At 38.1% G+C, this 72,089-nt stretch overlaps 1 long non-coding RNA gene across 1 annotated transcript; it reads right to left on the bottom strand.

Moving 5' to 3' along the window:
* Positions 1-10,637: 10,637 nt before the first annotated feature.
* On the bottom strand, positions 10,638-22,669 carry LOC121062177. The gene is made up of 3 exons (XR_005815451.1): positions 22,594-22,669; positions 11,545-11,654; positions 10,638-10,830 (listed from the first exon to the last, which is right to left on the bottom strand). It is a non-coding gene; the product is annotated as an uncharacterized LOC121062177 (long non-coding RNA).
* Positions 22,670-72,089: the final 49,420 nt, after the last annotated feature.

The following is a 72,089-nucleotide window of genomic DNA, read 5'->3' on the forward strand; positions in this document are numbered from 1 at the left end:
CCACCTGGGCACAAATGATACTGCCAGGGGAATCCTGGACAACAGCAGCAGTGACTACAGAGCTCTAGGGACAGTACTGAAGGGCATGGGGGCTCATGTGCTGTTCTCAATACTGGTGGTGAGGGGAAAGGGTGTGAGGAGAAGGGCACTAACAGGACAGGTCAATAACTAGCTGCAAAACTGGTGCTGGCAAAAGGGTTTTGGTTTCTGTGACTGTGGGGCCTTGTTTGCTGGTCAGCATCTGCCTGTGAGAGACTGGATCCACCTCGGTAAGCAGGGCAAAAGTATTTTTTTCCAACAGGATGGCTGACCTCCTAAAGAGGGCTTTATACTAAGAATGACGAGGTAGGGAGAGGGTAACCAGTAGCCCTGTGAGGAAGGACAGGATGGGAAGATGAGGATGGGGAGTTGCCCTTTATATGAGAATAGAGTTCTACTCAAAAAACACGTTAGCATCAAATCAAGTCCAGTCTTTTTCATTAAAGTACTTTTAAAGTTCAGCTAGAAAATGAGAGACTTTTGACGTTTCTTAGGAGTGTGTGTTTATTGAAGGAGTAGTTTTGGTCACAGTAATTTGCCATGGGATCTCTGGTGGTCTAAGTACAAGTATAGTTGGTGTAAACTCTTTCTACCATTCCCAGCACTGCATTGTAGCTCTGTGGACCCTATGTTAGGAGAACAGAGGTTGAAAAAGAAGAACTTCATCTTTTTCTCTCATTTCTAACTATCTTTTTGCTGTTGTTTCCATGCAAGTGCTATCTCCTACATACAAGATAGTGGAAAGAACTATAAAGTCCAAGTTTGTAATGTATTTCAGACACAATGAAGTTTTTTTCTGCACATCTAACACCTCTGAAAATTAATCCATTTATATATTATGAGCTATATTATAGCTACAGGGGTTTCTTTTTTCTTTCTCTCGTCGTTCCCCCCCCCCCCCCCCCCCCCGAAAACAAACAAACAATCAACGAAACAAATAACAAAAAAAACACACCCATGAAGCATATTAGAAAAGCACCAAAAAAGTCTCACAGCCTTAGTGTTTTATGAGATCAGTACCAATTAATCAGATAACTACAATAACTCTGGCTGTAATCCTGCCAGGTCTGTGTTCTCAAGAACAAAACTCTGCTTACCTTTCTGTGAGTCTTTTTTTTTTTTTTTTCTCTAAAGATTAGCTTTTTGTATGTGTGTGTGTGGTCTCAAATCTCAAATTCACTTATATCTCCATGGCTGGAAAGTCATCGTATTCAGTGATCCTGAACCTGCAAATGGAATTGCATGCCTCTAAAGGCAAAGCCTAAGTATATTACAGGGAAATCTGACTGGCACCAAATCATCTGCAAGATGCATCTTCTTCATGTCCTGTGTGATTTCAGACTCTTTATGTGGTGTGTGCATTAAGAAAGAAAAGAAACAAAAATGCAAGAAATGTAAATAAGGCAAGTGGGTAGAAGGGATCATCATGAAGTAAGTGTTCATAGATTAATCTCTTAAATAAGTGAATAATTAAGAAATAATAAAAATACTGTTCTTTGTTGTTGATGCCCATGATAGTAAGCTTTTGTTTTACTTTTTATTTGCCATTGAATTTTCTGCAAAAATGAGCTCTAAGATAAGTGGTCCAACCCAAAGAAACACTTACATGAATTAGTCAGAAATTCTCACGCCTTTATTTTAGAAAGGTCCTCTAATAAGCCAAGTTTTTATTTCCGTATCAAATTAAGGTACACTAAAATCTGTAGTTTTAATAGGGAATTTGTGCTACATAAGATAGCCATGGGTAAGGGCACATTACCAATTACCCATTACAGAAGTTTAGTGATTACCAGTGAAGTGCTTGCCAGGATTTCACAGATCACATGATATTGCTGTATTCAGACAAAGTTTAGGAAAAAAAAAAATTTGACGGTATAGCAAGTTGTTCAGCAACATTCCTATGGGTTTTAATATTAAAAAAAAAAAAAAAAAAAAAAAAAGATAAATTTCTGCTATTTGAAAGAAAAATATCAAAAAGCCTGGATTATAAGACACTCTCCTTTCATTTGGTCCCCTAAACCATCTTTTATTTCCATGTAATACCATCATATTAAAATACACTATTTAAAATATTCTGGCATGCAGTCTTACCAATTGGTAACAGTTCATAATTGTCACATTCTGTGTTGCTAAGTGTCTTTAAAAAGCACTGCCTTCTGCATACATATGGATTTTTATCGTTATGCAGATCATAAAAAGATCATTAGCAGGGACTCCAAATAATACAGTTTTCTCTAGCACATAATTTTGATAGACATGGTCCACCTTCTTTATAAAAGAATTAAAATCACTCAGCAGAAAAAGAACTGAAGCTCAGTTTTATTGACAAAAGGGGATAGCTAAATCGTACCAAAACCATTACACAAATAAGCAGTACTGTGCTTTTCAAAGCTTAATGCTTGTCATCTTAATTTTAAACAAAGCAATATTTGCTGAAGATCTGAAGTATTACTGTAATGTTTCACTATTAGAAGTATTTCTTTAAAATTTATAACCAGAATTTCCATTACCTGAAGTTTGAAAACTGATGGTTTGATAATGTAATTTTGGATGCTCTCCAGTCCTTTCAACTGAGATGATCTTCTATGTTCTTTTTTCTTGCGTATGTGACTAAGGGTCACTAAGTACTTCAGTCTCATATTCTGTTGCTTATTAAAACAGTTTACTCTTATGCATGAACCTTTGTTAAATCACTAAGAAACATACACAATTTGTGATGCTCAGAAACCACTTTAACAGATCAGTACCTAAAGCAAATTAAGTTTCACTTCACTCTTTCTAGATTTTCACTCTAACTATTTTCATTTATATACAAAATCCTGATACATGTTGAGAACTAGGAAGAAATACATAAGAACACTCTGTACTATGCAGCTTTTCCTAACCATCAGCAGCTGCCTGCTGTTAGGGACATGATGCTTTTCTGAGTGGACCTTTAATCAGATTTAAAATTTGGCAAGGAAATACAAAAATACCATAGGTGGCTTTAGAGAAGCCATGTGAATGGCTAGAGAGCAAGCATCTTTTCTGCTGAAAACAACTATTTTGGATACCATGCCATGCCATGCAATGCTGTACAATTCAGCTCTCTCTTCATTGCCAGACATACCTAATGAAGGCTATAGCTATTTTTCCCTTCCATTAATTCAAAGATTCCAGGGATCCTTCTCTATAACATTTTAACATACACTATTCCTTTTCCATCTTTCCCATTTTCTCACTCACCTGTGCATGCTCCAATTCATGAATGAATAGACAACTGCCTAGAAACCACATCCCCCTCACTGGCTAGATGTAGTGTAAAACTCATTCCACTACGGAGTGGGATGCAGCCAAGACTGTACCCTGACCTAAGAGCTAAGTGCCGCAGAGACACGGTTGCACCCAGCTGGCCTTTCAATCAACTCTGTTACATGTTCTTTGAATCCCTTGATTAGAAACGCCTTCATCCTTGCAATGCACTCGTTTGTCTGATTGCCCTCAAAATTCTGGATGCCTTGCCCACTCCCTACTTCCTATTTATCTCATTTTTATTTTTTGCCTCTTACTGTGCTAATCCTTGTCTGTTGCACTTTGCCTTATCTTCCTGTTTTGACCATTTGCAGTAAATTAAGCTTTTTCCATACTTACTGTAAACATTGTTTTTATATATACCTACTACATTTTATCCTCATGTGATTCCTTTCACAAGGCCTGTTTAAACCATGCTTTTTGGGAAAAAGAAAAAAAAAGGAAAAAAAAAAGACTAGGACAGGTTAAAAATTAAACCCACAGAAATTAAAGTCATTTGTAAAAGTTAGGCAAGCATTAGCTCTGCATATATTTTTATTAAGAATGAGGACAGGATAAAAATACTAATGAAAGAATAGTATAGTAGGATTAATTACAGTATACAGCCCCAGTTCAGCATTAATGTCTACTGGCAATGATCACTGGAGCCATGCAGACATTTAAAGGTCAAATAGATTTACATAAATTCATTTCAGTGGAAGTTATAAACTTTAAGAGTTAAAGTCAGTAGCTGCTAGAGACAGGTATAGTAAAAAATTAGAAAATCAACATAGGAATAAAGATAATAGAAGCTCAAGCTAGTTAAAATACAGAAAGAGGTACATTAGCTAACAATATTAGTACCGCAAATGTTTCCTGTCTCTGATACAAAAGGTCAGCACCTGAAAAGAAATGATGAGTAAATGGTGTCCATTAGAAGACAAAGTTGGCAGCTGGGAGGTTGATAGAAAACCATCAGAAAAGAATATCTGATCTTGGGAAAAATACCTGGGGGGCAGTCAAAGTACCACCAAGAGTCACTGAAATTGTGATCAGCTACAGTAATTTTTTTATCAAATAAAAAGAAAAAGGGATTTTAATATTTTACTTTTAAAAATAAGTTTAATAAGTGGCTATGAGTGAGAACCTATATTGGGAACAAGGCTGGCTTTACCAATTAAATCTCTGCTAAATAAAGGTACAGGTTGATAACTAATTTCAGGAAGGAACCATGAGTTGTCAGAATTAAAACTATAAAAGAGTATTTGATCTAGAGCACCTTAATTGGCTCATTATATTTGCTGTGCCTGAAATTTTCTTGTCTCTTCTAGTGTTAGCTTTTGAAAATCATCATTATTAATACAAAGCTTCAGTATTTTGTTAAGATATCCAAATCACACTCAAGTCTGTTCTGCAGATCATTAGACCTAAATTCCACTGCATGCTGTGTCAGAGTGGAGAAACTGGGACAATTTAATATACAGTAAAGTAGAAACTGATTACATTTTTCATTTTCCTATTTATTTAATCAGTGAATGTCTCCCATGTTATTTGTTTGGAGATTAAATTCATTTTATCTTAAACCATCACCACACATCCTTTTTTTTTTTTTTTTTTTTTTTAAATGCTGGTGGTTTTATTGGCAACACACAGCTGCACAATTAAGGACCATAGATTTGCAGGGTTTAATGACTATGTAAGGGAGAGTTGGACCATAACAGAGAAGATGTTAGAGAGCTTTTGAACTGTAATATAAATATCTTAGTTGAATGGTTTCACTAGAACACTCAGTAACTATACCGTTAAGGAAGGCTTTGCACTGCAATTTTTATTTTCCCCTTAACACTTCAATGAGAGGGTAGGGTGCATAAATCCTCTTCAGACCTCTTGTTTCAGGCTGTACATAGGTTTAGGGAGGAAATACTGAACTGATAATGAATTCTTTGTGCTGCTCTCCATAACAGCGTCTGTATGGAACCCACTGGAAAGACTTTCTTTTCTGTATACGTTTTTCAGTCCTTAGGTTTATTGTTTCCTGTAATGAATGCCACTGATTTTATGCAGTCCTCTCTGCAGTACCTGCAAAAGATCCTAATGACAAAATATAATCCAGCTCCACCCTGTATTCAGAGGTAAACCACACATTACCACTGTAATCTCTTTGTCATTCAGTAGAGTGCCAAAGACACCAAGGAACTGGTTTGCGCTGTATCAGTACTGCTAGTCTGCACACTGGGGACAAATAGAAGGCAAGAGAATACTGAGCACTGTATACTAAATGCAGATTGTAAACAAAACCTTTGCCAGTGAGGTGTGCCTCTCTGAAGTGTAGTGGATTTGGGTTCCTAGAACTAAGTCCTGAGAGACCCAGACATCTGAGTCATGGCAGAGCGTGTCTTTGAGGATTGCCAAATGTAACGTTTCAGTTTTCACACAAATATCAGATTTATTCCCATCGCTGAGACCTATTTAGTTCTATAAAAGCAACCCACAAACACACAGATTTGTTTATTTCAAGCATTACTCTCAGGTAAGTAAAACTAACTGTAATCTCGAGACAGATTATAGTCCTGAGGAACATTTTTATTCATGCAATTGGATAGTGGATCATGTTCTGCTAACTGCATGACAATATACTTCCTTGATTTTAGGCACCTTTTCAGTATCAAGCTTTATTCTGATAGTATTGTACCTACAAAAAATGTTTTGCTACTATTTTCACTTTAGAAATGAATGAAGATGCAGCTAACCAGTGGTCTCTCTTATTTTCCATGGTCATTTTCACGTATCTTGGAATTTTACCATCTATTAAAACTTGATGGAAAAAAACCACAGGTTCCTTTCTAAGAAATGCTTAGAGGCGTAGCAAAACAGAGGGCATCTGATGGAGCATAAATCAACCACTCTCTCCATCTACATTCCCCTTTACTCATTTTTCAAAATGAGAAGTACTTTAATAAATAGTGGCTCTTGCCACTATACAGACACAGTGATGTTGAAAAATCACCCTCATTCCAGTAAGCTAGATTTGCAGTTAAAAAAAAAATTCAAACTGCAGTTAACTGTATCACTGCTGCATATTGCATTTGAAATCTGTTTTTCAAAAAGATCTTTTCAATAGGTCTATCACTACAGCATTAATTCAATCTTTTTTCTTTCCATATAGTTATGGTGTTAATGCATAGTTCATTGTTCTCAAACACAAACACAAACACGCACATACACACAAACAATTAAAAAAAAAAAAAAAGCATACATGTATATAAGTGAGCAAGTGAGAAACCACGGTTTAATATAAACCAAGTAAATTAATAAGATTCTGAAGGACACAACTTTGGAGAAACAGCTAACACCAGATTTGGAAGCCAATTAACAAATGTATTATTTTTTTATGTGGGATGTGAAAACAGACAATGTTCATGTCAGTAAGACCTATCCAAGATCAAGACATCACCATGAGGAAACATACAGAGAAGAGTGGAAAGGGGTAGCAATGTAAAAGGAAAGAGGCGAACGCCAAGGCTAGAAGCAGGGCAGTTGTGAAACAGATTAGCTGGCCTACTCTTAGAAGTATAGACTAAGATCCCCACCATACAACACAGAGTTACGATTCAAAGCATACTTTCAAGGGTGATTTTAGTTTGCCTGACCCAGAGAATATCTAAATTACACTTACACCATTGAAGTTCTTAGGCATATTATATTTCTGCTTTTCTCTTATGCAGAACCAGCTATGTCCAAAAGGCTATGTCACATAAATGCCTATGTCGTCGGTGAGAGCTAGCAGAATTCACAGTCAAACCAATAACCTAGGGACTAATTTAATAGATCTGCTCATTACACGGTCCACAAAACAAGGGAGCAGTACATTGAGAAGACTTCAGCTCAAATTCTGTTGTATAAATGCTGTTTTTCCAAAGACAGAACTGTGTAGGGAAAAAAAAAAAAAAAAGTCAAAACATTTTCTGCCAAGCTCGAGTAGGCCTGGAAGAGTGAGGTTTGAGGCACACGCCTGTGCTTTGCATTTCCCACAGCAATCTTAGGAAACTTATTTCTGATCTACCTGGCTTTTATTATCTTCATTCCTGCTAAGAATGTTGTGAATTGTGAACTCAAGTAGCTAAGAGAAACTTTTATCTAGTAGTCCAAAACTCAAATTCATTTATGAATTCAGTCCAATAGAGGGAATGACATATACCTCATAGAGTCCAGGACCTATCAGCCATGCAAAACAGAGCTAACTGTTCAGTGGGGATTTAATTTTGTTACTATATCATAACTCATTCTTTTGTTGCTTTTGAATAAATTTATCAATTTAAGAATTTGCATGTAGTTTTTATTTTCTTTCATTTTCTCTTGTAATTTGCTTTTCCGCATCTGCTCTGCTTCTGTGTCACTCTGTTGATAATCTAATGGTGAGAAATTAAGGTACGGAGAATGGAGTGACTATTTACAATGCAAGTGCAATTAAGACAGTATTAACCTTCAAGACTCTTCCGTAAGCTTCTCCTTGCATATAGGCTTGTTTTCCTCATATACATACACAAAATAAGTAACTTTATTGAGGGTGGTGGGATTGTAACATAGCATAAAACCAGGATGAAAGACAAATGCATCAGCTCTTCACCTAATGGGTAATGAAAGCTGAATTCACTACTAAGTCATGTCATGTATTGGTAGCTCTTCCCTCAACTACTGCTCACATCTGCACTTGTACAATCTGAACAGATCCTGCAGGGTAGCTATGTGTTAACTAGCAAGTCCCGATTAAAACATTGAATGCACGTCAAGGTGTCTGTCCTGTGGATAACCTAAATAATAAAATATCAAAACCTGGCAGAATCTTTGAAGAAGTCAGTAGAAAGGTGACTAGATTAGCTTGCAGACTTTCTTTTTTGTTGTTGTTTTATTTGCAGAGCACCTGTTAATGGTTTGAAAATATTAGTTGAAAGAAGGAAGAATTCTGCTTAGAGACTACTGGCACTGTGATTACACATAGAGTTTATTTCACTATAGTAACGCTTATTTGAACATAGAAGCTGAACCAATCATTGCCTTTGGCAGAAGAGTGAGTTTCTTCTGATCTCATATTGATGTAGCTCTTGGTGAGAAACTGAACAAAGATATTTATTTATTTATTTATTTATTTATTTCTCTAGCACTAGATATGGGGACCATCACTGAAAACATTTTTTTTTTCTTTTTTTTTTTTTCTTTCCTCTCTCAGTTCAGTCTTTGTCCCAAACAGTTTTCCTGCAAATCTGAAAGGTTTATACTTTTCATTGTGGTTTCTGTACAGTTAGTGGAGGAAAAAAAAAAAAAAAAGAAAAAAGAAAGGAAGGTAAAGCATTCAGAAATATATTTTAGTTGGAATCATGCTGTAGAAATATGCAGCCTTACATAAGGGAGATATTTTCTACCTCTACAAACTGCTGTGAATGTTGACATATTGCAGCTCACAATTACATTATATTGCTTGTTGATCCCTGATGCATTGAGTAAATGGTATCCAGCTACTTGAGACTACAAAAATTCTGACAGGGATGTTTTTTGAATTCAAAGATTTTCTGCTTGCCTACAGTTGTCTAAGATGGGGATTTGTCAGTAATTGTTGTAAACTGTGATGTTGATTATTATTTTTGTGTGCTATTAGTGTATTTTATGTACAAAATTGACATCTCTCTGTAGATTTCAAGCTTGTCTTACAGCAAAGCACTTTCGGGCCTCATCCGGTAATCTGTAAAAATTTACTGTTTGGCAAACTTCACTATTTTAAAGGATTGTTACATGAACTGAAAAACATTTGAACATACTTTTATTGAAAAGATATATACTTATTCAGTGAATGGTTTTGACCTTCAATCTCATTACAAACGTTTGCCTTTTTCACTACACAAATTACAGAAATCATCTGGTATTTTTCTATTGTCTGATTGGATGATCTATGTCACCAAGCAACAGAATACACACTGGGAACTACATTTTACAACAAAGTATTTGTGGCTTTGTTCACTGGGTATATACTAGTAAAATTATATGTTATTATTTCTATGTAATGTCCACACAGTCAAAGAACCTCTATTTAAATGGGGAACAGAAATATGCAGTGCTTTTGTCTAAGATCTCGGTGCTACTAGCATTCACAAACTCATTCTTGGCACCCCGACTCTACTGAAAAGCAGATCTAGATACCTAATTTCTGTTAGCAGACAGAACTGCCTAAATTTTTAAAATTTCAAATCCTTCAATGACTACTTTATATTTTCATATTTTTGTATTTTAATCTCCTAGTGTTTTATGTGTTATGTGTTTCTCCCATTATCATTCCTGAAAGATTTTATCTGGAAAGGAAGTTTTGATACTTGTTACTCTACATAAAATGAAGCAAGGATTCATTATTGTTAATATTACAATGAAAGACCTGAAACACTCAATAGTTAAACACCTTTGGGGCCTGTCCTCTGGGGCCCCAATCTTTACTGATGATTTGGGCGAGGCAACCAAGTGCACCCTCAGTAAGTTTGCAGACGACACCAAGCTGGGGGAAGTGTCGATCTGCTGGATGGTAGGAAGCCTCCCCTACTAGTAGGAGGGACCTGGACTGGTTGGATCAATGGGGAGAGGCCAGTGGGATGAGGTTCAATATGGCTAATGTCAGGTCCTGCACTTTGATCACAGCAACTCCATGCAGGCTTGCACAGGCAACCCTACAGGCTTGGGGCAGAGTGGCTCAAAAACTGTGCAGAGGAAAAGGATCTGGGTTGACGCTTGCCTGAACATGAACCAGCAGTGTGCCCAGGTGGCCAAGAAGGTGAACGGCATGCTGCCTTTTATCAGGAATAGTGTAGGCAGCAGGACCAGGGAAGTGATCATCCCCTTGTACTCAGCTCTGGTGAGGCCACACCTCAAGTACTGTGTTCAGTTTTGGGCCCTTCACTTCAATAAAGACATCGAGGCCTTGGGGTGTGTCCAGAGAAGGGCAATGAAGCTGGTGAAAGGCCTGGAACGCAAGTCCTATGGTGAGTGGCTGAGGGAACTGGGGTTGTTTAGTCTAGAGAAGAGGAGGCTGACATGAGACTTTATTGCTCTCTACAGGTACCTTAAAGGAAGGTGCGGGGAGCTGGGGGTCGGCCTCTTCTCGCAGATAACTAGTGATAAGACTAGAGGGAATGGCCTCAAGTTGTGCCAGGGAAGTTTTAAGTTAGAAATTAGGAGACATTTCTTCTCAGAAAGAGCAGTCAGGCATTGAAACAGGTTGCCCAGGGAGGCGGTGGTGTTACCGTCCCTGGGGGTGTTTAAGGAAAGGTTGGACATGGCTCTTAGGGACATGGTTTAGCGGGTGATGTTGGTGGTAGGGGGATGGTTGGACCAGATGATCTTGTAAGTCTTTTCCAAACTTAGTGATTCTATGACTATAACTTCTATGACTTGTAGATCAAACCAGAGGAATATGTCAACAGAGATGTTTTAACCATTAGGCTCTTGGGCAGCATGCTGTATATGATTGATATCTTTGAAGGGCTAAAAGAAAAAAAAGAAAAAAAAGAAAGAAAAAATCTGATTTCTGCCTAATTCTAGAAGGCAGTTTGCAGCTGCACATTAAAGTTGACACCTGCCACTAAAGTGTTGTTTTTAGACCTGTTTATCCTCAGTCTTTCCTACTGACCAGCTTACTTTTATTTTATTTTATTTTATTTTATTTTATTTTATTTTACTTTGTTATTTTATTATTTTATTTTATTTCATTATTTTATTTTATTTTATTTATTTTATTTTATTTTATTTTTTCACATCAATATTTATGTGAAACATTTTGAGTGTTTAACTCTCCAGGAAATTAAAAGGGAACTTAATCTGATCTCCTGAAACACAGATGTTAGAACACCTAAGGCCCACTTGTAAGAAATGATGTTCATCTGTGGAACCTAACAAATCTGCTAACTCAATGTGATTACAATGAGAATGGAGATTGTTTAGGATCTTTTTGACAAACAGCACTTTACCACACACAGTCAAAATATAAATTATGAATTTTAAATGTTATAATTATCATATTACTTAAAGTTCAAACATAATATTGAAAGCAATTATAGAAGCAAAGGTTTTAGAAAGACACCAACCTTGTATTAAATCCGTTAACTTATTTGGAAAAATAGGGTTTCTTATGTCCTGTGTATCTAAAAATACGTCTGTTTCTCCAAGTGAATCCATTTAACTACAAGAAAAAGACATTACCTCATCTTGCAAACCATATCTTGCATGCTCACCATCACAGCTGGAGCAACAACATGTGACTTGCACTTCATATCTTTTCATGATAGTACATCTGAAACACTCAAGTGTACCTGGAAATAGCCAAGAAAGGTTCATTAAAACCAATCAAATTGACATTCAGTTTTAAATGAATACTCATGACTATCTGTTTTCTGTTATTTGCTCAGCTGCAGTTAGAACACTAATCTGTAGTTAGGACCCAAGTCAGACACCGTCCACCTGATTCACATAATAGATACAAAGAGAGAGCTGGCTTGGCAGGGGAGCTTAAGCTAACATGGTGAGGAACTCTTCATTCATACTCTGGCTCATTTAGATGTGGCTATTGTCTCCCAGATTCAACCACGTTCCCCTTGCTTAAAGCTTAGACTGAGAAAACAACTGTTTTTTTTTTTTTTTTTTTTTTCATGACTTTTCTATTTTATGGCTGTGTGCTCAGACTTCAATATAACCATTTTCAAATGTGCAAGAACTTTAGAGATTTTTTAGTGTAGAGTATAAAAGAGTTAGGAAACTATGCTCAGCAATACTGATGTAGTGCATTCTTATAACTGAATTCAATCAGACTGTTTGGTTAACATGCATATTCTGTACAAAATAACTACACATACTCTTTCTATGCTCGACTTCAGAAATATTAATATTTACAATATAGAACTCATCAAAAAGATACAATATGTACAATATATATGCAGATATATATTTATCAATACATTTTTTGCTGGCATTTCTTTTGACAAATACAGTAATACAAAGCCATATATCCTTACAGTCTTTTTCATTAAGGTGTAAATATATTATCTTTGTCTGTGACTATATATTCAAATTTTCTTTGGAAAATGCAATGTCAAATTTAAAGATTAAATCTCTTATTTGATTTTTCTCCAAATAGCCTTTTCTTTTTGACGCTTCTTTCATTTCTTGTAAGTAAGGTTTCATTAAAGATTTTATACGTTCTGTGTTTTAAATAAAGTTATTTAAATGTTCTTGCTTTTAGCAATTATTTCTTTAATTGTTCATTAAGAGTCCAAAAGTTGCTTGTTAATAAATAAATGAATAGTATTAATATTTCCAAGGAGATATTACACATTTAGATCTTTTTAGTGAAGCGTACTGAAAAATTATAGTTTTTACGTGAAAAATAAAATAAAATAAAATAAACCAAAGAACAGGTGTTTTTAAATGTGCTTCTATATTTGTGATTTCAGTCACATACAGAGTAGTTCCTGCTCCTGCGGGCTGCTTGTTGCCTTACAGTTTCCACAGCTCTGAAAAATGGACACTCAATCAGAAGTTTTAGTTACAAATTGCACAACAAGCCTTCTTTCATTCCTTACTATCATATGCTGTCCTTGACAGTTTCAGGTTTTATTCATTATACCCACTTCATCCAAACACCATGTGAGAGTGCCCAATCAGTCAGGACTCTTACAACGTAAGTAGGAAAATCATCGCAGAAAATTACTTAGACCTGTAAATTTTGCCTCGCAGGGGCTTAGTAGCTACTTTTATAGTGCTGCTCATGGTGTCTCAAAGAACTGCAGGAGCCTCTCAGATTTTGCACAGTTCCACGTCATGCCAAGCACAGGTTACTGTGCCCTCCCCTTGCATAAGCTATTCTTAGACACCTTTGCTATTAAAACTTTTACACTTCTTTTGATGAAACTTTTACTATTTTTCTAACATCTGAACACCATAAAATCCTTTTTATTTATTTATTTCCCAGCAGTTTAGGGGAAAGGTCTTATACTATTGTACACATAAGAAACCACACAGCAGGAAAAACTAGATTTACAAAGGGGATTTGCTGCTATGGCACAGTTTTGAGTCAGATACCCATCTTACTGATAGGTAATTCTTTGTGGGAAAAACTGACCATGTCAGCTTTTTCCTTCATAAAACACATTTGATACAAGGAGGAGGAGCACTTACAGCAAGTAGCCTGCATATGAAACAGTCCATCAACAGAAGCATTAAGAAAAGTGAGTTAAGAAGCGTTAAGCGAGTTGAAAATAAATTAGTACTGGGAAAATTAAGCTAGCAGGGGATGTTCAGGCACCTATGAATTTAGGCAGCAACTGCATGAAGTATAACAATTTGATCTGGTATTAAGTTGCCCGAAGATGACCAACTGTGGGTCTCAGTTTCTGTAAAGCTAAGTCAAAATGTCTTGACTAATGCCACCTACAGCTAGGAAATTTGACTCAGGATCTCTCGTATGCAGATGAATACTTTTATCACATTCTTCCTCTCAAGAATGAAACAAATACTTTCAATATGTATATTTCAGTTGAGCATAGCTAAGTAGTCTGCTATTTTTATTTAACTTAACGACATACCTATTTCTAAAGTATTTTTGCTTGCATTCACATAAATCGGTATTAATACAAGCTTTCTTATTATCTGTTCAAAATCAGATAAATACATGATATTACATGCCACTATAACTGTCTCATCTCATACATGCGATAGTTACAAGACATGTTTCTGCAGCCAAGACTCTGCTTGATTGTATTCAAGCACAGTAGGTTATATCATTGATGTAAATTGCTCTGACATTCTCTTTTTTCAGTCCATCTGAAAATTTCAACTTAAAACAACAATTAGTGACTTAGTAAAAGCAGTTTATCTGGAGGCCTTTGAAGATGCAGACACTGCTTCAGATGTATTTATTCTAAACCTTTCTTACTAAAGACTCCAAGGAAGTTGCAACATGGAAGATTGCATTTTCTGACTCAGCTAAAAAAGCCAATGATAATTCCTAAAATTCTAATGTTACCCATCACTATTCTACATGAGTACATCCTGGAAATTGAACTTAGTGGTCTCTTTTCTTTCCTCTTTCTTCTCCTTTTTCCGGACAAAGAGGTGACCTACAGCTTCAATCCTGATGACAGTCCAGAGCCAAGTAAAGAATTCTGGAATATCATGGTTTTCAGGGTGGTGCACTTTCCTCTGTTAAAAGTACATAAATTAAAAATACTGTTAGAATAAAAAAATACTTACATAAGGTACATTTCTCTGCATCTAAGACTATTCTTAGCAATCTCCATTAACTGGAGAATTCAGGAGCACCTAATTTACCTGTTGTACTAATGACTGTTACTTACAAAATGAACATTCTTTGACAGGAGTTTAAACCTGTCTCTTCATGCTGTGTTTTAGATATAGAAAACTGATCACTACATTTTTATTTACAGCAAATTTTATTAAACAATAGTCATGTTTTCTCAGAGCTAAACCACAGCAATTCATTCAACTCTTCCACTTTCGTTTTCTAGAATTCTGATTACTTACACTACTTTCCTGTGTACTACCTTCATCGTATTTAAATAATTCCTTAAAAGCTTATTCTTGCATAGGTGCATTATCTTATCACAGAATTACAGAATCATAGAATCATAAAATGGTTTTGTTTGGGAGGGACCTTAAAGATAATCTAGTTCCAATTAGAGGTCTCTGCTATGAGGAGGGACACATTCCAGTAGATCTTCACTGTACCATTGGTATATTCTGGCTTCATGACATCTTTCTATAGCTTAATACTATAGCATGTCATGACATGCTTTCTATCAGATCCCCTGAGACATAGATAAAAAAGGACATATTTGTAAACAGGTTGTGTGAGCCTCCTGGTTTTCATTCACTTGCATTCTTTTTAATGTTTAGCTCTGTATTATTACTTCAAAATCACTTTCCACTATAGCCTTATAGAAGACTTGAAACTCATTCCTGAGTATATCCCCTGCATGGTTCACAAACTGATGTGAGGTGGTGAATACAGACCAGATCAGCTTGAGATCAATGTGCATTTAAGGGCCTCTGTGGTCTCTGTAAACCTGTGCCAAGAATATGGTTGCAGGGATGAAAACTGTTTAGCTTCCATAATTAACAGGTTTTGTTCTTGTGTTTTTGTTTTTGTTTTCTGGTAGGCTGTAATCTAAGGCCCCACAATTAGCAGCCCTTCCCGTCATTTTGTCACCACCATTCAGCCTGCTGCTCATCTCTGTCCCACAAAAATAATGTTGTTCAGCTCTTTACCACCTCAGTTACTCTTAGTGATCCTTTTCCTCCTTCTGCAGAATGGGGCTGCAGTCTGTATCTCAAAGCCTTGGTCTTGATACCTGTGCAGTAACCATTGTCTAACAGGACAGTCCTCACTGAATGTGTGGTCTTCTGTGTCTTATATGCAGCATTGCCCTAAGGATAAGGAAGCACATAGAGCATTAGCCTGTATCCCATAATGGTCTTACCAGTATCTGTAGGATCCCCCCACAACTATGAGCAAGCACAGCCCCCACACCATTACACCCCTTTTCTGTGCAACAACATCTTTGAAAACTATTTTGCTATTCATGGACCCATTGGCCAGTGTTTCTGTTTTGTTTGGTCTTTTTCTTGTTTCTACACACACGTTCTTTTGAAGTAGGGCTTTTGTTCCAGTTTTATTTTCACAGACAGCATTGTCCGAGTGCTGCTGCACTGGGCAAAGCCCAAAGGCTGCCCCTGTAACCCTGCACAGACAGGTATCTGCAGGGCTGTAGCTCACAGGATTAGACCTTTCTTTGTACGTGACAGGGCTTTTGCAGAGGACCTTTGCTGGGCCTCCTGGGAAAGGTTCTTGGGCTTGTTTGGGGCCCTCACTATTTGGGTGCCCTTCCATCCTCTTGAGGCTCCCTCCCAATAGCTAAGGGCATCTTCTGCAGCCTTGTAAAGAAGGGGATCCTGAACCTGCCTTTAAATTTTGTTTAATTACTCTAGTTTTCACATTTTTATTATTATTTATTCCATTAGCTTGTATTAAAGAATATTTTACCCATTTTATATCTGTACCTTTACGGATACATGCATTTAATTTTATATCTTCATAAATATGCATATGCATGCACACGCATATGTAAATCTATATAAAAATAGTGTGCATATATAAAAGACAATATTCATACATATTTGTATTCTACTTAATATATCTATTTTTGTATGTCTAAATAATGTATACATTGTATACAAATGTATATACTTTTATATCTGTGCACCTTCTGGACCACATGAAATGGACATCCAGTCAGACTGCTATCTGGTCTGAGATCAAGTGGCTACAGGAGTTGCAAAATGGCCACCAGCTGAACACCAAGCAGTATTAAAACACGCTGGGAGTGACACACTGCCAGAGCAAGCTTTCTTTTCTGATGTTCCTTCTGGGTAAACTGGTGGGGGAGCCAGTCTTCTCAGCCGATCACTGGGCAGTTTGAAAACACCTGGGTTATGATATTTGTCAAAATAGTAGCTTCCTCTCGTATGATGGAAACAAAATGGCACTCCACTACACATAGGGTAGGAGGAGGGTCAAACATGGCGTGCGGGTAGGTGGGAAAAGGACAAGGTGTTGGTAGACCAAGTGGGTGAGACCAAGTGGCACCCATGGGCCCCAGAGTGGGTGGGGCTGGGCTACATCGCTTTGTGTCCAGGCAGGGCCTGTTGGTGCCCATGGCGCTGCAGTCTTCATCGTAGTCAGGAGCATGATGTGAACTCACTGTGTAATTAAAGGCTAGGTGAAAATAATTGATCAGGATCTCAGAGTGATTGAATCGACTGTGGGTCTGTGTGGAGTCACAGACCACTAATTATTTTATTTTTTTATAATTTCTTTAATATGAAGTAAAACCACTAATATTTATATATATATATATATATATATATATATATAATTTCTTTATTTTGAATTAAAAATATGTGTTATGTAAACTTTGGCTGAAAGCTTCTTAAAACTTTACTCATTTGCTATAGAGTTTTGGGGCCAGCTGGAAGAACAATCTCAAATGTTGCTGAAAATTTTAATGGAAAGGAGAAAATATTTTCATTGAAATTCTACCATTTTAAATTATATCAGAATTCACAAACCAGGGATCCACTTAAAAAATAGCTATATTGGAAACAGAAAATGGTTATAATAGAAGGTGAAAATAGAAGTCTTGTAGACATCAAAAGGAGGCTGAGGCATGATTTTATGAGGTCACTCCCTGGCTTGATTCAATCTGTACTGTGACATTTCAATAAAATAAAGATGCAAAAGTTAATAAGGTGAATAGAAAATGGATGAACAGTATTTGTTAAGCAGATGATACAGTCTTGCTGGTCCTCTAATAAAATCAGTGTATATCTGAATAAAATAAGAATATGATTTAAGCTGAATGGAAGCCTGGCAAAAATATTGTGTTACACAACTATTTAGGGTGAAATGAACAACAGTTGAACAACAGAGAACCAAATATTCCAGTTAGGGAATCACTGTTATAGACGATAAGCAGAAGACCATGTACAACTGGAAAACTATAGTAATCATCATACCATACAAACGCAAAAAATGTAAGGAACTGTGCTTGACGCCTCTCAGTTTGATCGTGAAAGGTATTCTGCTGCCCTTGAAATCCTGAGACTGAAAAGCATATCTTTCAATTTATACCAAGATAAAACTGACACCTGTCAAAATTTTCAAAGGAAACCCAGAAAGAGAGAGAGCCCAAAATAACTAATAATTTATTTATCAAGGTTCTCTTTAGTTTTGGCAAAATAAAAATTACCAATTTAAAACAAAAAAAAAAGTTTTTTTTTTTTTTTTTTTTAAATACTCTCATTGTGCTTTGACAATTCCATACATATCCCTCACTGACTACTATGCAATTTTTCTTGCTTATTAGAGAATTGGACATGTGAAACATACATTTTAGGTTTAAATTTTGAATCTTAAGAGAATCTTCTGCCCATACAATAATCACTGAAATTTCTTGATGGAATTTGTGTTATTTGTGATTCCAATGTATCAAAATTGTTTAAAGTCATAGATATTATACAGCCCACTACATCAGAAAGTAATTCAAATTATTTGGGATCTTTTCAACTATGTTAACCATCTACAATGTCCAGCACAAAATAAACATTGAGGAGAGGGTACAGCATGTATGTCTGTGTCTGGCTAACGTAGTCCAATTTATCAAACTGGGGAAAACTTCCAAGAACAATGCAAGTGAGCAGAACCAAGGAATGTTAAATAAATTTGCCGTGCTTGTGCATGAGATTGGTTGTCCTTGAAGTTGCAGAATAAAATTTAGCACTACTAAGTTGTAAAGAGCTAAGAAAATACTCTGTTATGAATACTACCTTGGCATTCTTTAAACATTGGGCTAGACAAAAGAGGTTTTAACTTCACATTTAGCTCAAGATAACAGGTACAAAGAGATACTCAGATACTCTTTTTAAGTGCTTACTAATGATCTATAGTTACTGTAGCAACTGATCCTTTCTCATTCATTTTTACTGCAACAACAGTAATGAATGTATTTAATATGCCATGAAAAAACTAAGCAATAAGGAAAATAAGAATTTTGTTCTAATTTTGGCACAGTAAGCAATACCTGTTGTCAATGATTCCTTAAGCTGCTAAAATATTTTGTTTACTTTTTAAAATTTTTCACATTTAGTTAAGAATAAAAACATACAGTACCAAAGAACCAGTGAAATCAAATTATCTTTCTGATTTGGAAAAGTCTTTCAAGATTCTGCTGACCAGATTCTCTGGATTTTATACACACAGCTTATTTTTGGAGAGTTAAAAATTAATTGTAAGTGTACTTTAAAAGGCAGGGCATAAATGTAAATAACGTTATAGCTGTAAAGGGCAGTTTACACTCCTGCTTGCATATAGGCTCACAAACCCTCCGAAAAACTGAGTCACCCAGATTTGTCAGTTTGGTAATTAGTTGCTTGCATGTGATCCAAACTGATGTAACACTGCCGAAGTTCAAACAATTAGCTAGCTGTTAAGAACATTAATTGTAGAAAATAGATTCTGTACAATAATCCTAAAAAAAACTATTTTTTCCTTTTATGACATGGAGTTGCTGTGTTCTCTGTTAGCTTCTTCGTGCTTAGTTCATGTATGATATCTCTTAATATTAGTAATTTACACATCAGAAAAAACCACTCAGTCTTTTTTAGGCATTTCTTTGGAGAATCGGCAGGTATGTATTTCTATGACTATCACACACTCTTCCTCTTTTCATATTCCTTCAGAAAAATACAGTGGTTGACATTAAATAATCAATATTCTGACTTTTTGCTGATGAGCTAGGTTATTTGTTTCACTAGCAACATAATATCATCATGTAGCAACAGTACATTTTCTGTTAACTTTCCTCCAGTTCAGAAGCAAAGCTCAATTCGACTGTATTCACAGCCTGTTCGCTAGCTATGGAATGCTGAAATGCTTGAGATCTAACTGCATAGATACCAATAAAAAGAAATTTTTTAGTTTGGCTGCTTGAGGATACCCTTACAATGAATTTTATATTGTAAATTTGATTGTGAAATTTACAGGTTTGCTATTCATGCTGGGCCAATGCATTACACTTACAGCAGTCAGAACAAGAACTGAGAAAATAACATGACGTGCTGAACTCACTCATTCCATATAAATTATTAATTGCAGTTAATGGTATGTACCACAGAAATTATCCTCTGAATAAATGTGTGAAAAAATACAGTAGCAACCAGTTTGAATGCTCTTCTGACTCTTTCTGAGCAATCTGCAAACCAAAAAGAAACACAATTATTTGTTCTTCTGCTGACAGGTAGACAATTGGAACACTTGGCCTTTCATTTTCTGATTTAGATGGTGCTCTGCAGGTTGTGTGGCTGACCTGAGGTGGAGAGAGCAACAGTTTTCAAACAGAGGCAGACCAAGTGTATAGGCTGTCTGGGTACAGACAACTGAAGCCAACACAGGTTTCAGGCTGTTGTAATCCTGCCTTTTTCCTTGATCCCAGTGTTGTATTCCTGCAATTTTCCTTGTGCTGTCTCTAGCACTTATCTACTCAGCAGTGATCTGTCAGAAAGCTAACCTGCCAGAAAGAACAAATAGTTTTCTGTTTTCTGTTGAATGTGTGCTAAAATAGGTTGGTGAATTGCCGTGTAAGCGCTGCAGCTCTCAGGAAGGAGGGGCCAGAAATGTTGTATTATGTTTGGCTACCATGAAATCATGTATGACTGGAAAAAAATGAAGAATAAGACAAAAACTCTTTTTTTTTTTTTTTTTTTTGTGGTGGTCTTGTTAGACTTTTTAACTTATTAAAATCTGAGTTAGAACTCATAGCTGTAATAAAGAGGACAACTCTTTTAAGTGAAAGAGTGACATGTTTTTCAGTAAGCTGCTGTTAGAAAGAGAATACTGGTTCAACCATTATGCTCAAAGTTGAAAGAGTTAAAGACCTTGTATGGTCTTTTTTGTTCAGTCCATTTTCCTTTCACAGTTTGGCAATAACTCAACACCTAGAAATTCAGCAAACAAAAAGTTTGTAATTCATGTTGGTTTTGTTTGTTTGTTTTGGTATTTTTTTAAAATAAAAAATAATTTTTAAAAAAACTTCTTTTTGCTGTACTTGCTAAAATGAATTAAAATTGATTCCCTCTTCTAAAACAATAATAATAATAATAATTCTAAGCAGAGATATAGAAGGGTTACTTTTTTTTTTTTTTTTTTTTTTCTTTGAAGGCTACCTGTCATTGTATTACATGGTGTCTGAATTCATGTGTTCAGGCATTTGGCATTAACTCTGACTGCAGGGTAACCTCTCATCTTCTTCTCTGTCCTGTGACCTAAGGCAGTGGATCATTGGTGCGATCATCAGCTGCCAGTTTGCTGTGTTCATGGGAGACACTGAAAACAGGATGCTTCATGACTGTTAACAAAGTATAAGGTATAAGGTACCTGCCATCTGTGGGAGAATCTGATTTAGATGTCATGTCTGGGGTTCGGCACTGAGACTTGAGAAATTTGACAACTAGATCTTGAACCTCTTTTTCTGTGGAAAATTGGCATGGAAAATGGCTTGTTTTTGAAGATATATTCTCTCAGGAAAACAAGGTACCAAGAAATATTTATTCTTAAATTTTGCTTTATATTCTGTTTCCACTTTCGCTTTTACGTGTATATATATATATATATATATATATATATTTTTTTTTTTTCCCAGTGCAAAGTCTGTAATGAGCATTTATTTCACTATTATGCACATACGAAGAGCATAGTCAAAAAAGACATCAATTACTGCAGTTTAGCTATGGAACTGGCTGGACCACTTTTAACATTAAGCAGGAGAAAACTTGTTCTGATATGTCACAGCTCTGAAGGAGAACTGACTCCCACTGTTGTGGAAGAAAAGGAGAAACAGGTGATTTTAGAAAGGCACCAGAGAGGTTTAAAAGGCAGAGACAAAGGTGAAAGGGAAGAGGAGGACAGGAAAGAATAAAGGCATCAAAATTGCTCTCAAACAGAAGATGTGAAAAAGAACTACTGTATTTCTGAACAGAAATAAGTATGCATATACTGTACAGAGAAGCATTAGCCTTACAAAACATACACTGGTTAGCTCTGTAGCTAATGGAGCATAGGCTTGATTATCCCAAAAATGTCAAATTGACTACTGCTAGTCACACAGTACATAAGTGCCCAAGAGCTTTGCCAAGGCATCCAGAAATCAGAATAAGGCTAGGATTGTAAATATATTTATGGATATGCTGCATTCAGATGTTTAGAAATAAAAATTAGATAAATGTGTGATATCCTCCAGATGTCCTGAAAAAGCACCTCCAGGCAAGAGAACATATGTGAATGCAACCAACTTTCATGGCACAGCTGTTTACACTAGTGTAAATCAAAAAATAGTAGTGAAACACGTTCATTATTTCAATTTTTATAGTGCTATAATATAAGCAGTTAATATATATGCTTATGAGAAGGCTGGCTTCTGTATTTAAAGCACTGCTGAAATCTCGATTGAACTTTGTCCTGGAAGGTGGAAGGGAGGCTTAATAACTGAAATAATTTTTAACAAGTTAAATCTGGACAAAGATACGGAATTTCAGAGATTTCAGATACATCTTCTGATTAAAACACTATAACTTGAGAGTATCTTAGATGTATTTCTTAAGACATATGAAGTTCTGGACACTTACCATATGTCCTCTGAACAACTGAAATGTCTGCATTCATCTTTTGCTACAGGTGGTGATTTTGTCTACTGTGGAAGAGGAAGCTAATGAAGACAAAACAAACAAGAAGATAAGTTATTAAAAAAAGAAGGACAATGTACAGGTCTAAGAAAGTTAGAATTAACTGCATTTCTTACTGATGCTGTGTGGGAATTTAACAAATACTAGGTCTTCTTTGGGGAGACAGGTTTTTGCGTATGGATTTTCCCATCAAGTATTTATTGAATCATAGAATATCCTGAGTTGGAAGGGACCCACAAGGATCATTGAGTCCAGCTATTGGGCCTGCACAGGACCATCCAAAATCAGACCATATATCTGAGAGCATGGCGAAATGCTTCTTGAACTCCAGCAGGCTTGGTGCTGTGATCACTGTCCTGGGGAGCCTGTCCCAGTGCCCAACCACCCTATGGGGGAAGAACCTTTTCCTAACAGCCAGCCTGACCCTCCCCTGTCCCAGCTCCATGCCATTCTCTTGGGTCCTGTCGCTGTCTCCAGAGAGCAGAGCTCAGCGCCTGCCCCTCCGCTCCCCTCGTGAAGGAGCTGCAGGCCACCATGAGGCCTCCCCTCAGCCTCCTCTGCTCTGGGCTGAACAAACCAAGTGACTTCAGCTGCTCCTTATACATCTTGCTCTCTGGACCTTAGTAGCCCTCCTTTGAACACTGTCTAATAGTTTTATGTTCTTTTTGTACTGTGATGCCTAAAGCTGCACAGAATACTCCAGGTGATGCCATACCAGCGCAGAATAGAGGTGCGTCAATCACTTCTCTTGACCAGCTATCAATGCCGTGCTTGATGTACCCCAGGATATGTTTGGTCCTCCTGGCTGCCAGGACACACTGTTGACTCATATTCAACTTGTTGTCAACCAAAACCTCCAGATCTTTTTCTGTGGGGCTGCTCTCCAGCCTTTTGTCCTCTATTCTGTACATATATCCAGGGTTGCTCCATCCCAGGTTCAGCATCCAGCACTTGCTCTTGTTAAACATCATATTGTTAGTGATTGCCCAGCTCTCTGATTTGTCCAGATCTTTCTGCAAGGCCTCTTTAACATAATGGATTCAACATCCTCCCAGTTTAGTGTCATCTGCAAGTTTACTTGGTATACCTTTGAGTCTTACATTCAAGTCATTTATGAAAGCATTGAAGAGAAGTGCCTCTAAAATACAGGCCTGGGGAACCCACAAGTAACTGGCTGCCAGCCTGATGTAGCCCCATTTCCTATAACCCATTAAGCCCAACCCATCAGTCAATTGTTCACCCATCATATTATGTTTTTATCTAGCTGTATGCTGGATATTTTTTCCAGAAGGATACTGTAATAAGCACTATTGAAAGCTTTACTGAAATCCAAAAATATTGCATCAGCTGTCTTCCCTAGGTCAACTAGATGGGTGACCTTGTCATAAAAGGAAATTAAGTTCATTACACAGGACCTTCCCCTCATGAACCTGTGTTGTCTGTGACCAATGACTTCATTGTCCTTCGTGTGTTTTTCAATAACTCCCAGAATAATTTTCTCCATAATTTTACCAGGCACTGAAGTGAGACTGACAGGCCTATAATTACCAGATCCTTTTTTCTTGCCCTTCTTGAAAATTGGAACAATGTGTGCCAGCTTTCATTTGACTGGGACCTCTCAAGATTCACAAGACCATAGAAAATAATTGAGAGCGGTCTCACAGTGACATCAGCCAGCTCTCTGAGTACCCTGGGATGAATCCCGTTGGGCCCCATAATCTTATGTGCATCCACGTGTAGCAGCAATTCCCACACAAGTGTGGGGTTGGCTGGGAGTATATCATTCCCACAGTCATGGTCCTCCAGCTCAGGGCATCAGGGGTTACAGATCCCATCATCAGTGTTGTAAGTGTAAGGTTTGTTAATTCCCACATCTGTGGCATGTCTCTTTTTAACACTGTTGCAGAGACTGAATGAAGTGAATATAAATGGAGAAATTTGAGTCTTGCAACTTGGGATCCTCAGAACTTGGGTTTGCAATCTGCTCACTCTCCTGCCAGAACACCAGAGTGCAAACAGATGCATCTATCACAACAGGCTTGGAAATGTGCCATATTTAAATACTCAATCCAATGCAATACTTAGTCCTTGAGTACTTTATGGGAAGTCTGTCTAATCCTCCAGTGCAGAAACAAACAGTACAGTCCCCCAGTGCTATGGGGAACAGAGGTACTTGTAATAAATTACTATTAGCAACTGGTATTCAGAAGTTAAGCAGCTGTCTACCATACTTCAATATGAACATTTTGCAGCAAACACTACTAGACGAAAAGCTCTGTGAATGAGTTTACATTCATTATCAAGCCTTTCTAGAAAACAAAGTAGGATAAAGTAGTATTCAGTCATTATGCTTTATTGTTATATAAGATCATTTAGTAGAATGTTGTCAATTAATACTAATTCTATGGTGTCAATAGATATAATAGTATTTACAGACACTTTATTTTAATGTCAGATTGATTTGTCTCAAAGTTTCAAGAAAAAGACGTAATTGTCATTTGTCAATTGTACTCTATTTTATCACTTCTTTGCTTCTCTTTTTTAAATAATTATTCTGATCCAGAAGAGAAATGACAGAAACAAAGCAGTGTGTTGCCCATTTTTGATTACGGTAAATAATGTGGATTATTTTAGCTGTGGTATTTATAGCATATAAATGACAGTTACAGTGTCAAGTTTTTGTAACCCTATGTTATTTTTAGGACCAGACTGATTCTAGACAGTTCTGCTGTAGAATAACACCAAAAATAATGGTGATGAAATAAAATACCATTACACATTAGTTAGACTGACCAATCTATCATTATTAGGTGACTGTAGTGCATTTGATAGCATGCCATATTTTAAATTTACAGAAAAATTAAGACAGATGAGTTTTGAAAGATAAAAAAGTCATCATCTTTCCAAACTGATGAAATGCATCTTTGGTACTTTGTTACAGTAATGACAAACAATGAGCAAAAATGTCATGATTCTTTAAAAGTATTCAGTCACTTAAGCGTATTCACTTATAATGAAGTCCAATAAAATATTCCCAAAGTCCTTGGATGGGTAAATGTCATTTCCTCCAAAAGAAGTTCAAATCTAGTTGCTCTGGAAAACTTACTAGCCACTAGTCTGCATCACTAACTGTTGTAAAAAAAAAAAAAAATCCATAATTTGCTGAACTAGTTCCATTTTACATTTTTAAATGGTGACTAAAATTTTTATCTGGTATTTATGGTCTGACAAACATTACTGTTTCAATTGTTAGGGCAATCTGGTGTCTCTTTATCCACATACATGAAGAGTTTCAGGCATCTCAGTAAAGATTATGTAGGTGCCTTGTGGAATTTGTCAGAAAGCTTAAGGCATTAAAACCCTGGAGAATGATACACTTAATTGGTGGAAGGGCCTTCAAAGTCTCACAGGGTAACTGCTCAGTCTTTGATACTATGACCCTTTCATTTTGTTGGAAGGAGGATACAGGCCTTGATTCAGTTGCTCATCCTTGATCTGAAAAATAGAATGCTGGGAGATAGGCAATCCTATTGCAACAAAGCATTACTATAGCAGGACTGTATAGATCATAAAACTCTCGTTATACCTTCAGATACCCTTGTGAAATACACTTTTGCATGTTCTGTGCTATGTAACATATATGAAATCAACAGAGAGAGAAAGTCATTTGTGAAAAAGCTCTTCATAAACCACTGTTACTACCTTCTGAAATTTAATTTTAACAACCCAAAGTATCAGTGAAAATGTGCAGAAACAGAGTTTAGTGTACCAAAGGCAGATATTTTGCTTTCTCATTCCCAGAACTGCACATGAAAATAGGCTGTGCTGCTGTCTGAAAATGAATTGTATGGCAGATTTTCCTACAGTAAGAATCTGATCTGCCATCCTCACGCATACCAAGAAATACTTCTATAATTCTTTATTTAGACCTCACTGCCTAGAAAAGTTTAATACTGAGGAGTCAGGGAAACAAATTGTTCCACAGTTGCATGCTGTAAGTTTAACTTTCATGCAGAACTCCAAAGCTTTATTTCTGCCTAGGAAGCTAAAATTAAAAGTCACTGGTACCTGCAATATTAATCAATCCACAAACAAAAATATGAACTTCATATTATTTCTTATTCACCCCTATTTTAGATGTATGGTATGTGTGTTTTTTGTTGTTGTTGTTGTTGTTTTTCTTTTCTGATTTAAGATTAAAAAGAGATAGTGGGATGAAGAGGAGTGTGGGTGTCTTCAATGAAGCAGAAGGTACATGTATTGTGGTTATTGTTGCTACTCTCCTGCACTGAAGGATAGCAGTGCTATCAGATATTTTTAAAAAAGTTCTGTGAGAAACAATCTACAGCCAATCTACAATCTACACATATTCAAGTGAATATTTCAGTGAATTAGCATTTGTTTGGGATTGCAATGGTGGGCGTCCTCCAAGCAGAAGCACACAGCGGCAATGTAGTATAGCTCTATATTCCCTATTAACTTATGCTTGATTCCTCCCATTTCCTCATTAGCTGAGTACTGCAGGTTCACAACCTACCTGACACTTGTTACTATGCCCTGTATGTGCAGTTTTATTTGACCAACCTTTAATTCCCCCCCCCCTTTTTTTTTTCTTTCTCTGTTTTGTTTTGTTTCGTTTTGCTTTGTTTTGTTTTGCTTGGAACTGGAGGGGCCCATGCTCTCATAGCTTCTTGTTCTTGCTGATTCCACAACTGCTTGTTTTTCTTTGCCATTCTCCTTATTTTGGGACATAGAGACCTTCCACTGCCCCCTTATCTGCTTAACATAGCCCTCCCCCGCTGCCCCCTCCCCTCCCCCCCCCCCATTATGCTTGCACAATCACATTTGAATATGCAAGGTTAGCGGAATTTTTCATTGCAAAAACACAACTTTAATTCTTTCAATTCTTACAAATTCTGTCTTCAAGAACTTCTGTGTATCAAATAAAACGGATTACCCTATATAAGGAAGTTTGATTCTTGTTAGAATAAGTGTTGGAGGAGTAGCTGGCAAACACAGAAGCACATGACCTCGTTGACATTGTAGGGATGTGGTGTGACGGCTCCCATAACTGGAGTGTTGGAATGGAAGGATACAGGTTCTTTAGGAAGGACAAGAGGGGAAGGCAAGGAGTATTACAATGAGCAGCTGGAGTGCATGGAGCTCTGCCTGGGGAAGGGTGAGGAGCTGATGGACAGCTTGTCAGTCAGGATTAAAGGGAGGGCAGGGATAAGTGACATTGTAGTGGGGGCCTGCTACTAGGAAGACCAAGCAGATGAGGCCCTCTATAGACAGATAGAAGCAGCCTCACTTTCACAAGCCCTGGTTCTCATGGGAGACTTTAACCACCCCAATATTTGAGGGACAGCACTGCAGGACATAGGCAATCCAGGAGGCTACTGGAGTACATTGATGACAACTTCCTTCTCCAAGTGATAGAGGATCCAATGAGGAGAGGTGCTATGCTGCACCTCAGTCTCACCAACAAGGAGGGGCTTGTGGGAAATGTGGAACTCAAGGGCAGCCTTGGCTGCAGTGACTATGAAATGGTACAGTTTTGCATTCAGAGGACAGCAAGGAGGAAGCACAGCAAGCTTGCTGCCCTGGACTTTGGGAGAGCAGACTTCGGTCTCTTCAGGTAACTGCTTGGTAGAGTGTCATGGGACAAAGCCCTGGATGGAAGAGGAGCCCAGGAAAGATGGTTAATATTCAAGGGAGACCTCTTTCAAACTCAGGAGCAATGCACTGCAACAAAGAGGAAGTTGGACAAAAATGCCAGGAGGCCTGCATGGATGATCAAGGAGCTCCAGACCAAGTTTAAACAGAAGAAGGCATAAAGGCAATGGAAGCAAGGACAGATAGCCTGGAAGGGATACAGAGATGTCCAAGCAGCCAGGGATCAAGTTAGGAAAGCTAAAGTATTGATAGAATTAAATTTGGCCAAGGACGTCAAGGGCAATAAGAAAGGATTCTGTAGGTACGTTGGCGATAAAGGAAGATGAGGGAAACCATGGGCCCTCCCTGGAAGGAAGTGGGAGACATGGTTACCGGGATATGGAGAAGGCTGAGGTACTTAATGACGTTTTTGCCTCAGTCATCAGTGGCAAGAGCTCTAGCCACATAACCCAGGCCCCAGAAGGTAAAGGCAGGGCCTGGGAGATTAAAGAACTGCCTGTTGTAGGAGAAGATCAGACTGGAGACCATCTAAGGAACCTGAAGGTGCACAAGTCTGTGGGACCTGATGAGATGCATCCGTGGGTCCTGAGGGAACTGGCAGATGAACTTACTAAGCCACTGTCTATCATATTTGAGCAGCCATGGTAGTGCAACAACATTCCCACTGACTGAAAGAGGGGAAACATGATCATCATTTTTAAGAAGAGAAAAATGGAGGACCCCCGGAAATACAGGCCAGCCAGTCTCACCTCTGTGCCTGGCAAGATCACAGAGCAGGTCATCCTAGAAACTATGTGAAGGTACACGGAAAATAAGGAGGTGATTGGTAGCAGCCAAAATGGCTTCACTAAGGGCAGCTCATGCCTGACAAATCTAGTGGTCTTCTATGATGCGGTTACAGCACTGGTGGATGGGGGAAGAGAAAATAAAATAAAAATGAAAATGAAAATGAAAATAAATGATCTACAAAACTGTAATATTTGTCTTTCATTGAATTTAATCCTGACAGATCCCTGCAGTCATAATTTTAATAGTCTGCTGAGTTTGCTGAGAAAACCACATAATGCTGTCTTTTCAATCATCTTTCTCAAGTATTATTTCATGTTTCATTTTCCTTTCTTAGGAGGTCATTTATTTATGTAAAACAGAGACTGAAAGAAGGTGATTTTCTCTATTGAACAAAGCTGGATTGCTTTTAACTCATAGGAAATTTCACACCTGTATTCCATAACTGTACTATGACAACTCAAAATAGCCATGTTCTTCCCACTTCCCTGCAAATGCTAATTTAAGATTCAAACCCTCTTTGGGTCTTGTGGTAACTAAGTGGAGCCTTTTTTAACCTTTTCTTTTCTCATCTCAGTATTTGATATTTCTTGTCTTTTATAGAAATAATACTATATATGTTTTATAAAACTTCATTGGGATGCCAGAAGTGTTCTCCATGTAGCTTTTTATCCCTTACTTTTTCCCTCTTTCTCTTTTTAGCTTTTTTTTTTTTTTTGAGTTCCTATTTCAGCAAGTCATTACAATGTTACACGGGTATAAAATATAATTTACTGTAAGAATTAAGAGAGTGCACAAATTCAGATGGAATTTACAATATTGATCAGCTTTGTATTATTGCTTAAATATTTTAAATTATAAAGTTATTATTTTTAAGTAGTAATCCATTGGAAAACAACTTCAAGATCAACAAGTCCAGCAATCAACCTGACCTCATGAGTCAAATCACTAAACCATGTCCCTCGGTGCCATGTCCACATGGCTCTCAAATACCTCCAAGGCTGGGGACTCCACCACTTCCCTGGGAAGCCCATTCCAATGCTTGACCACTCTCTCCATGGAGAAATTCTTCCTAATATCCAATCTAAACCTCCCTTGGCACAACTTGAGACTATTTCCTTTTGCTTTATCACTTTTCATCTGAGGAAAGAGTCTGACACCCTCCTCACTGCAATTTCCTTTCAGTTGGATGTAGAGAGTAATGAAGTCTGCCCCCCAGCTTCCTCTTCTCCAGAGTTGGAAACCCCAGTTCCCTCAGCCCCTGCTCTTAAGTCTTGTTTTCTAGTTCCTTCACCAGCTTTGTTGTTCTTCTCTGAACGTGTTCCAGCACCTTGATGTCCTTCTTGTAGTAAGAGGCCCAAAACTGAACACACTGTTTGAAGTGTGGTCTCATCAGTGTCGAGTATAGAGAGACAATCACTTCCCTAGTCCTGCTGGCTGCATTATTTCTGATGCAGGTCAAGATGCCATTGTTCTTCTTGGCCACCTGGGCACGCTGCTGGCTCATATTCGGCCTTCTGTTGACCAGCACTTCCAGGTCTTTTTCTGCTGGGCAACTTTCCAGCCACTCCTCCCCAAGCCTGTATTGCTGCATGGGGTTGTTATAATCAAAGTGCAGGACTCACTGCTTACCCTTGTTGAATATCATGCAATTGCATTCGGCCCATCAATCTAGACTATCCATATTCATTTACAGTCTTCCCACCCTCAAACAGATCAACAATCCCACCCAACTTGGTATTATCTGAAAACCTTCTGAGGGTGCACTTGTTCCCCTCATCCAGATTGAATTTCACCCGAAGAAATAGCAATGTAATGTTCAAGTTTTGGCATATAAAGCTTTTCCATATCTTCATTTTAGACACCTATATCAATACCCAAATTTCAGAAAACTTGAAAACTTAGAAATCATTTTAGAGGACTAGAAAGACTTCAGTGATAGAACTTTTGTAATTTGAACAGGAGTATAGATGGTGCAATTTCGCCTGTTCTTGATAAAAGATTTTGACATTGTAAATGTGGTGTTTTTTTCTTTGTTTGTTTGTTTGTTTTTCATGTTGGTCTGCTCTTTGATAATTCAACTAAATTTGAGATCATTCAGTAGGAAAAGGCTTAATATTCAGGCTAGGTTTCAGTCTCCCCTAACAGCTAAATTCAACTCTTGCAGACAGAATTCTGGAAGTGCTTCCCCCTCTTGACTGTAAGAAATTGTCTCTTTCATAAAACAGAAGCAAGCCAAAATGTTCAAATGCTATAAATCCATATAGCATAGATATTTGTAAGATGAATGTGCTGATAATAACAGACGCTGTCTCAAATGAAGAAGGTTTTTACATAGTTTATCTTGTTTTTTTTGTCATCGTGTTGGAGAAGTTCTGCACCCAAAAGATTGTACCCAGAAATGCAGTACAAGAAGCAGTCTCAACTTCCCTCATCATGCCATCGTTAACAAATTTTGAATCTGTCCTAAAGTGTCCATCTAGAAGTAGATTGTTCTATTTTCTATATCCTCAGATTCACTGACTCTTAATTCAGACTATGGGCTGTTTTTCGCATTTTTTTGTGAAAAAATTGCAAATGCATTTTTTGCATTTTTTTTTCTTGCATTTGTTGGGAATGGTGTGGATTCACAAAGGGAATGTAAAAAACAAAGAAAGTAGTATGAAGAAGTATGAAGAAACAAATGAAGAAGTAGCAGATTGGCAAGGGATGCAAAGAATAACAAGAAGGGTTTCTATAGGTACATTGTCCAGAAAAGAAGGGCCAAGGACAGTGTGCCCCCTCTGCTAAATGAGAAGGGGGAACTGGTAATAACAGACATGGAGACATGGAGAGGGCTGAGGTACTCAGCAACTTCTTTGCTTCAGCCTTCACTGCCGGTCAGGCTCCCCATGTCTCTCCAGTCCCTGACCCTCTAGGCAAGGGCTGGGGGAAGCAAAGACCCTTCCACTGTAATATGAATAGTAGACTATTTGGTAGATAAGGAACTGGCTGCATGGCTGCATCCAGAGGGTTTTGGTCAATGGCTCCATGTCCAGGTGTCAGCGATGAGCGGTGTCCATCAGGGGTCTGTCTTTGGACCGGTGGTGTTTAATATCTTTATCAATGACATAGACACCAGTAGGATGACACCAGTGCACCTCCAGCAAGTTTGCAGATGACACCAAGCTGAGTAATGCAGTTGATACAACAGAAAGAAGGGAAGCCATCCAGAGGGACCTGGACAGACTTGAGAAGTATGCCCATGTGAACCATTTGAGGTTCAAGTCCAAGTGCAAGGTGCTGCACCTGGGTCAGGGCAACCCCAGACAGGAGTACAGACTGGGAGAAGAACTCATTGAGAGCAGCTCTGCTGAGAAGGACTTGGGGGTTTTGGTGGACAAAAAGCTCGACATGAGCCAGCAGTGTGCGCTTGCAGCCCAGAAGGCCAACTTCATCCTGGGCTGCATCAACAGAGGCGCAGCCAGCAGGTTAATGGGGGTGATTGTGCCCCTCTGCTATGCCCTTTTGAGGCCCTACCTGGAGTGCTGCATCCAGGTCTGGGACCCCCAGTACAAGAAGGATGTGGACTTGTTAGAGTGGGTCCATAGGAGAGCCACAAGAATGATCAGAGATGGAGCATCTCTCCTTTTAAGAGACGCTGAGAGAGCCTGGTGCTGTTCAGCCCAGAGAAGTGAAGGCTCCAGGGAAACCTCATTGTGGCCCTTCAGTATTTAAATGGAGGTTATTAAAAAGACAGAAAACAGTATTTTACTTGGGCAGATAATGATAGGACAAGGGGGAACAGTTGTGAACTAAAAGAGTGGAGATTTAGATAGATGTTAGGAGAGAATTCTTTACTCAGGGGGTGGTGAGGCACTGAAAGAAGCTGCCAGAGAAGCTGTGGACGCCCCATCCCTGGAAGTGTTCAAGACCAGGCTGGAGGAGGCCCTGGGCAACCTGACTGTTCCTCCATACTGCTTCTTCTTTATTCCTAAACCACCCAGGTAGCTCAGCCGTCCATTTCATCAACATCCTGCTTAAGCATGGGGATTTCTGGAACTAGTAAAAACTGTTTTTAGTTTTGACCAACATGCAAAACAAGGAGCTCCTTAGCAATGTCACAGTAACTCTACATGTCAGGAGTTCTTATAATACTTGGTCCGTAGGGTATAAGTACATACTGCTGCATGGCCTTGTGGTTTCCGCTTCCTGTGTATTCTTACAGTGACACTATTATTAGAAAGCTGTCTATAAAAGAGAGGCCTGTGTACTTGCCAGTGGTGTCTGGCTTGTTCTGAAATGACAGGGCACATTAACAAGCAATCTATAATAATGCAAAGTGATAGGATGCATTATTTCTAAGGTTTGGTCAGTCCAAGGTTGTTTATGTAATTCATTACACTTCTGGTTTGTGCAATTATTTCCATTGTATTTTTGTGTTCATGCATCATAGAAAGCTTCCTAACTGAGCATTTTATTCCTTTGTATTTTAATGTCTTTTTTTTTTTTTTTTTTTTTTTTTTTTTTTTTTTTTTTTAGTGCAAAAGGGAATACGTAACCTCAAGCTGCTTGGTACTCTATTTAACCCCTGGTATTCAGCATTTGCATTGCAACTTGTTAAATGAGTTCTACACAACTTTCTTTTTCCTGATCCTCTGTGGAATTCAGTCAAAACAACTTTCTCTGGTGCCTTTCCTTTTTGGAATATGTGCCTTTTTACATTTACATGGTGTTTGGAAACAGGTGATCTTTAAGGTGATCTTTAAGGTGATCTTCCAACCCAAGCCATTCTATGATTCTTTGATAAAATAACTGTGAGATCCCTGGCCAGTTAACAAATATATACCAGAACACCAACATGTCAGTTATCTAGTACTTACAGATTATGAGTGAGCATGGAACTTTCTACATGCCAAGTTGGAGAAAGACACTGTAAAAGAAAAACAAACAAATAGGAAAAGCATACAAGTGCACGTGCCATTTAGACAAACTACTCCAGTTGGTATAAAAATTGCTGTAAAAATGCCAGAAGGATAAATTATCCTGAGGGATTTTTGGTGATTCCAAATTTTGTTGAGATTAAATATATCACAAGAAGAAACTTCTTCCATATTCATAAAATCCCATTGAAAGCAAAATGTTCAAGAGAGTTGGATATTAAAAAAAAAAAAAAAAAAAAAAAAGGAGGGAAGGACAGGTTGAGACAGAAATCTGACTACCTAATAATGATGATAAAAGCACCATCAGAATACAACAAAATAATGTTGGGCAAAACCTAGAAGAGACAGAAATCACTTGATTTTAGCTTGTGATTTGAATCAAAGAAGCTGTGTCCTCTAACAAGACAGGATTACTTATTCCCTGAAACAATCTGTTATCTCTTGTGGGCAAACTCTGTTAGTTTTCTACAGTTTGCTGAACAAAATAGCAGATTGAAGGTCAGAAAGAAGCAGTGGTTTCAATCAATTAACAACGTCATTTGGAATAGACTCCATGGAGTGAGGAAAATAATTTATCCAAAATTCTTTGTCCAAAAGTAATTAAAGCACCCAGAGTTATGCATGCTATGAAGTACTGATTGTTGTTAGGTTCCCAATTGCAGAACCTGAGGTGAATTATTTTAATTCAATTTTAATGAGTTTTCTCACTAAATTACAGAAGAAACCGTTTGCATGTTAGGATCATAGAAGGTAATAAAAAGTTGGGAAAAACTACTTAGCCACCTAATCTGGGCAGAAAATGAAATGTTCTGAAAGCCTTCAGGATTTTTACAGTTCTGACTGTGGTGGAGTTGGACATTTTACTTGGAGACTACTCATCGTCCTGACCAACTTGTACTTAGAATAAAGTTGAATTATTTTTTATCTTATTTTATTTGCTCCTTTTTTTAACATGATCAAAATTACCATGTCTTGCAAGGACAGTATCATTACTGAAATCGTCCTTACTCCACCAACCCAACTGTTCAAGAAGCCTTCAGGTTAACAATATGCCCACCCTCATGTCCTGCAGGACACAAACTGAAAACTATTTCTGCATACATAAATCTGTTGTTATTCATTGCTCAGCCTCCCACTACAGTTTTAAAAAAAAAATGTTATTGTTGGAAATGGGTGGAGCTATTTCCTGCATTCTGTAACCTAAGCTTTTTATCTTTCAGCTCCTTAAAAAAAAAAAGGTAAAGTGGTAGACAAATCAGGGTTAAATAATGATGATGCAAAGCATATTTTTTTTTCTCTTCCCAAGAAAATAGAAAGATTAAGGTTAGTATTTGCATTTGGCTCATCCAATATCACATTTTTCTCAATTTAGTTTATGTCTTAGCAAATTAGCACTTGCTTGTCCTAGATAACTCTCTCTCCTCTCTCTGCTGTCTGCTTTAGAGTCTTAGGTGATATCACAGAGTGAGTTGGCACTAACAGGATGTAGGAACCAGTACTTGGATTACTTTGTGTCTGCATTGTTAACTGGTTATATGACTGCCTTCTTTTCTGGTTTAGTTGTTTTCTTCCCTGACAGCTTTAGAGTTCTTTCTCAGTTTACAGCATGTCTCCTAGTTTCACTTTTCTTTGAATCCTAATATTTTAACATTTAAATTATGCCTGTTGTTTTGCTGTTTGAAAAATTTGCATTTTCATATATTTCAGTCTTTTTGTGATAATGCCAGAGCCCTAAAGAAAATACTGATCCTATTGACACCTCTCTGCTTCTTAGTGTCTGAGATAACAGCAGATTATTGATCTTCATGCTGAACAGTTAGATTATATCCTTTTTGTAGGAGTAAAGGAATCAGTTATTCTCAACAACAACGACAACAACAAAAACAGTTAAGTTACAACATCTTGAGGGACCTGCATGCCCTGTTTCCCAGGTGGCTTGCTTTTATTCCTAAAATTGATTATTGATTATAATAATTTCAGGGAAGCAGTACATTTTGGTGCAATTGCAACATTTACTTAAAAAAAAATAAAAAAATGAAGAAGAAGCAGAAGAGATGGTTGTGTAATTAAACAAATACAAGCAACTTTATCCCTTCCTATAAATATTGTTTACTCAGGAAATAACCTATATCCTCATATTTGCCATATTTCTTGTCAAGTATAACGTGTGCTTGTTTACTTTATATAAAATTTGGTGTAACACAAAACAGTGGAAAAAAGGTTTCTTATGTTTCATTTGTAGATTTCTTTCTAAAGACAAACAGCATTCTGCTACAAAAGGATGAGCAAAATATGAATCAGGGTAGTCTAAACGAGAATTGTGTTCCAGGTGATCACATATCAATACTGCATAGATATTCAGTTTAGGAGCATACAAATGACTAATTTGCCAAAACTTGTGTGCCCTGTGCCATTTTAGAGGTTGTAGACTACTTAAGGCTTCCACATATATATGGCAGGTATGGCAAAAGTCTAATAAAACTAAATCCTTCTCCAGTAGCTAGAAGAGGACAAGAAGGATTATTAATACACTAAAAATAACATGTATATTTAAGCACCAGAATTGCTCTGAAGATGTAGACCATGCTGAACAATCTGTCGTAAAGGTTACAATTTGGAGAAAACTAGTAATTTTGCAGCTTCCTTGTAATATTTAGGCTTTCTTTGGATCCAACACATAAAACAGGAATTTGTCATTCTCTACTCTGATTTTTTTGCAAGCTTATATCCTGCCACTATTATATCTATAGCATATTTATTAATCTAATTCTGTTCCTGCATTCCATGTATATCTTAATACATTATAGAATAATTCTTCATTCAGCCTTATAAGTCTGAAAATATATGCTTCCATTTTTCACAGTTTCCTACTTTGCATCAAACCGTATTTGATATGGGAAGCCAATATATGTGCCAACATCTACTTCTGTCTGGTACTTTTATTTAGTCACATACCAAGGACGTCAGAATGGCCTGTGTGAGACAGAGCACATCCTGTCTCACACTCTGTGCTGCTCAAACACTGACAGCAACTGGGTGGAGATGGATTTTTCATTAAAAAGAGGCACAAGCACCTTCTGTTTCATCCAGAAGCTTCTAATGAAACAAAACAAAACAAAACAAACAAAAAAACCCCTTGTCTTCAGAAATTTGCTTTCTAAAAGTACAATAAAAATACTATGAGTGGTTATTTTCCAATATTAAACCACCTCAAGGGGTTTAGATTAAAAAAAAAAAAAAAAGCCCCAGAAATAGTCAACATTTGCGCAAAGAAAAAATAAAAAATAACACCCCTCTGACATCCAACATCCCGTTCCCCCCCACTCCACTCCGCATCCCATTCCCTCCACTCCCCACCCCCCCAAAACCTTGCCCTCAGATTCAGAGGAATGGATCTGTTCATCTCTAGTCTACAGAAATCCAAGTTTTCAATAAAAGCATTCAGATGAATTCTACAGAAATACAATTATTTCTCCCATGGACTGATATCTGCAATAATTTTCCCAACAGACTTGTTGAGCACAGTATTGGTTCTCATGTAGTCACGGGTCATAAGCACAGGTGTTTGAAATAAACCTGAAGCTGAAGCTGTTTAGAACTGTAACTCTTCTCATGGAACAGAACAAACCACAACTGACCTGTTTTGCTCAACCTATAGCAGAAAAGAGTCAACCAACTTCAATTGCAGCTGGATCTGACTTGGAATAGAAGTCAAAAATTTGACTGGTTCAACCTCATAGCTATCACTATCATTCTGATTTCAGTGCATTTCATAGCCAAGTAAAACTTGCAGTAGCTGACAGACTCCTATAAAGTGTGCATGATCTGGCCTGCAGTTTCTCTCCTTTAGGAAACTATGTCTGTTATTAATCAACCTCTGGTATGATTTAGAACACTGGCGGTTTGTGTACTTCATTTAAAGTGTTGCTGATACCAAGAAGAGCAGAATTTGGTCCAACGTGATTTAAGGTACTGCATTTCTGATGAATGGGCTGTTTTTATGTAATCCATCATGCAAAATAAATTCCATGACATGTAATGTATTGGAAGATAGCAGACTAAATAAAAGCAAGTGTTAGAAAAGTTTACCCAAAGATTAGAAAGCACATGAAACAGTTCCTGAAGCTAATTTTAAATATTGTATAGAAATGCACACCTTGAAATATAAGACCTATGACTTCTCATAGGACTAGCATACTAGAATACAACAAGACAGTGAAATACTACAGAAAGGAAATGTTTATGTGTAAATATTTGTTTTAAGGGACAGCATAACTATGTAGAAAAAAAAAAAATCAAAATTTGACCAGCATGTGAATAATATTTTGAATAAAAAAAAAACACCATACAAATCCCATCCTTCTTAGAATCCAATACTGATAAGACTGCACTGAAAGCATAACCTTAAATGCAAATGTGCTTGGCTGTACATCAAGCCTTTTAAAACTCATTACACAGCAGTTACTTTTTCTTGAAAAATAAAAAATAAATCTCTGTCAAACAGATATATTTCACCTATTACTCTATATCTATTTGTGTACAAACACTACAGCTTTAGACAAGAAAGAAATGACTGTGATCCCCCAGCTTTCCTCCCCAAGTGCACACATGTCAAAGATCTCACCTACTGACTTTTGTATCAAGTTCATAACTTCTGGATGAAGCAGAATTTCTCTTTCTAGATGGCAGCAAGTCGCTTCAGAAAGCTTCCTTTTCAGGGTAGCATGAAAATTTGGAAACCCAGATACAGAATGGAGTTGATTTATGTTCCTATCTACTACGGTTTTACACCTGAAACATCTGTCCTGCCTACTGACAAGTTATCAGAATGTTTGCTTTATGTACTTAAAATAGAAAGGACTCTTGTCTTGGTTTATCAGGTTACAAGATAACATTCTCTGAATTATTCTCTTTTTATACCTTACTATTGATCATAGCATGTCACATTTTCTCAGACTAAGGCACGTGCTGTAGACATATAAAAAATATATCTTTCAAATGTTACTGGGGGCTGAACAAGTTCATCCCATTCAGAATTTTAATTTGGAATTCTGCCATTTCCTAGTTAAATAATAAAACAAAGAGTAAAAGCAAGGCACAGATAAGCATAAATTCACATACACCTCCTTGCTGACTCAAATTATTAATGAAAACAGTAGAAGGTTAAAATTTATAGTGATGTCACAAAATAAGCGGAATTATAATGGTATTTACTATTTTATGGCTATTCCATATCCTCTACAACAGAAAGTAGAGATGTTTTGTAGGTTACCCTGTGCAGGCTGAAGCTTGTTCTAAGCCAAATTACACTATTTGATGTTTATGATGTAAATGATGTTTAATGCACATAATATAAATTGAGTTATTTTTAGAAGCAAGCAGTCAGGGCAGTTTGCCCAGGACATCTGGCTAAATGGTGAGACAGGTGAGCCATAGACTAAGTAGTGCAAATTGGGATTCTTGCCTTTTCCCTGCCAGGAGCACGTGAAAGTAATTCTGGGTTTGACTGCAGTATCTTTTTCCACAGGAAATACTACTTTGCTTCAAGCCCCATTAACTTCACTATGGTGATTTCAATATAAAAATAAGTAAATAAAAGATATTACCATCTAATGTTGTATACTGGATGACTGAATTTTGTGGCTCCAAACCAGAAAAAAATGTATATTCAAACAACATCTTGACCTCATTCATAAGTGTAAATATAAGTATCCTCAATGAGCATTTTTACAGATAAATTTTTGATTTTTACCGCGAGAAGCCCCACAACTAACCCCCACAAGAAAAAAAAAACTATTCTAGAGAAAACACAGCTAAAAGAACTGCATAAATTACATGTGTCACCAATGCTAAGCAGAAAACACTACAAATAACTCACTATATTTCTATATAAAGGTTTATTTATTTATTTATTTTATTTATCTATTTTGTGAATCGTAGAAAGCTTCCATTTTCCTTTATTTACCACAAATGCAAAACCAAACAATTCCACAAAGGAAACCAAGAACGTGCCAAAAATCTATTCCAAAATTTAATGTTACAATAGGCAGCAATTTTTTCTGTATAACCTACCTTGAAAGCCAAAGTAATCTTATATACTAGTGTTAAATTTTGAATATTCCCTCTACATACAATGTGTGAAATACTGTCTTTAAGCTGCTGAGTCTTATATCAATTATAGACTGTTTGCTGCAATGATGTTTTTGTTGTTGTTGTTGTTTCTTCAGCAGCCTTCTGCCCACAAGTTCACACTGAAAACAAACAAACAAACAAACAAAAAAGCACACTACAGACTATTGTCCTAAGAGCGTTTTCTCCAGAATTTCAGTACTCTGAGGTAAATATCAGATAGCATTCAAACCTGGAACAATGATGTTTTAATATTCAGCAAGTACTGAAAAACATTACTTAAAAAACACATTTTGTTAAAATTCTCACTTCTGTACTTTTTTGATCTATACATAATTCATTTCCAGATAATAATAATGGAAACTGTACCTGTACTACTATCATCCATTGTGTTCTGGATTATTCTTCATGATTTCTAAGAAATATCTGTAATTTTCTTTCTCAAAAGTCTTAGCTAATGAGTTGGCTTTCTGAATGAAAGCATGTAAAACATTGCCTTACACTTTTAATTTTCTAATTAAAATATTACTATATCAACCTGCAATCCTTAAAAAAAAAAAAAAAAAAAAAAAAGAAAGAAACCCTGAATGACTTCAGAAGCTTTACAAAGTTATTGGAGATTGTAACCTGTCAAAAATATTTATGAAATTTTTGGATTAGTTATTGGATCAGATTGTCCTTTAGTTTGACTAGTAATTAACGTAAGGTACCAAAAGTCTCTCTGGTCTTAGCCTGCCAAAAGTCCAGTTAAGACTTCAGTCAGGATAGAAAGGGTATTCTGTGTAAAACTGGAGAAAACTGTTTTTACAGTGTCTGACCATGCTCATCTGTAAAGGAAGTTCCATATATTACCTCAGCTCATTAGTGAAAACATAACCTGTGAACTGTATTATGGTACAGATGAACTTTACTGCACCAAATTTCATGTCTCAATAGCAACACGTTCTCATGTGTTTCCAAACAGTTATTCAATTTTTCATGAAGACAGATGTTTCCATTGTTCTTCTCACTTGGTTATTGTACAAACCACATAATCCAGTCTCCACTATCTCACTCTAAGATTCTGAAAGAGATTAAGCAGATGATGTACTGAGTTAAACGTAAGCAGCATATTGTTTGCTGCTGTTCCATGATCTTCCTTCACTCATTTTTGGTTATTATTGGATTACTAGTATGATGTTTTGGCACCTGGATGGCACCAAATTATCCACTGACATCACACATTGCCCCAGAAAAAGAGGGATATTCCACTGTCTGTGTTTTTCCATTATTATGTACACTGTTCAAAATTCAGCAGCATCTGTCCTTGCAAATGATCTGTCACTTCTGATATGGCTGTCCATTCACGTGGTAGGCCTCAGCTATTTGCATTGCTTTGGTAAAAGGACACATGAAGCACTCAGGTCTCAGCAGGTCACTTATGCTTTAACCCAAAACAAAAGAATATGATGGTGATAATCATAAGCTACTACCTACTATGGGTACTTCCTGCTAGGAAAACAGAACCCAAAGTAAATATTGCAAAACACATTGTGATCTGTCATTTTTTATGTGCTTGTTGTGGTTTAACCCAGATGGCAGCCAAACACCACACAGCCGTTCGCTCACCCTCCCCCCTGCCTCTCCGGGATGGGGGAGAGAAACGGGAAAGTGAAGTCTGTGAGTTGAGATAAAGACAGTTTATTAAGACAGGAAAAATAATAACAATAATAATAATAATAGTAATAATAGTATTAATAGTAATAATGTGTACGAAATAAGTGATGCACAATGCAATTGCTCACCACCTGCTGACCGATGCCCAGCCTATCCCCAAGCAGCCGCCCCCCCCGCCCCCTGGCTAGCCACCCCTATATGTTGTTCAGCACGACGTCAGATGGTATAGAATACCCCTTTGGCCAGTTTGGGTCAGCTGTCCTGGGTCTGTCCCCTCCCATCTCCTGCTGCGTCCCTAGCCTGCTCGCTAGCAGGACAGAGCGAGAAGCTGAAAAGTCCTTGGCTTGGTGTAAGCACTGCTCTACAACAATTAAAACATCAGCATGTTATCAGTGCTCTTCTCATCCTAATCCAAAACATAGCACCCTGCCAGCTACTAGGAGGAAAATTAACTCTGTCCTAACTGAAACCAGGACAGTGCTATAGAAGCTTATAGATTTTTGCAGATACCTGGCATAGTGAAGGTTATCTTCTGCACTTACTGGGTCATAAAACATGGTTAAATTTCAGTGTCTGAGGCAATAAATAAATAAATAAATAAATAGTCTGCTACACACTAAGGACAGATTAAAAACATGTAAGGTTTTGTCACTGAGAGCTGGCTAAGTGTACTGTGTAAGTGATATTTTGATAGATAAATACAGAAAAAACAAAAACAAAAACATCAACAACAACAAACACCTTCTAGAGCCATTTTTTCCCTAACTTTATTATATGAAGTTAAAAGAAAACATGAGCTTTAGAAGTAATTAAATATTTGTGTAATATTAGAAAAAAGCTCTTCAATCACATTTTTTATAGATTGAAAATATTAAATGTATATTTATTTTTTAAAGAGATCAAATTTTACATTGGTTATAATATATTCAAAAGCATGTTTTTAAAATAAATATTCAAAAGCATGTTTTTAAAATAAAGTTATTTCCTTTTGCTGGCTTGCTGCTGAAATAATTTACCAGTCTATATTAGGACTAAAGACACTGTATTATCTTCTTCTGCAATACGTTACAAACAACAGGTTAGGTTTTCTCACAGCAGAGTCAAACATATAAATTGTGGAAGAGAAAATAAAATAATTAATAATATAGAACTAACAGGTAGTGTTATCAGATAATTACACTTTACTAAAAGCAACGAAGTGCTGCATATACAAAACTTATAGGTGTACTGTTGCTGTAGTTTTATGTCTGTCTAATCTAATGCAGTTTACATAGATTTTTTTTGAACTGCATCTGAGGACACTCATAAAAATCTGAACAGCCAGAAACGAATTGTAAAGCTGTGTATAGAAAACCTTTGTAATCCACACTAACATGGCAGCAAAGATCCTGAAAACAACAGAAACTAGTTATTACTGTTTTGTTTGCTTGTTTTTTGTTTGTTGCTTTATTCTGTTACTGCAATATGAAGAATTTTTATATTTCTACATAAACAGTCTCATTGGTATCCTGTCACTGATTTACAAACTCTTGTTCTGCTGCTTTTCTCCTACAAACAGACTTTTTATCAGAAAACACTTCTAGAATCATCTAGTTATTGCCACTAAGGATGGATTAACAGCAAAAGCAAGACAGGAAGAACCTTTAAAAATAACTCATTTCTGTCTCTCCTGTCTTTTCTGACACTCACCTGTAATTCCAAAGGTTCATTTTGCCACTGTAGTGGGTTTATGTGGCAAGGTTTTGGTAGCAGGGGGCCATAGGGGTGGCCTCTGTGAGAAGAATCTACAAGCTGCCACATGTTTGGTAACGGCCCCACTGCTGACCAGAGCTGAGCCAATAAGTGATGTTGTTTTGCACCTCTGTGAGAACATATTTAAGACAGGGGAAAAAAAATAACGGTGTGCCACACACAACAGCTGGGAGAGTGAGAGGAGTGAGGAACAGCCCTGCAGGCACCAAGGTCAGTGCAGAAAGAGGGGGAGAGGTGCTCCAGGCACTGGAGCAGAAGTCTCCTGCGGCCTGTGGTGAGGACCATGGTGAAGCAGGCTGTCCCCCTGCAGCCCATGGAGTACCACAGTGGAGCAGGGTTCCACGCTGCAGCCTGTGGAGTAGACCACGGTGGGAGCAGGTGGACCTGCACCGAAGGAGGGTGCAGCCTGTGGAAGACCCCTGCCAGAGCAGATTGTGGGCCGGCCATGGAGAGGAGACCACGCAGGAGCAGGTGACCTGGCAGGAACTGCTGCCCGTGGGGGATCCAGGTTGGAGCAGTTTGCTCCTGAGGGATGGACCCCGTGGTATGGACCCATATCTGGAGCAGTTCTTGAAGAGCTGCTGCCTGTGGGCAGCCCACACCAGATCAGTTCGGCAAGAACTGCATCCCGTGGAAGGGACCCCACAGCACAGGGGACGAGAGTGACCAAGAATGGAGTGGCGGAGAAGAAGCGCTATAGACTGACCATAAACCCCATTCCCCCATTCCCCCATTCCCCTGCACCGCTCGGGGAGAGGAGGTGGAAGAGGGTGGAGGGGGGGGAAGGTGCTTTTGGTTTCTTTCCTTTGTTTCTCCCTTCTCTAGCTTGTTAGTAATAGGCAAAAAATCTTACTATCTCCCTATGCTGAGTCTGTTTTGCCCATCACGATAATTACTGTGCGATCTCCTCGTCCTTATCTCAACCCTTGAGCCGTTTCCATTGTATTTTCTCCCCGTTCCTCTTTGAGGAGGGGGACTGAGAGCGGTTGTGGTGGAGCTTGGCCACCCACCCGAGTAAAACCACCACAGTCACTAAGCTATACAGACACTATTCTGGACTTATACAATGCTATAAAACCGAGCTAAGCAATGTTGAGGACATAGTAGCCAAGAAAGACTAGATCGTCTTGACACTGAACCCTATTTCTTGCCCCAAAATATAGAGCAGGATGGATAAATTGAGATCTAGTAATCTAAAATGAACAATGTACAACTTAGCATCAGTATTTTCTGGTACCCTTTAACCATAAAAAATATTTTTCTTCTCCATATTCTGTACATCTTACTACTAGTTTCCAAAAACTCACCCTGAAAGGCAGTGCCTAATTTAAAATTAAAATCCCATAGCAAATCTAGACATAAAATATTGGAAATAACACCTTGATTTTTACAACCCAACGTTTTCTGTTCTGATAATCTAAAGAGATATGTTGATCTTTTCTGGAGCTCAGAAGAATGAGGACTACCTAATGTAAAAGCATAGTTATTATTTGAAGGTCAAGAATATATATGTATTGTTAGAGCGTGCTTCCTATTTTCCAAACAAAAAAACTCCTGTTCATTTCAACTTTTGTTATTGTGGTCCTTAGAACTGGGTTATATGTGAACAATTCTCTTCTGTGAGGTAAGTTTCTTTTAGGATTACAACTACCTTAGGACATTTCTCAGAAGACATACAGATCTTGACAGTAAAATATGCTGGAGGCCCCTTTCCTTACCATAATTTAGCACTGGAATTTTAGCAGTGACAGGACCACCATAAGGAGATATCAGAAAAAGAATCGGAGCAAGGATGTGGTCTACACACAAATATACTGATAAAAATAAAATATATTTATATGACAAAGACCTGTCATAAGTTATATTCCCTTTCCTTTACAACTTAGTACGTAAAATCATACGTAACACATCAGAAAAGCTCCAAGAAATCTTTCTTATCTCAGTACCTTATTGAACTACATTGTGTTGTGCCTTACAGCACATTTCAGTTCAGGGAGAAGAATGCTACACCAGATAAATATATTTAATACTTGATTGGTTGATTTATTAAGATAAGAACTACAGGTCAGAGATTTAACACGTCTGTGTTAATATTTTCCCCTAGTTATTTAGCAGGGAGTGTTTCTCTGTTTAGAGGTGTTAAATACTTTACCAAGTGCCCTTATTCACCGAAGTTCTATACATTACTAAAGGGAATGAAACACTGCCTGCCTTATGGTTTTATTCAGAAATTTCACAGTGTTTTATTCTTTTTACGATGGATAGACTATGTGTAGAACCAAATCCAGTCTACTGGTTGCTAGCAAATTTGATGCCCATCTACAAGAAGGGCCAGAAGGAAGATCCGGGAAACTACAGGTCTGTCAGTCTGACCTCGGTGCGGTGGAAGCTCATCAAGCAGATTGAATGCCATCACACAGTACTTACAGAACAACCAGGTGATCAGGCCCAGTCAGCATGGGTTTATTAAAGGCAGGTCCTGCTTGATGAACCTGATACCCTTCTATGAGGGTGTCATGCACTCAGGGGATGAGGGAAAGGCTGTGGATGTCACCTACTTAGATGTCAGTAGGGAATTGACACCATTTCCCACAGCATTCTCCTGAATAAGCTGGCTGCTCAAGGCTTGGGTGGGTGTATGCTTGGTTGGATTAAAAACAGTCTCTGTGACTGGGCCCAAAGAGTCGTGGTGAATGGAGTTAAATTCACGGGGAAGCCAGTCACTAGTGGTGTCCCCCCAGGGCTCAGTACTGGAGCCATTTCTCTTCAATACCTTTATCAGTGATCTGGAAGAGGGAATTGAGTGCACCCTCAGTAAGTTTGCAGAAGACATCAAGTGAGGCGCAAGTGTTGATCTGCTCTAGGGTAGAAGGGCTGTGCAGAGTGATATGGATAATCTGGACCAGTTGGGCTGAGGCCAACTGTATGAAGTTCAACAAGGCTGAGTGCTGGGTCCTGCAACCGGGGGACAACAACCTCCCAACCTCTAACCTAAATGCTGCAGGCTTGTAGAGTGGATGGAAAGCTACCTGGTAGGAAGGGACCCAAGGTTTTGATCAATAGCTGGTAGAATATGAGCTAGCAGTATGTATAGGCGGCCAAGAAGGCCAACAGCATCCTGGCTTGTGTCAGAAACAGTGTGGCCAGCAGGACTATGGAAGTGATTGTCCCTCTGTACTTGGCTCTGCTGAGGCCAGACCTCGAGTACTGTTTTCAGTTTTGGGCCCCTCACTACAAGAAGGACATTAAGGTGCTGAAGTGTTTCCAGAGAAGGGCAATGAAGCATGTGAGGGGTCTAGAAGAAGATCCTTTACGATGTGATTGATACCATAATAACATCATTTTTCTTTGGATAACTTTCTAAAATATTGACAAAACTTTTTTTTTTTTTTTTTTTTAATATTCCTGAAAAGTAGTTGGTTTTCTATAGTTTTATTTTCAATTGTTTGAAGTAGACATTTCTATTAATTCATTTCTTTCAAGCTATTGCATTATATATGTTCTTCTTCATTTTATTTATTTATAAAACAGTTATTTACAAAGCCATTTTAGGGAAAGTATTTTAGTTTCAAATATTCCAACAAATTTTCCTGTTGGATACTGAAAGATAAGAACATGCTATTTGGTTTTACTAAAATACTTGAAAGATAGAAAAGTGAATGAAATTCAGGAAGAAACTTTATCATGTACTCCTCCTTCTTTCCCCAGATTCAAGAGTGAAGTGATGACCCTGATACCCAGTTAAATCTGTATGCATTTTATAGTAGCTTTATACAGTGGTCTTCAGGATGTGATGTAAAAGTTGCCAACTTTATGTAAGTTAATTTAATGTTACATAGTATATATTAATATAATTTTTTGTTAAAGCCAATCCAAGCATTATTACATTTACTATCTGTCATCATAAATGGATCACATGTCACTGTCCGTAACTGATTTTAAATAAATTGCTTTCCATGTAAGGTTTCATTAAGTAGGTTTAATTGTCTTCATTAGCCAAGTGAATCTGAAATATCTAACAATGAAGAAATGATTAAACCTTGAAATATTCACAATAAAAACGTAATTAATGTGTCAATTAAACTTTAGTAATGCTAAGTAAATGTTTAATTATCTCCTGCAACTATGAAGATCTACTAGATTGAAATATTTCATGCTAAATTAAGGGAAGAAGATTAGAATATGTAACTAAACAGTGCACTAAGTAACATAAGCAGTTTAAATGTCTTCTTAATTAGAAACAAGTGTAAGTGACTGAAAATCAACAAGATATGACAAGAATCTGCAGCACTTTGACAATTACTAGAAAAATTTCAGATTGACATGCTATTCAAACATTTTTTTTTTTTTTAAAGGTCTAGTTGCTCAATTTTCACAGTCATAAAAAAAATAAACACAAGACTGGAATAAATAGTGCATTAAGAATTTACAAAACATCTCATATAAGGTGACACCTCAGGAAAAGAACCCTTGTCCTGTTTAAGACAGCTGAAGATTCACATGGGAAAATAGGAAGAGAAAATATATATATATCACACAACAAAATTTAGGAAGGAAAAATGCTAATTATGGAACATCCGTAGGAATCAGTACAGAGGAGTGAATACCACAGTTCACACAGGGTGTGAACTTCTACACAGGGTGTGAACTTCTTCTACTGGTCTTCTAGGAGGACTTCAGTAGTTCATGGCAATCAGCCTTAATCATAGTTATTGCTACATCCTCAGGTTTGAGTAGATTGCCGTTTCTGCTCCAAGGCATTGCAACTTCTTGATGGATCTGTGTTAACGCACCTTTATTGTCTTCATGCTGGTCTTCTTTGGTGAGCTCTAGCACTCATATTCCTAATCCTGGCTTTTCTGCAACTGTTTTACAAATAAGGCACTCAGAACATTCTCCATAAGTTGAACAGAGTTCTTCCCCATGATGACAGCAAATAGTTTGTGGTCCGCTTTCCCCCAGCTATGCCGATGTTTTCTGCCATCACAATCCCCTCCATACTTGCTTTGCTAAGTACCTCCTGAGTCTGAGTTTTGTATGCCCTGCCAGAAGACAAGACTTTGGATTTGTCAGCAGGGGAATGGAGATTGTAGGACAGGTGCAGCTGTGTTGACAGCCAGAGCTATGGTGGCTATGTGGGGCTGTGGGCAGTGAGAAACTTTGGAAGCCATTGAGTACCAGGGTTCTAGCTGGGTGTCAGCAGCTAACAATACCTCTACCTCTGGAAGCACGACTGTTTCTACAACTACACTTTTAAGAAAGTTCTGTGGTTTATCTTGAAATGGAAAAAAGCTTACATCTTAGAGGAGAAGAGCTGAGGTTCCCAGGTGCTTTGTGGCAGGGTGCCCTGACAGGTAGTTTCTCAGAAGCATGGGAATGCAGTGGAGGGAATGTTGTGGAGGGTGTTTCTGATTGGGAGAACTTTCTGGGAGGAGAAGTGGGAAATAAGGAACTGAGATGTGTTCAGCTGAAAAATGGAAGGTATGGAACAGAAAGGACAGAATGCCAGTACAGGGAGACACCGACATCTTGAGCATCCTGTCATTTCCCTACTGGATTGTCCCTTTGTGCTCTTATGGCATTCCTGCAAATCTCTTGTTCCATTTTTCATTTCTAAAGTAGCCAAACTACAGGTGAAGATGATACCTTAAAACAAAACAAATCAAAAGCAAACAAACAAAAAGAAACACCTTACCAAGACAGTTTTGGTTAACAATAGTATATTTAATTGTAGGAATATCATCATAATTATTTTTGAGTTGTTCTGTTACTACTAGTAGGAGGTGAAATTTTTATTTTTTTAAGTGCTTAACTTGACTTTCATCAGCTTTATTAAGTATGCACACAGTTTTTAGATTAATGGTAAAACTGAGTTACATTAAACTAATCCCCTCAATAAATCACAGATTACTAACATTTGCAATATTAATTTCAGGTTTTATGTGCTAATTTATTGATTGCAGTTTTAAGATGCAAAAGATTTATTGATAACTCTTTTGTGAGTTTGTCCTAGTACGTAAGGTACTAGAGGATGAAAAATTGGGTAACTCTGGTCACTAAAGTGTGAAACTATAGATCAAAAACTACCTTAGGTTTTCTAATGGAAGACAAAAGAAGCATAGGGAGCAGAAATAATATGAAAAGGAAGGACTGGAAATATCCCCTTGCAAAACTGTATTTAACTATTTATTTTCTGGTAGTGAAAGGTTTCGTTGCATAACAAGATCTGTGCTTTTCTAAAAGTCAGCATATTGTTGCCTTTTGCTGTGGTAAAACATGTTCCAAGGTCCTGTCCACTGCTAACTTCCAGATGAATTTCAAATTGCTAACATTGCTAACATCATTCTTGATTCTTAACTATAAGAATGTTAAGGACAGATGGAAAAATAAAAATAAAAAGGGAAAACTGATCATTAAAAGGGGAAAGGCAGAGAAAGTACAATTTAGACAGGATTAGGTAATGTAACCACATTCTTAATTTATACTTTATTTTCCTTCAACCAAGAGCAAGCCAAAGAATCTGGGAGAGTATCACTGACAGTCTGAGAATAATAGTCTTAATAACAAGATCATTCAGAGCCATTTGTATACGATGAGAGAGTTCGTAAGACAGCACAGCCAACAAGAAGCCACAAAAAAAAAGAAAAAAAAAGTTGTAGATAAGGAACTACTGTGTACATACTGTGGGCCTTACATAGATGTTTCATAAAGAGGTAAAATACATTGGGCATCAAATACCTGCAACATAATTTTATTAGTGTGAACATTGAATAGACCATGTTAATAACTTGGAATAGAATCACAGAAATAATCTGATATCAAAACCAAAAGACTAAGATTTAAATAATTTGCAGGAAGCTGTTCCATACCTTTATGGTTATCCTGGTCAAATGGTTAAAGAAATGAGGTCATATCTGAGTATTCTAAAGACTTCTACTAGCACATTATTCAACAAAAACAAACAAACACAAGAAACAGGTTTTGGATTACTCTAAATCATACTATATTAAAACCATGAAGATTCTCTTCTTTCCTACACCAATTTTCCATACAGTCAAATCTGTAGTAGTCATACTACATAGTCATACTACAGAATCCTGTTACCTACTTCTGTTAGTGAATGATGTGCCTTTTTGTAATGTTTAGGTTTTTGGTATCTTTTTAATATGAATATGCACTGTCCTTTTTTGCATTTCAGCAATTTCACATCCTTTTCTATAAGAGGGCACAGTCTTTTAATGTTTGACATTTAGTTTACAGTATAAATGAGCAGCTCTAGAGTGACAAGGTTGATACAAAATGCTTATGTGATTACTCAGCTCAAGCATTTTAAAAGTGTACATTATGCAGCTGTCAGACATCCATTTTTGAAAATAAATCAGACAAAATTCATGTTTGATAAGTAACACAAGAGAAGTGAAAATTTTGCTTCTAATCCATTAGTTAGTGACAGACCAGATTTCCTGTGATTCATTTAATCTTCCATCTGCCATTGTGAGTCATACTGGTTAAATTGGAGGAACACTACAATACTTCAAAAATTGCTTGCATTCTTGAGAAAACTGAGCTTCATTCTTTGGTCATGACAGATCTTGTCAGAGATCTAGCCTGGCTCCTCAGAGATACTTAAATAACTACCTCTCTCCCACACAAATTAAAATTATTAGGAACTAATAGAGAATTATGTGCAATTCTGAAAATCCAGACATAAGCCTCTGTACGTTTCCTCTTTCATTTGTAAAATAGGCAAAAGAAGGAAGCTAGACAAATTATCAGCTAGCAGTAAAGCTTTGATTGTTCCTGTCAACTGTGTCAAAAGGTTCCAGCCAAAAATAATTTGTTTTCAGGTTAACAGGAAAGAAGTTGAGCAGACACCTACTAATCTATTGAGGACACCAACGGGCTCATTATGTTCCTTGAAAGACAGGTGCTGACCAGAAATACTCAGTTTATTTTATATGAGGATTTTGGATCAAACCCTTGCTCTGAAAAAGGCATTTAGATATTTTTTATTTTATTTTCCCCAGTTTCCAGGTAAGAATTCAAGTTAGTGGCAACATGGGTACTGATCATTAAGAATATCCTCCTGACATGATTCCACAGAGCATCAAAGTGCAATAGAACTGATGCTACAATAGTGGAAAATAGCTAGGTTTTAACTGGAAGCAGTGCTGTTTTTAAAAGAGTAGCATTTTGCCCTTTTTCCCTCCTCTCAATAAACTTTTTTTAAAAATGAGTGAAAAAAACTCTCATAGATGAATTATTTATGGTTTTTCTGTCTTAATTTTACAACTTATTTTCATAGTATTTAAATGTGTAAAAAGCATCTTGATGTCATATTTGATTACAAAGAACAATTTCATGAATTGCAATACTTATCATTGAGGTATATTCAACAAACTTTTTTTTTTTTTTTTTTTTTTTTAATAAGGAATCAATCTGAGAGATGCGTTTTAGATTTTCTCTCTGTGAGAAACACTCTGTAGCCAATAACTTAGGCTCAGGCGAGGATCTCAGTGAAGTAGTAATTTATTTGCGACTGCAATGGCAGGTGCCCCACAAGCAGGAGAGCGCTCTTACTAGTTCCATAACACAGTTCATATACGTTTTTTTTTTTTTTTTTTTTCCTCTCGAGGGCCGGGACCCTCCCATGTTTCCCTATTGACTGGGTAATCCAGGTTCACAATCTATCTGGTGCTTCACAGACAATACATGGCTTTCAGTTGCCGGCCTGTTATAAGTCAGATTTCTTTTGACTTTTATACTCTCTGAGGTGGTAATGTTTCTTACACCGTGATTTCCACCTAATTGCTCTAAGGATTCTGGTTGTCTGCATTTTACAAGGTAGTCTGCTAAGCTTTCTTATCACTGCAAGCATATCTCAATCTAAACAATGTAACTCTGCAAAAACATTTTTATTCCCACAATTCCTCCCTTTTCTTCTTTATAAATTGTTGATTTTTGCAAAACTTTTCTCTAAGGTCTAATTTGGTAGATATTCTCTTCTTCACTTTCTTTGCTTTCCATCTCCTCTAATATCATCCTCTTATCTGAATAGGTGGTGGCTCCGTGGTCATTTGTTTCAATAGTGCAGTTTCAATTAACCACTGTACTAGTTGTCTTACACAGGGGATAGTGCAACAACCAATGGCTGTCAAAACTCCTGCTACTACGATCAAGGATGTAAATATGGACACTACCATCCCTTTCCATTTACCAAACCAAGATTCCAGCCGTCGGTGGTGGAAGTGTCTGTTCCTACATTTTATGCCAATTCACTGGCAAGGGTGGTAAGCCCTTGCAATGCTCTAGTTACTGTGCCATCTGGGGCAGTATTGTTGGGTATAAAAGTGCAACAACGGTTGCCCAGTATCACGCAAACACACCTCCTTTCTCCACAAACATCTAAGGTCTATATCTATCTGTTTTCCAAGCCATTTTGCTGGTGGCATCTAATTGTTCAGCGATTCTTCTTATCGCATCCCTTGTATAATTTATGAATCTCTGCTAATTATAATAAATACAATTAATCCAATCCACATTCTTATTGATTGTTACCCACCAGAACAGTGACTCACATCCTGCAGCAATTTGATTCCTGGCTTTATGTTCATCAGGAACTCCTCTAGGCACCCCTATAAAATCTATGTATACTCTATCATCGAATGGTACTCATAAGCTTCTTTTACTTCTTCTGGATACATGTGATGTTTCTCTTTCAAATGCCAGGGTGAAGGGTATAGCTAATTGAACAAGTGCACACGTGCCTCCCCAATTAGATGGTAGGGTGGACCGTAAGATCTTCCCTCCACAGTACCACCAGAGATCTGCCCTGGGGACCTCAAGTCTTGAGCAGTTTCCCATCAAGTCCTTGGTAGCATTCAAGGTCCTCGCGCACAAGGCAAATTCTCCCAGATGCCGGGTAGCACTCACACCCTGCTGTGAGAGGCAAGCTGTATGGTTACCTATATGGTTACCTATAGCTGTAGAGAATGCAGGGGGAACCCTGATATTGCTATCACGCAAGGAAGGGAACAGCAAAGAGAGAGACTTACAGGCCTCATTTCCCCAGGCAGTCTTTTCTTCGTACAATGCAATCATACATCGCATCCCCTGGGAATCCTTTGTCCACTCCAATGGGAAGGACACTATCTGGGCAATCGGTCATCCTGAGGCACAAGCATAGCAATTGCTATGGTTGAGACTCTGGACAGTATATTTGACCCATTCTATCCAGGCATTCACATCCCCATACCCTGTTTCAATCTCAAATGTTTGAACTGTCGCATTTCAAAGAGGGCCTCCTGTTTTCTCTCCTGTTTTCTCCTTGAGTTTCTCCCTTTCTCTGATGGCAATAGAGGATCACTTCCGTACAGCTATTCTCAATCTGGCTGTTGGGTCTCTACCAGTTATTTGTTCTCTCTGTTCAATTGTCGTTGGGCATTTAAATCTCCACAAGCTAACACGTCACAAGCATCAAACATGATGGATTGTGGTACATAACCCTCTGTCACAGTCACCCATATTTTGACGGGGTATCCCATCTTACAATTATCTGGTCATGCCTTTTCCAAGTTGCCAGTTGACCAAGGCCTTCTCTGAGGCCTACAATCAGTAGAAACAAAATTAATAGTTGATTTTTCCATGTCATTATTTTAACCCTTAGGTTTCCAAATAATTATCAATACAAAGAATAAGATATATGTACTACTAGAACAAAAACCCCTTGGGAGCACTTCGATTCGCTATAGGCCAGTCCTTTCTCTCACTCGCAAGCCACGCTCATTAGTTACCTGTGAAAATAAAAGGTTAGTTTACAATTGTAAGCTTTTATCCCGCTCAGAGTCCACTATGAGATTTTTCTCTTCGATTTCAACTTCCAACAAGTCTTCTGTAGGAACAGCTTCCCAGGTACTAGGGTCGACGAATGCCTTCACTGAAGTATAGTGAGTCCAACCTTTTTCTGCAGTTCTTACGGCTGTTTCAGTGGTTAGTAATGGTCCTTCCCATTCAGGCCGGAGTTTTGATTCTTTCCAGGTCCAAATCAGGACCCAATTTCCTGGCTGATGGTGGTGGGGGTTTGAGCCAACAACTCACGGGTCCTGAGAGATGGCAAAGAAGAGGAAAACCCCAGAATACAGTTCTTAAGAAAACTCTCATGTTTCGAATTGTGGTATCTCATCCCTTCTGCCCAGATAGGGTAATCCGAACAGCATCTCATACGGTGAAATTCCTATATCCTTTCTTGGTGCTGTTTGTACCTGTAGGAGTGCTAAAGGTAAGCATTTTACCCAAGGAAGTTGGGTTTCTAACACTAATTTAGTTAATTGCTTCTTTAATGTCTGGTTCATTCGCTCTACCTTCCCAGAAGAGGAAGGGTGCCAGGGGGTGTGAAAATCCCACTCAATCTCTAAGGCCTGCATTAACCCTTGCTGTACTTGTGAAGTGAAATGACTTAATCAATGTTTTCAACTATCCCATATCTAGGGAATATTTGCTCCAGTGATACCTTAGCCACCGTGTTCGCAGAGGCAGATACCGAGGGGAAAGCTTACACCCATCCAGTCACGTGGTCAGTTAGGACAAACAAGTACTTAAGTCTCCCTGCTTTAGGTAACTCAGTAAAGTCTACCTGTATACTTTGGAAAGGTCTAATCCCTGGCTCCCGTCCCTCTTTAGGTGTGTTACGGATGACCTTTTTATTTACCTTTTGACATATGGTACATCCTCTGCGTATTTGCTTCACTAAAGTGTATATTCTTACACAGACATACTTTCTTAGCACAACATCACATATTGCTTGCACCTCCCAATGACTCTCTTGATGTAAAACAGTTAATATTTGCCTCATTGGTGCTTTATTCAGCATTTCTCTCCCATCAGGAAGTATCCATTTTCCCTCAGATTTCGTGGCTCCTGATTCCTTAAAAAAAAAAGAAAATCTTTCTCTTAAAACTTGTTAGTTCTTTCTTAGTTTTCAACAATTCCCTGAATCCTCTCTGGATTTATTCTTTGTTTTCCCTCAGACGTTAGATACCTTAAATACCTGACTTCTCTTTCTACATATGGTAATTTATTTTTCAATACTCCCAAGCCCTGCTTTCCCAGAAAGTTGAATAGCTTGTTAGTAGCTTCCTTCACAACTGTTTTCTCCTGTCCTGACAATAAACGATCATCCACATTTTGTAACAGTAATTCCTCCTCAGGAGGTTGGAATTGCTCCAAAATCTGTTCTAGAACTTTGCCCAGATAAATCGGTGGCCCTGTAAACCCCTGAGGTAAAACTGTCCATCTGTATTGTTGCTTCCACTCCCATTTCAGGGTCTTTCCAGTCAGAGGTGAATATATCTTTGCTCTCAGGGCCTGAGAGCACTCCATTAATAACACTGTTATTCCAGTCTAACAATCTACTATTTGAATGCTCAATTTCATCATCAAATCCCTTCCCAACAAGTTAGTCCCTGCCTTGGGTACATACGATAATAGCCCAGTGATCTTTTTATCCCCTAGTCTCAGCTTAGTATCCCCCAAAAGTGGCACTGTTGTCCCAGCCCCTTCTACCCCCATCACTTTTAGGGTTTCATTAGTTAATTTAATCCCTGATACTTTACAGGCCAGTAATGACCTAGCTGCCCCAGTGTATTGGTTTTGATGGCAAGGTTCGGGGTGGGGGGTGCAGTGGCAGCCCCCCCGAGAAAAATCCAGAAGCCTCCCCGTGGCAGATAAGGGACAATTTCAGCCGGCCCCAAGGGGCACCGCTGCCCAGAGCCAAACCATGAGCAACACAGTCCATGCCTCTGTGAGAGCACATCCACGAAAACAAACAAACAAACGAACAAACAAAAACCTGCTGCTCAACAGCAGCTGGGAGACTGAGGAGCGAGAAACCTCCCCGCAGACACCAAAGTCAGCGCAGAAGGAGGGGGAGTAGGCACTCCAGGCACCAGAGCCGAAGCCCCCCTGCGGCCTGTGGAGAGGCCCCTGGTGGAGCAGGCTTGGGAATACTTGGGAAACTGACCAAACACCACAGCAAATACACCAAAACTTCTAGACTGTTACTTAGATAATGCCTACATCCTCTTTCCCTGCTCATTCATCTTCAAACAGCTCTGTCAAACACTACATACCACACCTTTAACACCTTCAATAACCCTTTTTAACACTTCTTTCTGTCTTTCTCCAGCCTGTACTTTCACCAAAGTCTCAGTCATTGGCCAACTTAATTCCATACCTTTCTCCTTCCACGACGCTGAAACAACATATCAGTATACCATATTTCATCCCATTTTCCTTCTCTCCTCCTTCTTCCACTCTGGATATTCCTACCTGAAGTGGCCATCCTGGCCACACTTAAAACATCCCATCAAAGCCTGTCCCTGCTAGGATTCAGGCCGCAACACAGGCAGCCTTCCTTGCCTGCCATTCCTTCATCTCTCTGCCTCTCCTTTCCATCCTGGTCCCAACTCCCTTTCTTCCTCTTTCTTCAACCCTCTGCCTCACTACCTGCTACACTGTCAATACCATTAGTTTCGCTCTCTGCTTTTCCTTCTCATCTCACCTCTGGACATACACCTTCAGGGCCTCCCTTTGGTGGGCCTCCCAATGACTGTTCACTACATCCCCCCACCTTCTGGAGCTTTTTCTGTGTATCTTGCCAGGCTTTAATCACAAAATGAACTTTCAAGAGCCCCCAGGACACCAGGTCCCCGGGACCCATCCCCGAGCACTCCCCCACCCCGACCCCAAATCTCCCACATGACCCCTGTGCTGCGCACTATTACCACTCCAGCCAGGATCGGCAGGTGGGCACCCCTGCTCTGCAGGTATTACCCCCGGTCCCAAAGGATGAGCTCCTTCCCATTCTTGTATAGCAGCTCTCCTTCTGATCATTCCCATTTCTTCCCCTGTAAACAACATACTTAGTATAGACATCATTTCCCCCCAAGAGTATAAGTTAGGTTCTAGAAACTGGTCTAATTGTTCAGCTAGCCAGATGGGGTCCTCAATTAAAGACTTAATCTCCTACTTAAAACCCCTAACAGCTCTCTGCTGGTAAGGAGAGGGGGGAGTTCACCTAAGAGGATACACAGTTAGTGGTAGTACTGTTAGTATCAGGGAAGGCAGAATTCTCAATCTCTCTTCTACCTTGTTCTAATTCTTGCCAGAGCTTAGAGTACGCTCTTCTCTAGGGACAGTGTTAATTGCAGTCCCTGTCTCCCTTCCTGGAGCAACTGCTGCTGCCACCGGTGCAATATTAGGATTACAAGGAGCATAACTTGGCTCGTTCTCTGAAAAAGGAATCTTATTGTTTACATATACATTTAAAGCCTGAATTTTCATCAGACTTGTATTTTGGCCAAAATACTGCTGTTTCCTTAATTGGTTCTTTTGTCCAGACTGATACACAATATTTAACCTTTTTTTTTTTTTTTTTTTAATCATCTCTTCTAATTTTGAGATTATTTTTCCAATTTCTTATCATTCTTCAGGAAGAACTGTCGATAGGCACTCCCCCAGGGATATCTCCCTGTCCCCTGGAACTCATATTTCCCATTTTTCCTAGCCCTTGTCAGTGTGCTGCTACAGAAATTTCCCTCCTGCAGGGTACCACGCGCTAACGTTCTGATTCTGGAAAATGGGGGTGTACTGCCAAGCACTTTACCGTGAAAGGGGTACCACACACCTATGAGTTTACCAGATTCCCTGGTGTACTGCCAAGTACTCCCCCGTGCAAGGGTTATTGTACACCAAATTTCCCTGGTGTGCTGCCAAGCACTTCACCGTGCAAGGGCTTACTGTACACCAAATTTCCCGAGACTATTCCTTTCTCTCCCTTATCTCACGCTTCGTCCGTCTCTGGCCGAGCCCCTCGCGGAGCTACGGAACCGCGGGTCAGGACCCCACACTCGCTTCGTACAAAAGTACGTCTCAATCACACGTCACACAGAGTCTCACCCGACCCTCAAGGCAATACTTAATATTTCTTACCATGGTCTGTGCACAGAGCTAGCGGATCAATTCTCAAACCCGGAGTGCCTACCTTCTTCCCTTTCCCACTACTTCATGGACCCTGCCTCTTTAATCAGTCTCAGGCCCTCTGTCAGCTCTCCGCAGAACCGTCACCGTCGATGCACGGGACCGCTGAAATCAACGGGGCATGCCTTCCTGCTGCTGCGGCGGTGGGGCTCCCCGGTAGGTGACTGGCTCCCGGACGAGCTCCCAGATTGTGAGAAACACTCCGTAGCCAATAACTTAGGCTCAGGCGAGGATCTCAGTGAAGTAGTAATTTATTCGCGATTGCAATGGCGGGCGCCCCACAAGCAGGAGAGCGCCCCTACTAGTTCCATAACACAGTTTGTTTTTTTTGTTTGTTTGTTTGTTTTTTTTTTCTCTCTCGCGAGGGCCGGGACCCTCCCCTGTTTCCCTATTGACTGGGTAATCCAGGTTCACAATCTATCCGGTGCTTCACAGACGATACATGGCTTTCAGTTGCCGGCCTGTTATAAGTCAGATTTCTTTTGACTTTTATACTCTCTGAGGTGGTAATGTTTCTTACACCGTGATTTCCGCCTAATTGCTCTAAGGATTCTGGTTGTCTGTATTTTACAAGGTAGTCTGCTAAGCTTTCTTATCACTGCAAGCATATCTCAATACCATATTCCTTCCCTCTAAACAATGTAACTCTGCAAAAACAACATTTTTATTCCCACACTCTCCATTTCTCCATTTTTTAGAAATGTCATCCACAAATGAAATATTGATTATTTTTTAATAAAGTTAGGAAAACTTTAACATATCACATGTGAAGACTCGGCTATGTTTTAGAAAAATGAATAGACTGAAGAATCTACCTCAGCAGAATAGAAATTTGTTCTGTATTTCTGAAAAATAAATGCTGCCTCATTAAATTTTTGTCCTATTGTTCAAGGTTCTCAGAGCTGTAGTGAAAACTGAAGAAGCTCATGCACACCCCTGAACAACATGGCAGTTAAGCCATGTATTTGTCAAGGGAGTTCACAATGGTATTTGTTGTACAGAAACAAATGTCTTCACATGATCCAGTTACTACCAAATATTTTAAGGTGGTCCCTGTCTCCCATGATGTATCTGTCTCCTGACTACATTTTAATCAAGCTTGTAAGGGAAGGGCTGAACTGAAAGGTTAAACATTTAGTAATTTAAGTTCCCTTTTATTATTTTACAATCCTAACCAGAATTGAGAAAAGCTCTCACAGAAAAGCGTCGCTTTACTTCATGTTCTGTAAAAAATATATCTATAAAACCCAAGTCTTTTATTCTCTGTGTTTATTGCTGTTTCACACTTTCACACATCATTTCACAGTACTTCACACCTCATTTAGTCTCTCATGTCTTCCTGTCTTAGCTCCAGAAGATATTTCCATTGATTGTTTAGAAAGTTATAAAAGAAAGTATTTTCAGATGCTGGAAAAAAAATACAACAAACAAACAAAAACTAAACAACAACAACAACAAAAAAAAAACCCTGCATTTTAAAGTGCTCTTCGAAGAAAAATGACTGAACTATATTTCACCAACATTCCATGCACATTTTAAGAAAATTTAAAAATAAATTTCCTTACTTAAAAAGAAACTTTCATAACTAAGATTCTGATGCACTAAAATATATATTTTGAAGTTAAAAAATGAAAGTAGTTTGATCAGATCTGTAGTAGCACTTCAGAAATTACTGCCTAAGAACCTTACAGTTCGAAACTGTAGGAATCTTTCCTCAGTTCAGATTTTAATGCATTGAGAAAATGTTCATGCAACTGCACAAATGCATGTTTAACCACATGCCTTGTAATAATTACTGCAATGGACATAACCACATGCAATTACATTGTATGTAATTTAATAATTACAGCATGTGCTTATGACAAACATTTTTCAGGTGCTGATGAACGCACATTTTTGCTTTGCAGTTTTACATTCATATTTACCACTTACAGTGTAATTTTGTGCCAGAAACATTAATTTGAAAGATAAATTGAGTTGTAAAGATTCAAGCTCCTCTGTCATACCAATGAGCTGAAAATACTCACGCTGCTCCTTAGTGAATCACTGAAAGCAAAACTGAGTCCTGTTATAGAAATAGGGACAAGTAGTTAGGGATAAGCTACACCTTCGTATGTTTTTGTGAAATCTGTTTGGGTATATGTGAAAAGTGTTGACTTCTGGAAATCTCTTTTTAAAGGAAGAACAATGCAGCAGGGCACAAACAATCCAGAACGTTCCTGAAATGTATTGGTCATAACTTCCTTCTCCAAGTCACAGAGGAGTCAATGAGATGCTATGATGGACCTTGTTCTCACCAACAAGGAGGTGCTGGTGGGGAATGTGAAGCACAAGGACAGCCTTGGCTGCAGTGACCGTGAAATGGTGGAGTTCAAGACCCTTATGCCAGCAAGGAGAGCACAGCAAGCTCACAACCCTGGACTTTGGGAGAGCAGGCTTTGGCCTCTTCAAGGATCTGATTATTAGAATAACATGGGATAAAGCCTTGGAGGGCAGAGGGGCCTAAGAAAGCTAGCCGATATTCAAGGATCACCTCTTTCAAGGTCAAGAGTGATGCATCTCAACAAAGAAGTAGTCAGGCAAAAATGCTGGGAGGCCTGAATAGATGAACAAGGAACTCCTGGCCTAACTCAAGAAGAAAAAGGAAGCCTTCAGAGGGTGGAAGCAAGGATGAGTAACCTGGGAGGAAGACTGTACTGGGTTTACACAGCAAGGTTTCAATAGCGGGAGGCTGCAGGGTTGACCTCTGTGAGCAGAGCCCAGCAGCTGCCCCATGTTAGATAAAAAGCCAGTTTCAGCCAGCTCCAAAAGGGACGCTGCTGGCCAGAGCTGAACCAGTGAGTGATGCTGGTTGGGCCTCTGGAAGAGCAAATTTAAGAAAGGGAAAAAAACTGCTGTTCAACAGCAGCTGGGAGAGTGAGGAGTGGAAAGCAGCCCTGCAGCCCCCAAGGTGAGTGCAGCAGGAGGGCAGGAGGTGCTCCAGGCATGCAGCAGCAGTTCCCCTGTGGCCTGTGGAGAGGCCCCTGGTGGAGCAGGCTGTCCCCCTGCAGCCCATGGGTCCCACATGGAGCAGATCTCCATGCTGCAGCTCGTGGAGGAGCCCCCGCTGGAGCAGGTGGATGTGGCCTGGAGGAGGCTGCGGCCCATGGAGAGCCCCCGCAGGAGCAGGCCCTGGGCCGGAGCTGCAGCCCGTGGAGAGGAGCACACGCAGGAGCAGGGGGTCTGGGGGGAGCTGCCGCCCACCCATGGGGGACCTGTGCTGGAGCACTTTGCTCCTGGGGGATGGACCTCTGTACTGGTTCTGGCTGAGATGGAGATAACCTTTCTTTGCGGCAGCCCATAGAGTGCTGTTCTCTGCACCTGTAGGTAGAACAGCATTGGTATGACACCAGTGTTGTGTCTACTGCTGAGCAATACTGGCACAGCATCAGGACTCCCTCCAACCGTGTCAAGCCAGCAGGCAGGGGGTGGGTAAGAGGTGGGGAAGGGACATCACCAAGACAGCTGACCTAAACCAACGAAAGGGATATTCCATACCATATGATGTCACACTCAGCAATGTAATGCTGAAAAGGAGAAGGAGAGGGGAGGGGTGGGCTCTCATTATGAAAACTTCTGTCCTCCTGAATAACAGCTATGTGTATTGAAGCCCTGCTTCAGGGACATAGTCAGGCATTGCCCATGGATGGGAAATAGAGAGTAATTTCTTTTCCCTCCCTCTGAGTTTCCACATGGCCTTTTGTTTGTTTGTCTTTTTTTGTTGTTTTGTTTCCTTTTCCCTTTGGTTAAATTATTCAATTTTCCCTTAATAATAATTTTACCTTAATAATTATTTTCCCTTTAATTAAATTATCCTTATCTCAGTGCATGAGTGTTTTTTCTTTTTTTCTTCCTTCTTCTTCCCTTCCTCTTCTGAGGAGGAGGAGTGAGACAGAAGTTGTGCTGGTGTTCAGCTGCCTAGCAAGGTAAAACCACCACAAGCCCATGGTACAGACCCATATTAGAGCATTTCTTGAAGAACAGCTGCCTGTAGGAAGCCCCTGCAGGATCAATTCGGGAAGGACAGCATCCTGTGGGAGGGACCCCACATTGGAGCAGGGGCAAAGAGTGACCATGAAGGAGCAGTGGAGACAAACTACTATAGACTGACTGCAGCCCCCATTCCTTGTTCCCCTGCACTGTTCAGGGGGAGGAGGTGGAAGAGGACAGGTAGGGGAAGGTGGTTTTAGTTTGATTTTAGTTTCTCACTGCTTCTAGTCTCTTTGTGATAGGCAATAAATTATTTTAATCTCCCTATGCTGAGTCTGTTTTGCCCGTGATGATAATTGGTGAGTAATCTCCCTGTCCTTATCTCAACCCTTGAGACCTTTTCATCATATTTTCTCCCTCTTTCTCTTTGAGGCAGGGGAGTGAGAGTGTGGTTGTGGTAGAGTTCTGCTGTCCAGATGGTTAAAACCACCACCACAACTACCAAGATGTTTTTCAGGGATAAAATTAGGAAAGCTAACACCCCGACAGAATTAAATCTGGCCAAGGACATCAAGGTCAACAAGAAATTATAAAGGAGAGATTAGGGAAAGTATGGGCCCTCTCCAGAATGAAGTCAGAGACCTTGTTACTGGGATATGGAGAAGGCTGAGGTACTCAGTGACTTTTATGCCTGTGTCTTCACCGGCAGTAGCTCTAGACATATAGCCCAAGCCCCAGAAGGCAAAAGCAGGGCCTGGGAGAATGAAGAACTGCCCAGTGTAGGAGATCATGTTTGAGGCCATTTAAGGAGCCTAAATGTGCACAAGTCCATGGGACCTGATGAGATGCATCTGCAGGTCCTGAGGGAACTGGTGGATGAAGTTGATAAGTCACTATCCATCATATTTGAGAAGACGTGGCAGTCTGGTGAATTTCTCAGTGACTGGAAAAGGGGAATCATGACCCCCATTTTTAGAAAGGGAAAAATGGAAGACCCTGGGAAATAAGCCAGTCAGTCTCACCTTTGTGCCTGGCAAGCTTATGGAGCAGATCCTCCTGGAAACTATGGGAAGGCATATGGAAAATAAGGAGGTGATTGTGACAGCCAACATGGCTTCACTAAGGATGAATCATGCCTGACTAATCTGGTTACCTTCTACAATAGGTTTACAATGTTGGTGGATAAGGGAAGAGCAACTTATGTCATCTGTTGGGACTTCTGCAAACCATTTGACAGTGTCCAGCATGATACCCTTGTTTTCAAATTGGACAGACATGGATTTGATGGATGGACTACTTGATAGATTAGGAATGACAGCATCCAGAGAACTGCAGTTAATGGCTCAATGTCCAGGTGGAAACCAGTGACAAATGGTGTTCTTCAGGGGTCAGCATTTGGAATAGTACTATTAAACATCTTTGTCAGCAACATGAACAGTAAGATTGAGTGCACCCTCAGCAAGTTTGTAGATGATACCAAACTCTGTGGTGCAGTTGACATGCTGAAGGTAAGAGATGCCATCCAGAGGGACCTGGACAGGCTTGAGAGGTGGGTCTGTGCAAACCTCATGAAATTTAACAAGGACAAGTGCAAAGTCCTCAACCTGGGTTGTGGCAATCCCAAACATGAATCAGGCTGGGCAATGAACGGATTGAGAGCAGCCCTGCTGAGAAGGACTTGGGGGTAGTGGTGGATGTGTGCTTGCATCCCAGAAAGCCAACCATATCCTTGGCTGCATCAGAAGAAGAAAAGAGAGCAGGTTGAAGGAGGTGATTCTCCCCCTCTATTCTACTCTGAGAGTACTGCATTCAGTTCCAGAGCCCCCAGCACAAGAAAGACATAGACCTCTTGGAGCAAGCCCAAAGGAGGGCTATGAAGACATTCAGAAGGCTGGAGCACCTCTTCTATGAGAAAGTCTGAGAGAAAAGAATGCTCAGGGGGATACCTTTTCACAGCTTTTCAATACTTAAAAAGGACTAATAAGAAAGATGCAGTGATGCTCTTAATCAGGGAGTGTAGTGATAGGACAAAGGGTAATGGTTTTAAATTAAAAGAGTGAAGATTTAGATTAGATTTTAGGAAGCAGTTCTTCACTATGAGGGCAGTAAGGCATTGTTTGCCCAGAGGAGCTGTGAACGCCCCATCCTTGGAAGTGTTCAAGGCCAGGCTGGATGGGGCTTTAGGCAACTTGATCTAATGCAAGATGTGGAGGGTCCATTGCAGAAGGGCTGGAACTAGATGATCTTTAAGGTGTATTCCAATCCAAGCCATTCTATGATTCTGTGGGTCTGTGAATGGTGCTTAGATCCTCCAAAACAAACTGTAGGAGTTGTAGAATGAACCTGTAGTTTCCAGTAGACACGGCCCGAGTGCCTTTGCTTGTGTGGATTTCCTGCTCCTTTTTAAAAGTAATGACCTCAAACCTGCTATTTTCACAGACCTGCTTGGGTTTTAGCATCATAAACCTGTGAGGATCTATTAGAATGAAACTAAGCCTGCTATTTGATTGCAGTTTCACAGTTAGGAGGTAAAAACACTCAGAGAACGTTTCCATGTCTGTCATTCTTAAATATATATGTATCCCTAGATCATTTCCTACATTTGTTGTTCTGCTTAGTTTAAAATCTAAAGTCTTTTTAGTTTAAAATGTAGTGTCTTGTTTAGAAGCTGTGACTAGTCTTTTTTTTATCCCAAATATTTGTGGAAAAATATACGCGTGAAATAGTCTGCATTGATAAAACCCTTAGCTGGGATGTCAATGACTTTCAAGCTATTTTTGACAAGTGTTGTGTTTTGGGGCTTGTTCAGCAGATTCCTTTTGAGTTTGATTTGAGCTTTTGGGTTCTACAGTATGATGTGACTGCAGTGAATCCAAAGAGTAACTGAAGCTTTGCAGGTAAATATAACACATCCCTGTTTTGCAATCTCTTGTCAGTCCAATTCTGAACTACAAGGCCATACACAAACACTTGAAAGCTCTGTGTTATGTGGGCTTTGATTCAGAAAGCTGTAATAGATATGAATCTCAAAACAGCAACTGTGAAATAAGGTCCCTCAGGACTCAGAAAAATGCATTAAAGACAAAAAAAAAAAAAAAAGTATAGAAAAGAACTGCCTGAGGCTAATGAGCACAAACCCTATGCTATACAGTTCAAGAGTTCACAAATTGTTAATGACACCACAATCCCCTGCATACCAAAGGGTGGAAAGTATTTTCTAATGCCTCTATAAAAGGTAAATCTATTGCATAAGAGGAAGATAGCAAGAGAAAAAAGGAAAACCACCAGCATTCTATGTCCCAGACTCTTGGGAATAGTTTCTTAAGCAATTTCAAGGATGAAGTTATTTTTCATTTGTTTCTCATGTAGCAAGAGTTCTTTAGAAAAAAAGAATTGGTGAAGATTATTCAGAATATGTAGGAAAGTTATTCAGGGACTGAATGGAAAAAAAATTTAATGTAAGAAAGAAAAATCTGTATGACAGTGATTTCAGAGCAGAAATTATGATTTCTGCTTATAGTATTTTTTCTACCATGCCATGTAGTTACAAAACTTTCTTTAAAAAGAAAGATCAAGGATTAAGTGAATCTTATGCATGGAGTATGATCTTGATCCTGTTACCTTTAATCTGTCTAAAGAATATAGTGTGAGTGTGGTACCAGTACCATCCCAATGGGCTGCTGCTGTTGAGATTTAGTCTTGAAGTGTCATATGCTATATAATAAACCAGAAGTAGGGGCACATAGAAACTGCTCTATCTAAATTCAGCTGAAAACATTCTGTCAAATCCAAATATATCACAGTTATTTTAAAACTTTTGAAGGAAGATGCTGCCATTATTTAAGTTTAGGAATTCAGAATATTTTATGCACATAAGGTAACCCTAAGCAATGGCATACGAATTTATTTTTTTCCCTAAGCAAAGGCATAAACTTTTTTTTTTTTTTTTTTTTTTTTTTAAGTAACAGTAATGTGATTGTGTCAAAGGAAGTATGATTAAGGTTCTGATTCCATACTTCAGCAGGCAGCTGGAGTCTGTCATTTACTGTGATTAAAATGGGATCAAAAATAAGTACTATAATAAGAGATGCGTTATAGAAAAATACTTTAAAAGTCCTATTTAAAGAAAGACTTTAAAACTGAGATTATTTTTCCACCTGATTTTTCTCTAACTGAAAAATTCAGGAAAAGATTACTTTAGAATTTAAAACGTTATATTTATGAGTAAGGAAAGAATAGATATCTAATGACACTGCAGTAATAAGATAACTAAATTTACACTTTAAAAACAATTTTTCAGCACATTAAAATGCAGTGGAAGAATACAGAAAAAATATTGTTCTTTAATACTGAGCATGAAACATTGAAACATTTTGAGTAAGTGCATAAATTCACATTAGATTTAAAGTAGACAAATTTAAAATAGACTTAGAAAAATGTGCAGAAAAATTTGCTGTTCTAGTTTGAAACAGAAAAAAAATCTTTATTATTTATTAACACTAGTGCAATAATGGCCTTTTAATTTCTGCTATACAGATAATATAGATACTTTATTTATATATTGACAATGAGTCAAATACCCTTAAAGATTATTTTATTCATATATACATGCCTAGATAAATATTTAGGAAATGATACCCCCCCACACCCCACCCCACCCCCCCAAAAAAAAAAAAAAAGGCAAGTTAAAAGAACCAGAAAGTTTATGCCTTTTCAGGTCTCCAATCTTAAACTGACCTTTGTTTTTAAGTTAAATTAAAATAAATTTTAATAAAACATCTTCAAAGACAAAAGCAAAATACTGCTGTTACCATTTGCAGGTGGTGATCCAATGGAACTATTGAGACTTCCTGTAGAAAGTGTGAAGGGAGAAAAATCTTATGTATGGTCATTAGCAATGAGTATTATCTGGGCAGTGAGCAGCCTTGGACAGCAACCTTGTTGAGATACTTCTGCTGATTTATCTTTTGTATCTTCTCAGCAGCCATTTGGGATGGAACTTAAGTCTTAGTTTGTCCCTGTTTATTGTTTCATTGTAGACACAAAAACTCTAGTGTTGGATTCCCACTGTACTGCTTGATTCTTGGGAACAAGACATTACTCCAATGACAATTTAACTGCAGGTTGGAGGTCTTAGCCTTTCTATCTTGCAGTCTTTTACTAGTTCTGTTGATCTGCAAGTAGAGATGAGTCCTTGAGAAAAGCTCTTTCCACTTACTCAGAAAATACGTTAGACTATACTTTTATCTCAGCCCGTCTTGGCATTCTACTTTGCTAATTTTATAAAAACAATGAAGCTGAAAAGAAAGCTTCAAGGGAGGTGCTACAGCTTCCTTCAAGACAGAAGAGCAAAGACCATTCTAATTTGAAAGAACAGGCAGAGATTCAGAAATGCTCATTCTGTCACAACAGAAAAAATGAAATTATTAGAACGTTTATTTCCAAGAGATGAATAAAAGAAGACTTGATAAAAGCATGCAAGACAAAGAACATTACTAGCATTAGGATTCTGTTTCATATCCTCCACGAAGTATGAAAAGGGGTACATTTAATAAACTCAGAAAATAGCTGATAACTGGAGAAAATATTTATAAATTTCCTTCCACATAATGGGAATTTACCATATATAACTTACTGTAGCAAATTTACCTGTATCCAAATACTAACAAGACCTTGCTATTTTAGCATTCATGCTAAATACTTACAAGCATTAATGAAAAATGCTTCTGAAACTGTTTGAAAGGATATTAAATACTTGCACTTCTTGTGCATAAAACATCACCTACATGAAGGGGAAATGAATATTTAAAAATAAACTTTCTCTGTAAGTAGCTAGCACTAGCACTGTTTGAAATCTTATGAATTAGGTTGATCATTGGTCTAATCCACAGAAAACCTTATAATCTTTCCCTGTATCAGAAAGAATTCATAATTGCTAAGCAAGACCTGTTTTGTAAAAGAAGAAATAGTTTTAGATGTTTTCACTGAAGTCCAATCTTACCAAGAGTGTCGATGATTCACTCTTTTTCACATTAAAAACAAATAAACTCAAATTATCCCTCAGGTACTCTGCTGAGTTATTCTGATATTAGAGTTTATAATTTGTATTAAATCATTTTGTCTAACTCTTTGTTTTTGTATTCTTCTGCAAATGCATGGAAAATATTGGAAAGAAAGTTACTCCTCCACTGGGAGCTTTAAAAATATAAATGCAAAAGATGCTGCTATGGTTTCAGAATGGAGGATGAAATAAGGAAAACTGCAAGAGTGAGAAAATATATAACAAATACTAATATACGTCCAGGACAAGATATAAAAAGAAAAAGAAAAAAAAATCCACAAAAAAATCCCTTATTAATTATTATTATTATTATTTTATTATTGTCATTATTGTCATTATTATTATGGCACTTTGCAAACAAGGGAGATTTGAAAAACAAGGGAAATGTAAGTAAGTAGCTTCAGCTACTCTTCTGTCACTCTGGTCAGAAATGTAGTAGATTCTGACACAAAATTATTTGTTGAGGCATTGTGAAATCTCCACGGAGAGGTAATTTTATGGAGTAGAATCTTCCCCATTTCACCTTCTCAAAATAAAATAAAACCTATACAGAATATATAATAGGGATGACATGCTGTACATGTGGACAAAACACTACTAAGAAGGAATATGAAATCATGGAGGCTATCAGCCTGTTAAAGCTCAAATCCTGGACAGAATGGGATACAAATTCTAGGAATGGCATCCTTAAAAGTGATAAATTCCTGAAAGACATATGTGATTTCTTCTTTCAACCATCTTTTTACCTAATTTCCACATTTTAAAACTACAACTAAAAAGAAACATTTAAGTAAAATTTCTTTTGTCTGAGCTAAGTAACTAAAGCATCTTTGGAAAATAAATGTTAACTTAGACATCTTGAATGTGTCATAGGTACATTTTTCAGAGGCATTTAGCTAAATCTGGAATTCAGTTCTAACCACTGATGGAAGCTGGCTATGGAAAACCAAAAATCAGAAGTTAAACGGGACTACTGTGATTTGTAATATTACAATTCATAGAACATTGCCAAGCACATAGAACAAAAATCATTATTGTTGCTCCCACCTTGACATATTCAAAAAATTAGACAAACTATCCAAAAATATGATCACAATATACCAATTCATGCAGAAGTGTAGTGACCTAGAAGGTAACTATTAGGAAAGAAAAGGTCTAAAGGAACAGGCAGAAGTGCTATGTCTGCAGGTGGCACATTTATGTGCAGCTGGGGAAGGTGCCTAGATGACAGGGCAATGGAAGGAATGATAGAAAGAGAAGGTGTGACAGGGATTTATCAGTTAGGTGCATTTATAGTCAATTCAGTCAGAATAATGATACTATAATAACTGGTAAAAACATTTTGAGATCAACAAGCATTCAGAGAAGGAAAAGGTGCAGAAGTGAAAAAATAGAAGGAAAATTTCATGCAGACGGAATATAATTAAAAGAACATCCCTCACAGAAAAAATCTTACAATTCCCATTGGACATGAAAAATATATGAGACTTAGGAAGATTTTCCAGCAAATATTAGGTCATGCAATTAAAAATATATTCTTATTTTGCTCTCACTAAACTCTTTCTAAAAGATTTTATATTTCAAAGGCATAAAAATAAAATTGCAAGTATTCTGGACATTTTTAAAGAAAAATAAAAATGCTTTGATAGCTAACAGTCTTCTGTAAGAAATGCTATTCTCTTATGTGTGAATTGGATTTAGTATCTCTGCTTTTCCATCAAGGTCCTTATAGCCATATGTATAGATAATCTTACAAAATTTATGATAAAAGCTAAGCACTGTTCCCCCCCCCCCGTAATATAATAATAATAATAATAATAATAATAATAATAATAATAATAATAATAATAATAAACAACCCTAAAGCCCTTACCCAGAATTAATTTAGTTCATATCAACTGTAATTCTGAGACTCCTTATGCACTTTCATGAAAGGTAAATGTGGGAACAAACACATATATTTACTTAACATAGAAAAAAAGTGCACACGTGTAGTCAGATACCTTGGCTTAATTGGGTCATGAAAGGTCACAAAAAACACAGCAAAAACAACAGTGTTGTTGTTTCTTCAACAGTGTTGAAGTCCACATGACCGCTTTACCAGTATCCCAGGATTCACGTTCTCTAGTAATAGCCACCTGAGACCACAAGAAGACAGAACTACTAACATGTCTATTGGGTATGCTTGGTAAACACTATTTGCATAATTTGACCTAAATACAAAAACTGGGAATATAATTTCACATAGATTCGTTCTAGCTTATATTGAACTTCCATGAATACCTTTTTTCTCTGACATGAACAGCAGTACTGCCTTCCCTGGGGAGTAATATAGTGTATTTCACCTCCATCTTCAAAATGGTGGAGAACTTAAACTCATTTCAATATGTCTAAACAATTTGTGAGCTATATTTCTTTGATCTTTCTATTTTACAAATTGGAATGGCCAACAAAATGCAACATAGCACTTCATTTTATTGCTTTATGGATGTGACTAGTTACAGAACCTGCTATCTGCAAAGAACAGTTAATAATCATAATATACATTAAAGAAATCTGTTATATTCATTGACTATTTGTGAACTTCCCAAATAAAGCAATTCAATAAATTTAGCATGTTTTGCAATAATCTGTTAATTTTTTGATAATGTAATTTCAAGGCAAGCAGCTAGATAGCTAGTGAGCACAAAAAGTTAGCTGGAAACTAAAGCATTGAAACATTACTTTTTTTTTTTTTTTTTTTTAATAATGGTGGTAAAACTGTTTAGATATATAATACTGCCACTGAGAAAAAAAAAATAAAAATCCAGATCTATTATTTTAATTTAGGAAATCATTCTCTAGCAGCCATTAGGAAGAGCATGCACATTTAGAAAGGTAAGAAATGAAGTTTTTTCTTCAATAATGAACATTATTTTAAATACTTGTTTGTCTTTTCAGGTGCTTTTCTGAATTATACCTGACCACTGATTACATATTGAAATTTATCAACTGTCAAACCATTGGATGTGAAAAAACTTTTGACCCAATAAGGATTCAAATGAACTAAGGAAATTAGATTAGTTGGTTCTCTTCTTGAAGCTCTTTCTTCTTTGGAGAAGAAAACTGTATGAAGGAGGGGAATCTGGCAGAAAAAGAGTAAAGGATTCCTGGGGAAAAATACATTGCAGATTTTTCTGTGAGGCAGATGTGACTGCAGATGTGGAAAAAAAATATAATTTATTTACAAAAAAAAAAAAAAAAGGATTAAATTACTTCCATGAAGTGAGGAAGATCAGTTGCAACAATATAGATTGTGGGTTTCTTTTTTCTAAATCTTTTTGGCATTTCTGAAAACATACTTCAAGAAAAAAAGGAACTTTAACATGTCCTTAAAAATTTATGCTGATTTAAATCTTCTGTCATGCACTGAGAGCTCATCATAACTAACTATAACTAATAAAAATTAGCAA

Source organism: Cygnus olor, chromosome Z, assembly GCF_009769625.2.
Source record: "Cygnus olor isolate bCygOlo1 chromosome Z, bCygOlo1.pri.v2, whole genome shotgun sequence".
NCBI classification, from domain to species: domain Eukaryota; kingdom Metazoa; phylum Chordata; class Aves; order Anseriformes; family Anatidae; genus Cygnus; species Cygnus olor.